This window comes from Loxodonta africana, chromosome 15 (genome assembly GCF_030014295.1).
Source record: "Loxodonta africana isolate mLoxAfr1 chromosome 15, mLoxAfr1.hap2, whole genome shotgun sequence".
NCBI lineage: Eukaryota > Metazoa > Chordata > Mammalia > Proboscidea > Elephantidae > Loxodonta > Loxodonta africana.
Window position 1 is genome coordinate 67,086,690 of NC_087356.1, and position 72,089 is coordinate 67,158,778.

Sequence of the window (72,089 nt, forward strand, 5' to 3'; positions counted from 1 at the left end):
CCCAATTGCTCTCCCCCTAATGAGACAGCCTGCTCTCTCCCTCCACTGTTTTCCTGTCCATTTCACCAGCTTCTAACTGCCTCTACCCTCTCATCTCCTCTCCAGGCAGGACATGCCAACATAATCTCAAGTGTCCACCTGATCCAAGAAGCTCACTCCTCAGCAGTATCCCTCTCCAACCCACTGTCTAGTTCAATCCACGTCTGAAGAGTTGGCTTTGGAAATGGTTCCTGTCCTGGGCCAACAGAAGATCTGGGGTCCACGACCACCCAGATCCTTCTGGTCTCGGACCATTAAGTCTGGTCATTTCATGACAATTTGAGGTCTGCATCCCACTGTTCTCCTTCTCCCTCAGGGGTTCTCTGTTGTGTTCCCTGTCAGGGCATTTGTTGGTTGTAGCCTGGCACCATCTAGTTCTTCTGGTCTCAGGATGATGTAGTCTCTGGTTTATATGGCCTTTTCTGTCTCACGGGCTCGTAATTACCTTGTGTACTTGGTGTACTTCATTCTCGTTTGATCCAGGTGGGTTGAAACCAGTTGATGCATCTTAGATCGCGGCTTGCTAGTGTTTAAGGCCCCAGGGGCCACGCTCCAAAGTGGGATGCAGGATGTTTTCTTAATAGATTTTATTATGCCAATTGACTTAGGTGTCCCCTGAAAGCAGGGTCCCCAAACCCTGCCCCTGCTACGCTGGCCTTCGAAGGACTCAGTTTATGGTGGGTACTTCTTTGCTTTTGGCTTAGTCCAGTTGTGCTGACCCCACCTGTATTGTGTGTTGTCCTTCCTGTCACCTAAAGTAGTTCTCATCTACCATCTAATTAGTGAATGCCCCTCTCCCATCCTCCCTCCCCCCTCTCATAACCATTAAACAATATTTTCTTCTCTATTTAAACTATTCCTTGAGCTCTTGTAATACTGGTCTTATACAATATTTGTCCTTTTGCAGCTAATTTCACTCACTATAATTCCTTCCAGATTCCTCCATGTTATGTAATGTTTCACAGATTCATCACTGTTCTATACTGATGGGTAATATTCCCTTGTATGAATATACCATAATTTATCCATTCATCCGATGTCGGGCACCTTGGTTGCTTCCAACTTTTTGCTATTGTAAACGGTGCTGTAACAAACATGGGTGTGCATATATCTGTTCGTGTAAAGGCTCTTATATTCCAAGGAGTGAGATTGCTGGATCCCATGATAGTTCTATTTCTAGCTTTTTAAGGAAGCACCAAATCGATTTCCAAAGGGTTTGTGCCATTTGACATTCCCACGAGCAGTGTATAAGTGTACCAATCTCTCCACAGTCTCTCCAACACTTAATATTTTGTATTTTTTGGATTAATGCCAGCCTTGCAGTGACATGAAATTTCATTGTAGTTTTGATTTGCATTTCTCTAATGGCTAATGATCATGAGCATTTCCTCATGTGTCTGCTAGCTACCTGAATGTCTTCTTTAGTGAAGTGTCTGTTCATATCTTTTGCCCATTTTTTAATTGGTTATTTGTCTTTTTGTAGTTGAGTTTTTGCAGTATCATGTAGATTTTAGAGATCCAGCGCTGTCATAGTTAAAAACTTTTTCCCAGTCTGTAGGTAGTCTCTTTACTCTTTTGGTGAAGTCTTTTGATGAGCATAGGTGTTTGATTTTGAGGAGCTCCCAGTTGTCTAGTTTTTCTTCTGTATTGTTAGCAATATTTTGCATACTGCATATGCCATGTATTAGGGCTCTTAATGTTGTCCCTATTTTTTCTTCCATGATCTTTATTGTTTTAGATTTTATATTTAGGACTTTGATCCATTTTGAGCTCGATTTTGTGCATGGTGTGAGGTATGGGTCTTGTCTCATTTTTTTGTGGATGGATATCCAGTTATGCCAGCACCATTTGTTTAAAAGACTGTCTTTCCTCCCATTTAACTGTTTTGGGGCCTTTGTCAAATATCAATAGCTCATATGTGGATGGATTTATGTCTGGATTCTCAATTCTGTTCCATTGGTCTATGTATCTGTTGTCGTACCAGTACCATGCTGTTTTGACTACTGTGGCTGTATAATAGGTTCTAAAATCAGGTAGAGTAAGACCTCCCACTTTGTTCTTTTACAGTAATGCTTTATTATCAGGGACCTCTTTTCCTTCCATATGAAGTTGGTGATTTGTTTCACCATCTCATTAAAGAATGTCGTTGGAATTTGGATCAGAAGTGTGTTAAATGTATAGATCTCTTTTGGTAGAATAGACATTTTTATAATGTTAAGTCTTCCTATCCATGAGCAAGATATATTTTTCCACTTAGGAATGTCTCTCTTGGTTTCTTGCAGAAGTGTATTGTAGTTTTCTTTGAATAAGACTTTTACATCTCTGATAAGATTTATTCCTAAGTATTTTATCTTCTTGGGGGCTACTGTAAATGGTATTGATTTGGTGCTTTCCTCTTCGATGCTCTTTGTGTTGGTGTAGAGGAATCCAGCTGATTTTGTATGTTTATTTTGTATCCCCGATACTCTGCTGAACTCTTCTATTAGTTTCAGTAGTTTTCTTGAGGATTCCTTAGGGTTTTCTGTGTCTAAGAGCATGTCACCTGCAAATAGAGATAATTTTACTTCTTCCTTGCCAATCTGGATGCCCTTTATTTCTTTATCTAGCCTAATTGCTCTGGCTAGGACCTCCAGCACAATATTGAATAAGAGCGGTGATAAAGGGCATCCTTATCTGGTTCCCATTCTTAAGGGGAGTGCTTTTAGGCTCTCTCCATTTAGGATGATATTGGTTGTTGGCTTCGTGTAAATGCCGTTTATTATGTTGAGGAATTTTCCTTCTATTTCTATTTAGCTGAGAGTTTTTATCACGAATGTGTGTTGAACCTTGCCACACATTTCTGCATCAATTGATAAAATGATGTGATTCTTTTCTTTTAATTCTGTGATGGATTACATTAATTGTTTTTCTAATGTTGAACCATCCCTGCGTACCTGGTATGAATCCCACTTGGTCATGGTGAATTTTTTTTTTTTTGAAATGTTGTTGAATTCTATTGGCTAGAATTTTGTTGAGGATTTTTGCTTCTAAGTTCATGAGGGATATAGGTCTGTAATTTTCTTTTTTTGTGGTGTCCTTACCTGGTTTTGGTTTCAGGGATATGCTGGGTTCATAGAATGAGTTTGGGAGTATGCTGTCATTTTCTATGCTTTGAAATACCTTCAGTAGTAGTGGAGTGAACTCTTCTCTGAAAGTTTGGTAGATATCTGCAGTGAAGCCATCAGGGCCAGGACTTTTTTTGTTGTTGGGAGTTTTGGATTACCTTTTCAATCTCTTCTTTTCGTATGGGTCTATTTAGTTGTTCTACCTCTGTTTGTGTTAGTTTAGGTAGGTAGTGTGTTTCTAGGAATTCATCCATTTCTTCTAGGTTTTCAAATTTGTTAGAGTATCATTTTTCGTGGTAATCTGGTACGATACTTCTTTTTTTTAAAACTTTTATTGAGCTTCAAGTGAACGTTTACAAATCAAGTCAGACTGTCACATATAAGTTTATATACACCTTACTCCATACTCCCACTTGCTCTCCCCCTAATGAGTCAGCCCTTCCAGTCTCTCATTTCGTGACAATTTTGCCAGCTTCCAACTCTCTCTATCCTCCCATCCCCCCTCCAGACAGGAGATGCCAACACAGTCTCAAGTGTCCACCTGATATAATTAGCTCACTCTTCATCAGCATCTCTCTCCTACCCACTGCCCAGTCCCTTCCATGTCTGATGAGTTGTCTTCAGGAATGGTTCCTGTCCTGGGCCAACAGAAGGTTTGGGGACCATGACTGCCAGGATTCCTCTAGTCTCAGTCAGACCTTTAAGTATGGTCTTTTTGTGAGAATTTGGGGTCTGCATCCCACTGATCTCCTGCTCCCTCAGGGCTTCTCTGTTGTGCTGCCTGTCAGGGCAGTCACCGTTTGTGGCCAGGCACCAACTAGTTCTTCTGGTCTCAGGATGATGTAAGTCTCTGGTTCATGTGGCCCTTTCTGTCTCTTGGGCTCATAGTTATCATGTGACCTTGGTGTTCTTCATTCTTCTTTGATGCAGGTGGGTTGACACAAATTGATGCATCTCAGATGGCCGCTTGTTAACATTTAAGACCCCAGAGGCCACATTTCAAAGTGGGATGCAGAATGTTTTCATAATAGAATTATTTTGCCAATTGACTTAGAAGTCCCCTTAAACCATGGTCCCGAAACCCCCGCCCTTGCTCCACTGACCTTTGAAGCATTCAGTTTATCCCGGAAACTTCTTTGCTTTTGGTCCAGTCCAGTTGATCCGATCTTCCATGTATTGAGTGTTGTCCTTCCCTTTACCTAAAGCAGTTCTTATCTACTAACTAATCAGTAAAAAACCCTTTCCCACCCTCCCTCCCTCCCCCCCCCGTAACCACAAAAGTATGTGTTCTTCTCAGTTTGTACTATTTCTGAAGATCTTATAATAGTGGTCTTATATAATATTTGTCCTTTTGCCTCTGACTAATTTCACTCAGCATAATGCCTTCCAGGTTCCTCCATGTTCTGAAATGTTTCACAGATTCATCACTGTTCTTTATCGATGCGTAGTATTCCATTGTGTGAATATACCACAATTTATTTATCCATTCATCCATTGATGGACACCTTGGTTACTTCCAACTTTTTCCTATTGTAAACAGAGCTGCAATAAACATGGGTGTGCATATATCTGTTTGTGTGAAGGCTCTTATTTCTCTAGGGTATATTCCGAGGAGTGGGATTTCTGGGTTGTATGGTAGCTCTATTTCTAACTTTTTAAGATAACGCCAGATAGAGTTCCAAAGTGGTTGTACCATTGGACATTCCCACCAGCAGTGTATAAGAGTTCCAATCTCTCCGCAGCCTCTCCAACATTTATTATTTTGTGTTTTTTGGATTAATGCCAGCCTTGTTGGAGTGATATGGAATCTCATCATAGTTTTTATTTGCATTTCTCTAATGCCTAATGATCGAGAGCATTTTCTCATGTATCTGTTAGCTGCCTGAATATCTTCTTTAGTGAAGTGTGTGTTCATATCCTTTGCCCACTTCTTGATTGGGTTGTTTGTCTTTTTGTGGTTGAGTTTTGACAGAATCATATAGATTTTAGAGATGAGGCACTGGTCGGAGATGTCATAGCTGAAAATTTTTTCCCAATCTGTAGGTGGTCTTTTTACTCTTTTGGTGAAGTCTTTAGATGAGCATAGGTGTTTGATTTTCAGGAGCTCCCAGTTATCTGGTTTCTCTTTGTCACTTTTGGTAATGTTTTGTGTTCTGTTTATGCCTTGTATTAGGGCTCCTAGGGTTGTCCCTCTTTTTTCTTCCGTGATCTTTATTGTTTTAGTCTTTCTGTTTAGGTCTTTGTTCCACTTGGAGTTAGTTTTTGTGCATGGTGTGAGGTATGGGTCCTGTTTCATTTTTTTGCAAATGGATATCCAGTTATGCCAGCACCATTTGCTAAAAAGACTATCTTTTCCCCAATTAACTGACACTGGGCCTTTGTCAAATATCAGCTGCTCATATGTGGGCGGATGTGTATCTGGGTTCTCAATTCTGTTCCATTGGTCTATGTGTCTGTTGTTGTGCCAGTACCAGGCTGTTTTGACTACTGTGGCTGTATAATATGTTCTGAAATCAGGTAGAGTGAGGCCTCCCACTTTCTTCTTTTTCAGTAATGCTTTACTTATCCGAGGTTTCTTTCCCTTCCATATGAAGTTGGTGATTTGTTTCTCCATCACATTAAAAAATGTCATTGGAATTTAGATCGGAAGTGCATTGTATGCATAGATGGCTTTTGGTAGAATAGACATTTTCACTATGTTAAGTCTTCTTATCTATGAGCAAGGTATGTTTTCCCACTTAAGTAGGTCCTTTTTAGTTTCTTGTAGTAGTACTTTGTAGGTTTCTTTGTACAGGTCTTTTACATCTTTGGTAAGATTTATTCCTAAGTATTTTATCTTCTTGGGGGCTACTGTGAATGGTATTGATTTGGTTATTTCCTCTTCGATGTTCTCTTTGTTGATGTAGAGGAATCCAAGTGAGTTTTGTATGTTTATCTTATAACCTGAGACTCTGCCAAACTCTTCTATTAGTTTCAGTAGTTTTCTGGAGGATTCCTTAGGGTTTTCTGTGTATAAGATCATGTCTTCTGCAAATAGAGATAATTTTACATCCTCATTGCCAATCCAGATGCCCTTTTTTCTTTGCCTAGCCCAATTGCTCTGGCTAGGACCTCTAGCACAATGTTGAATAAGATCAGTGATAAAGGGCATCCTTGTCTGGTTCCCGTTCTTAAGGGAAATGCTTTCAGGCTCTCTCCATTTAGAGTGATGTCAGCTGTTGGCTTTTTTTTTTTTTTTAAATAGATGCCCTTTATTATGTTGAGGAATTTTCCTTCAATTCCTATTTTGCTGAGAGTTTTTATCATAAATGGGTGTTGGACTTTGTCAAATGCCTTTTCAGCATCAATTGATAAGATCATGTGGTTTTTGTGTTTTGTTTCATTTATATGGTGGATTACATTAATGGTTTTTCTAATATTAAACCAGCCTTGCATACCTGGTATAAATCCCACTTTTTCATGGTGGATTATTTTTTTGATATGTTGTTGAATTCTATTGGCTAGAATTTTGTTGAGGATGTTTGCAGCTATGTTCATGAGGGATATAGGTCTGTAGTTTTCTTTTTTTGTGATGTCTTTACCTGGTTTTGGTATCAGGGAAATGGTGGCTTCATAGAATGAGTTAGGTGGTATTCCGTCATTTTCTATGTTTTGAAATACCTTTAGTAGTAGTGGTGTTAACTCTTCTCTGAAAGTTTGGTGGAACTCTGCAGTAAAGCCATCTGGGCCAGGGATTTTTTTGTTGGGAGTTTTTTGATTACCGTTTCAATCTCTTTTTTTGTTATGGGTCTATTTTTTTGTTCTACTTCTGATTGTGTTAGTTTAGGTAGGTAATGTTTTTCGAGGAATTCATCCATTTCTTCTAGGTTTGCAAATTTGTTAGAATACAATTTTTCGTAATAATCTGATATGATTCTTTTAATTTCAGTTGGGTCTGTTGTGATGTGGTCCTTCTCGTTTCTTATTCGGGTTATTTGTTTCCTTTCCTGTATTTCTTTAGTCAGTCTAGCCAATGGTTTATCAATTTTGTTAATGTTTTCAAAGAACCGGCTTTTGGCTTTGTTAATTCTTTCAATTGTTTTTCTGTTCTCTAATTCATTTAGTTCAGCTCTAAGTTTTATTATTTGTTTTCTTCTGGTGCCTGATGGATTCTTTCGTTGCTCACTTTCTATTTGTTCAAGTTGTAGGGACAGTTCTCTGCTTTTGGCTCTTTCTTCTTTTTGTATATGTGCATTTACCGATATAAATTGGTATCTGAGCATTGCTTTTGCTGTGTCCCAGAGGTTTTGATAGGAAGTATTTTCATTCTCGTTGCATTCTATGAATTTCCTTATTTGCTCCTTAATGTCTTCTATAACCCAGTCTTTTTTCAGGAGGGTATTTTTCAGTTTCCAAGTATTTGATTTCTTTTCCCTAATTTTTCTGTTATTGGTTTCCACTTTTATGGCCTTGTGGTCTGAGAAGATGCTTTGTAATATTTCGATGTTTTAGATTCTGCAAAGGTTTGTTTTATGACCTAATATGTGGTCTATTCTAGAGAATGTTCCACGTACGCTAGAAAAAAAAGTATACTTTGCAGCAGTTGGGTGGAGAGTTCTGTATAAGTCAATGAGGTCAAGTTGGTTGATTGTTGTAATTAGGTCTTCCGTGTCTCTATTGAGCTTCTTACTGGATGTCCTGTCCTTCTCTGAAAGTGGTGTGTTGAAGTCTCCTACTATAATTGTGGAGGTGTCTATCTCACTTTTCAGTTCTGTTAAAATTTGATTTATGTATCTTGCAGCCCTGTCATTGGGTGCCTAAATATTTAATATGGTTATATCTTCCTGGTCAATTGTCCCTTTTATCATTATGTAGTGTCCTTCTTTATCCTTTGTGGTGGATTTAAGTTTAAAGTCTGTTTTGTCAGAAATTAATATTGCTACTACTGCTCTTTTTTGCTTATTGTTTGCTTGATGTATTTTTTTCCATCCTTTGAGTTTTAGTTTGTTTGTGTCTCTAAGTCTAAGGTGTGTCTGTTGTAGGCAGCATATAGACGGATCGTGTTTCTTTATCCAGTCTGAGACTCTCTGTCTCTTTATTCGTGCATTTAGTCCATTTACATTGAGCGTAATTATAGAAAAGTATGTGTTTAGAGCTGTCATTTTGATGCCTTTTTATGTGTGTTGTTGACAATTTCATTTTTGCACTTACTTTTTTGTGCTGAGATGTTTTTCTTTGTAAATTGTCTGTTCCTCATTTTCATAGTATTTGACTTTATGTTTGCTGAGTCGTTACGTTTTTCTTGGTTTTTATTTTGAGTTATGGAGTTGTTATACCTCTTTATGATTACCTTAATATTTACCCCTATTTTTCTAAGTAAAAACCTAACTTGTATTGTCCTATATCACCTTGTATCCGTCTCCATATGGCAGTTCTATGCCACCTGTATTTAGTCCCTCTTTTTGATTATTGTGATCTTTTACATATTGACTTCAATGATTCCCTGTTTTGAGCATTTTTTTTTTTGATTAATCTTAATTTGTTTTTGTGATTTCCCTATTTGAGTTGATATCAGGACGTTCTGTTTTGTGACCTTGTGTTGTGCTGGTATCTGATACTATTGGTTTTCTGACCAAACAATTGCCTTTAGTATTTCTTGTAGCTTTGGTTTGGTTTTTGCAAATTCTCTGAGCTTGTGTTTATCTGTAAATATCTTAATTTCACCTCCATATTTGAGAGAGAGTTTTGCTGGATATATGATCCTTGGCTGGCAGTTTTTCTCCTTTAGTGCTCTATATCCGTCATACCATTGTCTTCTTGCCTGCATGGTTTCTGCTGAGTAGTCTGAACTTATTCTTATTGATTTTCCCTCGTAGGAGACCTTTCTTTTATCCCTGGCTGCTTTTAAAATTTTCTCTTAGTCTTTGGTTTTGGCAAGTTTGATGATAATATGTCTTGGTGTTTTTCTTTTTGGATCAGTCTTAAATGGGGTTCGATGAGCATCTTGGATAGATATCCTTTCGTCTTTCATGATGTCAGGGAAGTTTTCTGTCAGCAGATCTTCAACTATTCTCTCTGTGTTTTCTGTCCTTCCTCCCTCTTCTGGGACTCCAGTCACATGGAAGTTATCCTTCTTGATAGAGTCCCACATGATTCTTAGGGTTTCTTCTTTTTTTTTAATTCTTTTATCTGATTTTTTTTTTCAGCTATATTGGTGTTAATTCTCTGGTCCTCCAGATTTCCCACTCTGCCTTCTAATTGCTCGAGTCTGCTCCTCTGACTTCCCATTGCATTGTCTAATTCTGTAATTTTATTGTTAATCTTTTGGATTTTTGAAGGCTGTCTCTCTATGGATTCTTGCAACTTATTAATTTTTCCACTATGTTCTTGAATAATCTTTTTGAGTTCTTCAACTGTTTTATCACTGTGTCCCTTGGCTTTTTGTGCAGTTTGCCTTATTTCATTTCTGAGGTCATCCCTGATGTCTTGAAGCATTCTGTAAATTAGTTTTTTATATTCTGTATCTGATAATTCCAGGATTGTATCTTCATTTGGGAAAGATTTTGATTCTTTTGTTTGGGGGGTTGTAGAAGCAGTCATGGTCTGCTTCTTTATGTGGTTTGATATCAACTGCTGTCTCCGAGCCATCACTAAGATATTGTAGTGATTTATTCTATATTTGCTCACTGAGTCTTATCTTGTTTTGTTTTCTTTCAATATACTTAGATGGGCTACTAGATTGTGCTGTCTTGATTGTTGTAGCCCTTAACTTACTTATGACCTATTACCAGCTGGTTTGGGTGTTACCAGATATATATGCCTGAGTCCATTCACTATTCTTGAGCAGAATCTGATTTGGGGTCATCAAGTGTGTGATGCAGACTGTCACCTATCCACCTAGAGAGGTAGTGGTGATAGTTGTGCACACCAGATTCTAGTAGCAGCTGGGGTTCACACTCTAGCGGGGGCAGGATGCTGACAGGCTTCCCCCAAGTGTCAGTGAGGTAGGTGTGTCTCTATTCCTAAAGCACCTTGGTGGGTGGGCTCTTCAGCTGTACCTTAGGCCCCCAATGCAAGTACCTCTACAGATTGGTAGGTGTCACCTTCCTTAGACCCCTAAGGCAGGAGGCTAGGTGGTCTGGGGGGAGCTTCAGCCCTCAGTTCCCTGTTGTGGGTCAGTGAGGGCTCTGTTGTATATGTGGAGATATCAGACCTAGGAAACTTGTCTTTCCAGTAAATCGGCTAAAACAAATGCAGTCAGATCCCTATCAGAAATGCCTTTGCATTATAATAGCCACCTTGTTCCCTGTAGGGATGAAAGCCCAAGACTGTGGATCACATATGCTTGGCTGGAGCCGGTTCTGTGTTTTTAGTCCAATTAGGGAAGGATTTTTGGTCCCTGGGTTTTTTGTGGTTACTTTTCTCAGGCCAGAAGAATGGGTTAGGAAAAGACCAAAAAAAAAAAAAAAAAAGGAAAAGAAAAACCATGGAGCAGTTCTTCCTCTGGCTCAGGAAATTCCAATGTTAATGAAGCCGCCTGGGAAGCGGAGAGGAGGGGTCAGATAAATAGGAGAGAGTAGCACCCCGGAATATAGACAAAGTTACTTGTCTTGCTTGGGATGACTGTTTTATCTGAGATTCCCGAGGGGCACATCGGCTGTGTGTGCTGGCTGGGTAGAGGTTGCCCCCGAGGGTCAGGCCCGTGTCCCATGCTTGCGCTATCTCAGAAGCCATGGTCAGTTCCTCTGCTGCCAGTCCAAAGCCCATCATCAAGGTTCCCCGGCTGGGACGCTGCACTCCCAGCTCCAAAAACAGTCGCTGCCTCCTGGTGACTTCTCCTCCCACCAGCCGTGTTGCCGCGCCACCAACGCAGGCTGGCTGGGCCCCCCCAGGTCAGTTCAGGGGGCTGGGGCTGCGCTGCGTGTTTGCACCAACACAGGATGTGGTGCTCAGCTCCCCCTGCCCAGTCCAAAGCCCGGCGCCAAGGTTCCCCGCCTGGGACGCTGTACTTCCGGCTCCAAAACCAGTCACTGCCTCCCGGGGACTTCTCCTCCCGCCAGCCGTGTCGCCGCGCCACTCGTGCGGACCGGCTGGGCCCCCTCCCGGGGTCAGCTCGGGGAGTAGGGCTGCGCCCCATGTTTGCACTGTCAAAGATGTCGTGCTCAGGTCCCCTGCGCCCAGTCCAAAGCCCCGCGCCAAGGTTCCCCAGCTGGGATGCTGCACTCCCGGCTCCAAATCCAGTCGCTGCCTCCCAGTGACTTCTCCTCCCGCCAGCTGCATTGCCGTGCTGCCAATGCTGACCGGCTGGGCCCCCTCCCGAGGTCAGTTCAGGGGGGTAGGGCTGCGCCCTGTGTTTGTTCCGTCACAGGATACTGTGCTCGGCTCCCCTGCGCTCAGTCCAAAGCCCGGCGCCAAGGTTACCTGACTGGAACACTGGCTTCAGGCTCCGAAAACAGTTGCTGCTTCCCCGTAGTTGTTCGTTCTGGGTCTCTGTCACTCAGGTCAACTCTTTAAATCTGTATTTGTTGGTCAGGGTTCTTAGATTGTCATGTATGTGATCGAGTCACTTGTTTTTCTGAGTCTTTGTTGCAAGAGGGATCCGAGGTAGCGTCTACCTAGTCAGCCATCTTGCCCCCCCCCCCCCCCCGGTGCGATACTTTTAATTTCAGTTGGCTCTGTTCTCATATTTCCCATCTCATTTCTTTTTCGTGTTTTTTGCTTCCTCTTCTGTTTTTCTTTTGTCGGTTTGGCCAGTGGTTTATCAATTTTGTTGATTTTTTCATAGAACCAGCTTTTGGTCTTGTTAATCCTTTCAGTTGTTTTTCTGTTTTCTATTTCATTTAGTTCTGCTGTATTTTTTCTTATTTGTTTTTTTCTGGTGCCTGAGAGTTTCTTTTGTTGTTCTCTTTCTGTTTTTTCAAGTGGTAGGGATAATTCTTTGATTTGGTCCCTTCTTTTTGGATGTGTGCATTTATTCATATAAATTGACCTCTGAGCACTGCTTTTGCCATATCCCAAAGGTTTTGATAGGAAGTGTTTTCATTATCATTGGGTTCTATGAATTTCTTTATTCCATCCTTAATGTGTTCTCTAATCCAGTCTTTTTTGAGCAGGGTATTGTTCATTTTCCAAGTGTTTCATTTCTGTTATTGATTTCTACTTTTATGGCCTTATGATCTGAGAAGGTACTTTGCAATATTTCAGTGTTTTGGATTCTGCTAAGGCTTGCTTTATGACCTAATATGTGGTCTATTCTAGAGAAAGTTCCATGCGCACTAGAAAAGAAAGTATACTTGTTTGCTGTTGGTTGGAGTGTTCTGTATATGTCTATGAGGTTAAGTTGGTTTATTGTGGCATTTAGATCTTCCATGTCTTTATTGAGCTTCTTTCTGGATGTCCTGTCCTTCACCGAAAGTGGTGTGTTGAAGTCACCTACTATTATTGTGGAGCTGTCTATCTCACTTTTCAATGCTGATAGAGTTTGTTTTATGTATCTTGCAGCCCTGTCATTGGGTGCATAAATACTTAATACGGTTATATCTTTTTGGTGTATTGTCCCTTTAATCATTATACAGTGTCCATCCTTATCCTTTATAATGGATTTAACTTTAAAGTCTATTTTGTCAGAAATTAATATTGCCACTCCTGCTCTTTTTTGATTGTTTTTTACTTCATATATTTTTTCCATACTTTGGATTTTAGTTTGTTTGTGCCTCTTAGCCTATAGTGTGTCTCTTTTTGGCAGCATATAGATGGTTCCTGTTTTTTTTTATCCATTCTGCCATTTTCTGTCTCTTTATTGATGTAATTAGTCCATTTATGTTTAGTGTAATTATGGGTAGGCATGAACTTAGTGCTGTCATTTTGATGTCTTTTTTGTGTGTTGTTGACAGTTTCTTTTTCCCACTTAATTTTTTGTGCTAAGCAGTTTATATATTGCCTTTTCCTCATATTCGCTGTTGATTTTCTTTCTGCTGAGTCTCTAGTTTTTTTCTTCTATTTTATTTTCGTATGTAGAATAGTTTTTCTTCTTTGTGTTTATTTTTTGTGGTTACCTTAATACTTACTCCCATTTTTCTAAATTTAAACCTAACTGTTGTTTCTTTATATCACCTTGTCTTCCTCTACATATGAAAGATCCATGACTACATTTCTTAGTCCGTCTTTATTGTTTTAATGTTGTCTTCTTTTACATAATAACATTTTATTTCCCTGTTTTGAACATTTTTTTTTTCTTATCTTGATTTATTTTTGTGATTCCCCCGTCTGGGTTGACATCTGATTGCTCTGTCCAGTGTCCTAGTATAGTATTGAGTTGATACCTGATATTATTGATTTTTGAAACAAAGAAGTCCCTTTAGTATTTCTTGTGGTTTTGATTTGGTTTTTATGAATTCCCGAATCTTCTTTTTATCTGGAAATGTCCTAATTTCACCTTCATATTTGAGAGACAGTTTTGCTGGATACATGATTCTAGGCTGGCAGTTTTTTTCCTTCAATGCTTTATTAAGTCATCCCTTTGCCTTCTTGCCTACGTGGTTTCTGCTGAGTAGTCAGGCTTATTCTTATTTAGTCTCCTTTGTAGGTGATTTTTTGTTTATCCCTAGCTGTTCTTAAAATTCTCTCTTTAGCTTTGGTTTTGGCAAGTTTGATTATAATATGCCTTGGTGACTTTCTTTTAAAACCTGCCTTATATTGAGTTCAATGAGCATCTTGGATAAATATCTTCCCATCTTCCACAATATCAGGAAATCTTTCTGTCAACAAATCTCCAACAATTCTCTCTATATTTTCTGTTCCCTGTTCTGGTACTCCAGTCACTCATAGGTTATTTTCTTGATAGCATCCCACAAGATTCTTAAGTTTTCTTCTTTTTTTTAAATAATTTTATCTGATTTTTCTTCAAATATATTAATGCCAAGTGCTTTATCTTCAAGTTTAGAAATTCTGCCTTCCACCTGCTCAATTCTGCTCCTCTGGCTTCCTATGGAATTGTCTAATTCTGTAATTTTATTGTTAATCTTCTGCGTTTCTGATTGCTGTGTGTCTATGGATTTTTCCAGCTTATTAAATTTTTCATTATGTTTCTGAATAACCTTTTTAATTTCTTCAACTGGTTTAGCTGTGAGTTCTTTGGCTTGTTCTGCATATTGCCTGATTTCCTTCCTGATATCTTGAAGTGTTCCGTATATTAATCTTTTGTATTCTGCCTCCGGTAATTCCAGGAAGGCACTTTCATCTGGAAGATTCCCTGATTCGTTGTTTTGAGAGCTTGGTGAAGTGGTCATAGTCTGTTTTTTTCATGTGATTTGATATTGACTGTTTTTTTTTTGAGCCATCTATAAGTTATTTTATTAGTTTATTTTGTTTGCTTAGTGTGTCGTAGCTTCTTGCTTTGCTGTTTTGTTTTGGTATACCCCAATGGGTTGCTTGAATGAGGTAGCTTCATTATTCTCACCTTTAAAGCTCTGATGTTCTGCCTACGGATGGCTGGAGCTGTTACCAGGTATGTCAGTCTAGGAGTCCATTCACTTTTCTTGTATGAATTCAGCTCAGGTGTCCAGGTAGCTGGCAATCAAGTGTGTGGTATGGGCTCTGTCCTACAGTCTTAGAGGGGAAGGGGTGATTGGTGAAGGTACCAGTACCTGGTTGCAGCAGGGGTTCACACTCTGAATAAGGCTGGGGACTGAGCATCATCCCCCGTATCTCTGAGGAAAGTGCATCTCTCTTCCCTATAGTGTACAGGTGGGTGGGTTCTGCAGACAGTCTGTAGGCACCCAACGTTTTGGTTGTAAGGACTGCGAGGTAACATTTATTCTTGGACCCCTGTCGCGGGTGGCTGTGTGGCCTGCATAGAGCCACCAGCCCTTAGGCCCCTGATGTGGGTAGGTGAGGACCCTGTTAATAGGCAAAGCGGTTTGAAACATCAAATACCAATTTCTCCACTTCACAGCTGAAACAATTGTAGTCTGCCAACAGGGGCCCACTCTCCCGAAATAGGCCCACACAGGTCCATGCAGCGGGGAAAGGTACTCAAAATCCATGGACCTTTTATGCCTGGACAAGAGCCGCTTCTGTCCTGAGCTCCCCCAGTTAGTGGAGCTGGCAATTAATTTTTTCCCCAGCTGAGAATTTATTCCTTCTCCAAGAATGGAAGGATGGCTCTCAGTGCTCACCAGGGCCTGTTTCAGGCCCAGGGATATCAACAGTCCCTGAAGCCAGCTTGGGGGCGGGGGGGCGTGGTAAAATATATGCAAGTACTTAGCCTTTGCCGAGAGTGCTGTTCTTCGCTGGTTCCAGATGTATGAGTAGGCTGTGTGGCTGGCTGCTTCTCCTTGAGGAAACTGCAGCCAAAAGCTAGTATCAGCCCACCTCAGCCACTCCTGGGAATGGTGCCTGAGGGCTCCCAGCAATTCAGGTCCAGTAACACCTCTCCACTTCTGAACCGTCTCTTCCTCTCCCTGGTGCTTAGTTTGTTTTCTGACTTTTCCTTTGATGTTCAGGGCTCCTATCTTATCATAAATATACTCGTTTCACATGGTTTTCCAGGCCTTTGTTGTAAGAGGTCTCACTGGAAGTGTCTGTTTATTCCGCCATCTTGGTCCCGCCTCTATGTTTTTCTTCCTTTTTATTTCGATGGGTAGATTTGGTAGCTTCCTTTGTGTTTACCTTGAAATTTACATTTATTTTTCTAAGTTTAATCCAGTCTTTTATTTCCTAATATCACCTTAACTTTCTCTCCATATTAAAGTTCTGTGATTACACTGCTTATTCCCTCTTTTTAGATTTGACATTATTTACATATTGATGCCTCTGGTTCCCTATTTTCAGTCTTTTAGCTTTGATTTTTATTGTGAATCCTCTGTCTGGGTTGATAACTGGCTGATCTGTCCTGTGTTCTAGTCTTGGATCGTTTTCTGATGTTACTTCTCTAATTGGAGGACTCCCTTTAATATGTCTTGTAATTTCAGCACAGTCTTTTCAAATTCTCTTAATTTCTGTTTATCTGGAAATTACTTAATTTCATCATCATATTTGGGAGACAGTTTTACTGACTATATAATTCTTAGCTGGCATTTCTTTTTCCTTCAAGGCTTTCTGTATGTCTTCCCATTGCCTTCTTGCCTGCGTTGTTTCTACTGTACAGAGTTTTTTCTTATTGGTTCTGGTTTGTAGGTGACTTTTTGTTTATCCCTAGCCACTCTCAAGATTCTTTCTTTTTCTTTGGTTTTGGAAAGTTTGGTTATGATACATTTTAGTGACTTTCTTTTGGAGTATAACCTGCATGGTGTCCGTTAAGCCTCTTGGACAGGTATTTTCTTGTCTTTCATATTAGGGATGCTTTCTGCCAGCAAATCTTCAACAATTCTCTCTGTGTTTTCTGTTACTCTCCCCTGTTCTGGTACTCAGATCACTCGTAGGTTTTTCCTCTTGGTGGTCTCCCACATAATTCTTAGGCTTTCTTCATTTTTTTTTTTTTCTGATTTTTCCTCAGACAAGTTGGTGTGAAGGGATTTATCTTAAATCTCACTAATTCTGTCTTTCCTTGTCTATATTCTGTTCTTATCACCTTCTATTGAGTTGTCTATTTCTGAAATTTGATTGTTACTCTTTTGAATTTCTATTTTGTGTTTCTGTATGGTTTCTAGCAGCATGATTATTCTGTCGTTTTTTTCGTGTATTGTTTTCCTAAATCGTTCTATTGATGAACCAGAATAAAGAAGATCAAAGAAGAATCGATGCCTTTGAATTATGGTGTTGGCAAAGAATATTTAATATACCAGAAACTGCCAAGAGAATGAATAAATCTGCTCCTTAGACGCGATGATGGCAACACTTTGTCTCACGTACTTTCAACGTGTTATCAGGAGGGATGAGTCCCTGGAGAAGGACATCCTGCTTGGTGGAATAAAGTGTCAGAGAAAAAGAGGAAGACCCTCAAGTGAGATGAATTGACACAGTGGCTGCAACAATAGACTCAAGCATAACAAAGATTGTGAGAATGGCACAGGACCAGGCAGTGTTTTGTTCTGTTGTACATAGGGTCTCTGTGAGTGGAAACAGACTCGAGGGCACCTAACAATGACAACAACAACAAAATTTCTCTCTCATACTGGACTTTTCCACAAGTCAACCCAAACTACATTTTAATTCCCAAAATAATATAGCAATATATCTTGGATTCTCCAAGAGAATCATAACCTCAAATATTCTGTTGCTGTGTTAGCCCGTGATTCACACATTGTGTTTGAAACAGGACTCTGGTGACTCTAGGTCTCAAGACAGATTTGTTTGTTATTCTGGGAGTCTATGGTGTATTTAATATTCTTTACCAACAGCATAATTCAAAGGCATCAATTCTTCTTTGCTCTTCCTTATTCATTATCCAGCTTTGGAATGCATATGAGGCTATGGAAAATACCATGGTAGAGGCACACCTTAGTCCTGTACTCGACCCCTTTGCTTTTTAACTCTTTAAAGAGGTCTTTTGTAGCAAGTTTGCCAATGGAATAAGTCATCTGATTTCTTAATTGCTGCTTCCCTGGGCATTCATTGTGGATCCAAAGTGAAATGAAATCCTTGACAAATTCAGTATTTTCTCTGTTTATCATGCTGCTGTTTATTGGTCTAGTTGTGAGGATTTTTACCTTCTTGATGTTGAGGTGCAATCCATATTGAAGGCTGTAGTCTTTGATCTTCATCAGTAAGTGCTTCAAATCCTCTTCACAAACCACTCTAAATCCCAAGAATGATGAATAGAAAAACCACACTTAAGTATATCAGAGGGGAGCTACTAAAAAAGTAAAGGCAAAGAGAAAATTATTAATGTGGTAAAAAAATGGATATTATTTTTAAAGGAACAATTTGATATCTTAATTCTTAAAAGATAAAAGTCAGAACAAAATGAGAAAAATTAATTTTTTTTTTTTGTATTTTAAATGGTTTCCAGAGCAAATTAGATTCTCAGTAAACATTTAATACATGTATTGTTTTGTGACATTGGTTGCCAACCCCACAACATGTCAACCCTCTCCCTTTCTTGAACTTGGGTTCCCCATTACCAGCTTTTTTGTTTCCTCCTGCCTTCTTGTCCATGCCCCTGAGCTGTGTGCCCATTTAGTCTCATTTTGTTTTATGGGCCTGTCTAATCTTTGGCTGAAGAGTGAACCTTAAGAACTACTTCATTACTGAGCTATAAGGGTGTCTAGTGGTCAGACTTTCAGAGTTTCTTCAGTCTCTGTCAGACCAGTAAGTTTAGTTGTTTTTGTGTTTGTGTGAGTTAGAATTGTGTGCTGAATTTTTCTCCAGCTCTGTTTGGGACCCTTTATTGTGATTGCTGTCAGAGCAGTCAGTGGGAAAACATTTTTAAAGCACTACACAAAATAATAACCAACCTAAAAATTTATGCAAACTGTCAATATACTTAAAAAATGATTTTTGGAAAATAAAAATATTTCTACATGAATAAAAAACTAATAATTGCCTCTATTAGGCACGAACTTCAAGAAATATTAAAGGACATCTTCTCATACAAAGAAAATAAACAGAATGGAAATTTCTATCTACACAATGTAATAAAGAATAACAAATTTACAGGGACATATAAAAGGCATTTTTGTCCACTTAAAAGTTCTTTGAAAGGTTAATACTATTGAATAATAATAACAATGTATTATAAATATTGTAACTTAAGTAGAAGTAAAATGGTTAACAACTGTAGTACAGATCATGGGAGGAGAAAAGTGGAAGTATACTATAAATTTCCTACGTTATACATGACATGGTGTGATATTACCTGATAATAGACTATAATAAACTAAAGTTGTAAAACTTTTATCAATCATCAAAAATAAAAACAAAGGCATAACTGTTAGGTGAATGTTTTTAATGTTGTTGTTAGATGCCGTCAAGCTGATCTCAACTCCTATCGATCCCATGTGGCAGAATAAAACAGCCCCAAAGGGACTGTGAAGCTGCTGGATGAGTTTGGCATTTCAGAAGCAGATCAATTAACCATTTTCCTCACCAGGTCACCAGGACTCTTTGATAAGCCAATAAAACCAAAACCAAACTCTTTGCCATGGAGTCAATTCTGACACCTAGCAACCCTATAAGACAGAGTAGAACTGCCCCACAGGGTTTTGAAGGCATGGCTGGTGGATTCAAACTGCCAACCTTTTGATTAGAAGCCGAGTTCGTAACCACGGCGCTATTGGGGCTCCTAAACAAGCCAAGAGTAGAGATAAAACAATACAAAAAAAAAAAAAAAACGAAGAAAGATTGTTACAAATAGAAAACAGGTAGGAATATGGTAAGTTTAAAAGTAATCATATCAAAATTACTTTAAATATAATCTAAACACTCCGATTCAAAAGCAGAGAATGTCAGGGGAGAAAAAAAAATACAAGTACTTGTGTTCTAAAAAAATAAAATAACCAACCAGAAACCACTCACACACAGACATTTTAAATGTAAAGTTACCGAGGTTAAAAAGTAACAAGATGGAAAAAAAATACAATGTAAAAACAAAGCTAAAATAGCTATATCAATATCAGTGAAACTAGATATCAGAAAAAGAAATCTACCAGGGGCAAAGAAGAATATTTTTTGTTGACAAAATGGTCAATTCATCAGTAATATATGAAAACACAAATATGTATGCACCTGATAACAGGGTTTCATAATAGATACGTCTATGTCAGTGAGGCCTTGCTCTTCAGATAGATGGGACTGCTATACTTTGAACACCAGTTTGCTACTTTGCAGTCAGGAAATTGTCTCCTAGCAGAGAGCAAACATGGCTGTGAGGCTTAGATGATGAGTTTTTCTTTACTCAGTAATCATAGTTTTGTAATACTCGTCCATGGCCTACAAACAGTTAACCTATATATTTTGTCCAGTTTTTTAAAAATTGTTTTCAGTCTAAAATGATGTCATCCATCAGATCTAGAGTCCCAATATACTGACAGTGTTTGGCTAATAAAAAGAAAAAAAAAAAACTCTCAAATTTCTTCAATGTGCTGTAACACATTTTTTTTTTTTTTTTTTTTGTCTTTATTTCCTCTTTGAATTTGCTCAACTGATAGTGAGGCCAGCCCTCAAAATCTTTGTCTCTCATCTTGCAGTTGTTTGTTTGGATGGTTTAAGCATCCTCCTGTATTTTTGTCAGAATCCCAGCCTGTCATCTCAGGAGAAGATAGCCTGTGTTTTCCACGGCAGTGATCCTCATGCTCATTTCCCTGTTCTACAGTCTGGGGACAAAAATGCCCCAGTGTCCAAGACCACGTAGCAAACAGCCCAATTAAATGTGACTGTAATTTATGCCTGCTTTTTCTTCCTGAGTCACTGATTACTTTCAAGACAAATGTTTTATTAGAAATTATTAAATATGTGTGTAGAAACCTTTTCGTTGACCTTTATGCCTATTCCAGCTGCCCAGTGCTTTATCAGACCCCTACCTTCCGGGTGTGTGACCGGGAGGCCCCTAATAATTCAGTTCCTCTGACCTACTCTCTTTTCATCCATTCATCCTGGGCAAGCTTCTCTGACTTATGTCCTGGAGTCAGTTCTGAATGTTAAAACAAAAACAAACAAAAAAACGGTCTGCACATTCACGTTTATAAAACAAAGATCATTAACAGGACACTGAAGCTTGTCATGAATGATCTGTGGGATTATGAGATCTTTTTGCTTTCTTATGATTTCTCTATCTTTAAGTTTCATGAATTAGTTTTATAATCTTAAACAAAGTTCCAATTTAATCACGAGATAAATTTTAGAGAAAATATAATTATTTTCTATTCTTTAAAAAGTATAAAAAAAGGAAAAAAATTACCCTTTTTTCCACCACTACAAAAAAACTCTTAAATATCCTTTCAGTTTAATGTTAATTTTTCCATAATAAGCGAGTTCAATTAATTGTGAATCATATATTTGCCTTAATAAGATTTTTAATGTATGTATATTTTCCATATCCTGATACGTTATTTCAATTTCTTAATCATTTTTTTGCATAATTAATGTCCTTGTAGATTTCTATTGAATAAACAAATATGAATATAACATCATTCATACTGTAACTCTGAATTGCCTACCAAATGGCTTAGCAAGCCAAGCAGTAGGTATTTATTCTGATTTATGCCAAACTTTCTTGATCCATTTTTAGTTGCCACAACACTGCCCTCCTCCATTCCTGTCATTGTTGTATCCAGACTTTTGGATATGGCAGTCAGCTCTGTACAGATGACAGCCTTGGAAACCCTATGGGGCACTTCTACTCTGTCCTATAGGGTGGCTAGGAGCCTGAGTCCACTTAACGACAATGGCTTTTTTGATTTTGGGGGACTCTTTGTGTGTGTCTTCAAGAGATTGAAGTAAAACAAACTGCCGGAAACCATGAAGAGACATATTTTGTTTCACAAGAAGTAAGAACATTCTAGCAGTCAGACATAACCAGGAATGAAATCAGCTGCCTTAGCATGCAGCCAAGTACTCACTATTAGTGCTGTTTAAGCATAGCCTGCATAACCACTTAGCACTTGTATTGTTCAAGGAGAAAAGCACTGCAGAAAACACTGGATATGTCATCTTTAATACCTCTCTCAAGTCCAGCATTTCATGATTTTATAAATTTAATTGGACTGTTATATACACAGTGATTAACTGCTAGGCTGCTAACCAAAGTGTGGGCAATTCAAATCCATCATCTGCTTCTTCGAAACTCTATAGGGCAGTTCTACTCTGTACTATAGGATCGCTATGAGTAGGAATCAACTCGACGGCAATAGGCTATTGTTACGCCGTCCTGTATTCAAATCTCTGCTCAACCACATACTTGCTATGTGATCGTGGGCAAACAATTTTTAATCTCCAAGCCTCTGAAAAAAAAAAAAAGATATTAATATTTATCTCTTGGTAGTGGTGTGAAATACACTTAAAATAACACCTGGAAAGTGCTTAGTACAGTTATTGGCTGTTGACCAGAACTTAGTAAAACTTAATAAATGTTGTGTTGTTTTTTTAGTCACAGCTTATTGAGTTTCTGGAAACCCTGGTGATGTAGTGTTTAAGTGCTACTGCTGCTAACCAAGAGGTCGGCAGTTCAAGTCTGCCAGGCACTCCTTGGAAACTCTATGGGGCAGTTCTACTCTGTCCTATAGGGTCGCTATGAGTCAGAATCGACTCGAGGGCAGTGGGTTTGGTGTGGTTTTTTCATTGAGTTTCTCTCTAAAATATCTTTTATTTGCTCAAGATGTTCATTCCCATAATGATGGCCATAATTTTATTTCCTTAGCTTCACTTTCTTGTTGGTCTTTTCTCATTAACACACATAGTAATACAGAGATTCACAATGATTTTGCTGATATTAAACTCTCAAGAGTCATCAATATTCTCCATGGTCTATAAATGAAGTTCAGACTGATTTTCATGTCATTCAAAGATTTGTATCATCTAACAAAAAATTATTTTTTATTATAATCTCTTTAAAAAGTTTTACTATATAAATATAAATAAATCCTCTGAAACATATAATTTTTATAAACCATTATTTCAATTTATCACCCATCAGTGTGAAAAAAAAAGTTTTTCACTGGATGTCTTTGTTCAATGCCAGGAGTAATACAATAAAAATTACTCACACATGGATTTCAAGTGATTAAAAATTATTTTACAGATCTTTTTTTCCAGATGAGTTTGTTCACTTATTGGTAAACAATAATTCACAAAGTATTAAGATCAAAGGACACAGACCACACAGATCATTCTATGTATTATGATAGTTAAGTCTTATCTAACAAAGTGCCAAATTCCATGTATATAAATTATAATCTCCCCACATGAAGGCCTTTGAAGATGTTTAAAAATGATTAGAGGCAATATGGGTTACTACTGGTAACTTCTGAGACTTCCTACAATTGATGCTGCCCTGCATGCGACAGCCCTGCACGTGACACTATGAATCTAGTGTATCCTTGGACCTTTCTTCCAAAACATCAAGTGATGGCAATAATCTTGCTATTTATGTATATATGTTGCTGTTTGTGAACTCCCTTCTTACTAGATCTTCTTCGAGAATTATAAATATTTGCTACTGCAAAATGATCTTTTCTCAGTGATTTTTTTTAGAGCAACTTTGACATCGTTATTCCTCAGGCTGTAGATCATAGGGTTCAGCATTGCCATGAAAATGAAGTAAAACGCAGAAGACACTTTCCCTTTATCCATGGAGCTGGTGTTTGATCACTGCAAGTACATGAATGCTACAGAACCATAAAAGAGTATAACAGCCAAAATGTGGGAGCTGCATGTACTGAAGGCTTTGGAGCTGCCTTCCATGGAGCAGACTCTCAGGATACTGGCAATGAGGGAGACATAGGAGCCAAGGATGGTCAAGGTTGGTGCTACAACATTAAATGCACTGAAGCACAAAAGTACCACTTCGTTGGTATAAGTGCTAGAGCACGAGAGCTCCAGTAGTGGAAAAAATATCACAGAAATAATGGTTGATTATATTATTCTTGCAGAAAACCACCCTTAGCATGCAACCTGTGTGAGCTGTGGCATCAATCAAGACCATTATATATACCTCAACTACCAACCAGGAGCAGACCTAATAAGACATAGTGACGTTGTAAAGCAATGACTTCTATATGGCAACATAACGATCGTATGCCATCACAGCCAACATATGACATTCTGATATAACAAAAAAAGCAAAGAAGTAGAGCTTGGTCATGCATTCAGAATAGGAGATGGTGTTCTCCGTCACGAAGTTCACCAGCATTTGGGGGGTAATGACAGTGGGATAGCAGAGATCAATGAAGGACAAACTGCTGAGGAAATGGCACATGGGATGTGCAGGTGAGAACTGAGCCCGATCAGTGTAATCATGCCCAGCTTCCCCACCGCTGTGACCACATAGGTTCCTAGGAAGAAAAGAAAGAGGGGCAGCTGAAGTTCTGGTTTGTCTGTTAGCCCAGTGAGGATGAACTCAGTAACTGTGGAGTGATTTCCTGCTGCCATTTTCCTCTGGGATTTTTATGAAGGAAGAGAAGAAGAAATTAGAGGTAGGTGGTTATTTACACAGTGTGAAATAGATGCAAGTCTTATCATTCAGATATCTCCAATTCTCCCTCCCTGTACCTGCTCTTCATTGGAAGTTAAAGACTCTGTTGTCCCAGTTTATAGATCATGCAAATCAACATCAGGTGAAATTAATTCTTTTTTGTTTCTAAGTGTGGGTCTTAGTACTAACCAGTCTGAACATCCAAAGAACTGTTCTGGTAACTTAGAATATTGAGTGTTCTGAGCCCTGGTTGTAAAATAGTTAAGTACTTTGCTCCTAAATGGAAGGCTTGCAATTAAAACCCACCCAGTGGCTCTGCAGAAGAAAGACCTGACAATCTGCTTTTGTAAAGACTAAAGCCTAGAAGGCCCTATGGGATACTTCTGCTCTATCACGTGGAATCGATATGAGTTTAAAATCGACTCAATGGCACCTAACAACAAAGACAACAACAAAGCATTTTCCATGCCTTATTTGCATTCTTCTCAACTCTTCTGCAAAACATATACTACCACATTGGAACCTTGCTAATGATAAACATATTTGAAATTAGGATATGCTGAAATATGAAAAAAGATAGTTTTCTGTCTTTGAATGCATTACGGGAAAAAAGAGTAACCATTTGACAGGTAGCTTTAGAAGATTCCTATATTGTTGTAAGGAGGGTAAGACTTCATGAAGATTAAAAGCTTCTACAAGACATGGGATTCAGATACTCACCTTTTCTCTGTGTGGAGTGCTTAGCCAGGGTTCTCTGTATGATTTAGACCAAGTGCCCTCTGAAGGAAGTAGCTCTTCGTAATGTTGGTGGTGGCAGTTCAAAATAGAAACCCCTTGGTTCTCTTTTACTGAGGGCTTAGAATGCAGATCTCAGTTTCTGAGTTGCTCATGTCAATATTATGAATCAAAAGTCATGATTCTCTAGTGTAGCTCCCTCACAGTGCCACCTGAGGCATTTGCCAAAGTGGCATGTTTTTATCTAGGGTTTGGATATACAAGAGGTCTCATCAAAAACATGCAGACAGAAGGTCCCTCAAGACTTCTATCCACCAGGAATGAGCTATTGGGAAAAAGGAGCAATTAAAATTTTCTTTTCTTTTCCTTCTTATGATGTTGTCATTAGCATCCTCGTGAATATAATATTCTCATTTATTAGGTTGTTGACCAGAATTACGGTCTGGCAGACATTGTTCTAGGAGGTCCTCATGACAACAGCTTCCAAAATGAATGTAAATTTCTGAAATATTTGAAGCCATAATTTTAATCTTTTTTAATTTATTTAAGGTTTAGAGAAGTAGTTCATTGTATTTGCTACTGTTGCTCTTTGTAGTTTTGGGGAATATTTTTATTGAACATTTACTCTGTGCCACATACAACTGTAAATTTGTTACATTTATGAGCACATTTAAGCTTCTCCCAGCCCATAGTGGAAGATAATAATAGATTGAATCAGGGAGCAGTTTCGTATGACTTAACTTAGTATATCATGCCATTAAAAAAATAATGGAGCTGAGGCACAGAGAGGTAATTTGCCTACACTTACCCAGATAGTAATTTGTACCTTATTTGCTCATAAAATGATTACATTTAGTATGCTATATATTGAAATCATGCATTCGTTCATTTAACCATGTGCAAAACACCATGTTGTGTTAGGATATACCCTTACAAATACAAAACTGTATCTTTAAACAAATTTGTCTAAACTGAACTTAATACATATATTATAAAGACTTGGATAGCATTTACCCTGATGGCACAGTGATGAAAGATATCTCCTGATAACCGATAACTCGGTGGTTCAAAACCACCAGTGGTTCCAAAAGAGAAAAATGTGGCAGCTTGCTTTCATAGAGATTTTTAGCCATGGAAACCCTATAGGGTTACTCTGAGTTGAAATTGACTTCACTGTAGTGGATTAGGTTATTTTGGCTTTGTACATCAAATAATGTTTGAAGCACTCTACAGCTTTAGTCCTCGTGTGTTTACCTATATGCAATCCTCTTTTATGAATGAGGATACTGAAGCACAGAAAGGTTGATCAACTTTTGAGCATGAAGACAGTATCAGTAATTATGCAAATAAATTGGCCTCAACCCACCTGGAGCAAAGGAGAATGAAGAACACCAAAGACACAAGGTAAATATGAGCCCAAGAGACAGAAAAGGCCACATAAACCAGAGACTCCATCAGCCTGAGACCCAAAGAACTAGATGGTGCCCAGCTACCGTCAGTCATTCCCTTGAAAGGCAACACAACAGAGAGTCCCTCATGGAGCAGTAGAACAGTGGGATGCAGATCTTAAATTCTTGTAAAAAGACCAGGCTTAATGGTCTGACTGAGACCTGAGGGACTCTGATGGTCAAGATAGCCCAAGAGTGGAAGCATTCCCGAAACCAACTCTACAGACAGGGATTGGCCTGGAATATAAGATAGACAATGATACTGGTGAGGAGTGAACTTCGTGGCTAAAGAAGACATATGGGAGTATGTGGGCAACTCCTTTTTGGTGGCGAGATGAGAAGGAAGAAAAGGACGGGAACTGGTCGAATGGACAAGGGGAATAGAGGGTTGGGAGGAGGAATGTGCTGTCCCATTAAGGGGAAAGCAGCTGGAAGAACATGGTGGGTTGTATATGGCTTTTTTTATGAGAGACTGACTTGATTTGTAAACTTTCACGTAAAGCACAATTAAAAAAAAAAAAGTAAAAAAATAATAATTGTGCAAAGATAACATTTACTAACCAAAATTGTGCCTAGTAAGCTGAGACTATAAATTTCTGTTTTTTTTCTTTCCCCTTGCAAATGTAGACCAAGATGTTTGTCTTAGTAAAAATCTACATCACACTGGTAACTAGTATTGTACTTAGACTGAAATCCATAATGCATGTTACATGTGGTCTACTAAACCCCATCTCTGCAATCTGTAACTTCCTTCTGTAGCAAACACACCTGAAATATATGATATAAAAACTGGCAAGTGTAGAAGACAAGTAATGTTTGACTCACAAAACCCTTCACATGTTTTAGCAATATGCATAGTCTTCTGACCTCCAACATTTTAGACATGAAGTCAAATTAAAGTAATAGACCTATCATAGCCTACTGCTCTTCAGGCCAAAGGAGTGGAATTAAAAAATAAATAAGTAAGCCCACTGCCATCCAGTCGATTGGCAGTTCCAGAGTAGAATTGCCCCATAGGGTTTCTAAGGAGCAGCTGGTGGATTCAAACTGCCATCCTTTTTGGCTAGCAACCAAATGCTTAACCACTGTGCGACCGGGGGTCCCTGGAATTTTTAGAGGATGCTAAATTTGTCAATCATTGAGGAAAACTATCTGAGTCTCAGCCATAAGCATCACAGACTTTTAATTCTCTCAGGTATGAGTCAAAATTCAGAAAACAAATATTTACACTAAGTCTAAATTATTAATAGCATTTATCATTCTACAGCAATGACACCTTTATTTTGACTACTTTTCTATATCTTGAGAGGTCATTGTAAGTCAGTTCCATTTGTAGCCATCTTTTATAATCTCTACATTTAGAAAAAACAGCAGCATACCCATCCAGTGACACCAGATTCACTCTTTCTTGTTTCTTTGTTATGGATGGAAAGGGAATCTCTCTAATTCTCTGTTATTCCCTGTTTTAGTTGGGTAGATGCCCAGCTGGAGGGGGCAAGAGTTTGCCCTTCCAGCCAACTTTAGCCCACAGGTTGACCTTTATCACCCTGTGCACATTGATTATATAGGAAAGGTCTCTCTGTAAGAAGAAAGAAGAAAATGCATTCCTGTCATGACATAAATAGTTTATACTGTCAAGCTCTAAGTGACTTTGGCTGTTCAGTTATGTACTTCCTCTTAATTGTCTAGAGATTATAAAAACCCATTGACATTCATTGTCTCATTTCAGTAAATCCCTGTAAAGATTTGGTGCAAATTGTGATGGTTAAGATTATGTATTAACTTGGTTGGGCCGTGATTCTCAGTGGTTTGGCAATTATGATGTAGTTTGACAGCTATGTAATGACATAATTACCTCCATGAGATCTGGGATAATGTAATCACCTCCATGATGAGATCTGTTATGAGAGGCCAATCAGTTGAAAGGGAGTTTCTTTTGGGGTGCACCTGTGTTCAATATGGGTGGACTTTCCAGGAAAGCTCCAGGGCTTTTCTTTGCTCTGGATACTACAGCTATCTCCTGTTCATCTGACCTCTGGTTCTTGGAACTTGAGCTAGCTGCTTACCTGGCCATCTTGGTATTCTTCAGCCTTCATAGTCTCTGAGCCAGAGTTCTGCCAGCTTACCTGCCAATCTTGGGTTCACCAACCCCTGAAGCTACATGGGTAAGGAGAAGCCTACAGCCTGACCCAGGGATTTGGAACTTACTAGCCTCTACAAGCACGTGAGCCATTTTTTTCTCTCTTATCTATATATATATGTATTTATATATGTACGTATATATGTTGTCAGATGCTGTCAAGTCTGTTCCTACTCGTAGTGACACTATGTACAACAGAAAGAAACACTGCCTGGTCCTGCACCATCCTCACAGTCATAGTTATGATTGAGCCCATTGTAGCCACTGTGTCAATCCATCTAGTTGAGGGTCTTCCTCTTTTTCACTAACACTCTACTTAATCATGCATGATGTCCTTCTCCAGGGACTAATACCTTCTGATAACATGTCCAAAGTATGTGAAGTCTTGCTATCTTTACTTCTAAGGAGCATTCTGGCTGAACTTCTTCCAAGACAGATTTGTTCATTCTTTTGATTATCAGCCGAGCTCTTTCAACACTCTGCCACCAGGGCTTCTTAACAATACCTGTAGTAATAAAAATTAATTTTGATATCACACAGAGAATAGAAAACACAGAATGGGGTTCCAGGGAATTACAGTTATCTGTTCTGCACACATGGGGCAGGCTGCTACCCTCTGGAGGTAAGAAATTCTTTCCTTAATTCACACTTTCTCTACATGCCTCTTTGATTTTGTCATGAATGCCATTATGAGTTTTAAGGTGTAATTGCCCCTGCCTTTGTATAATTAGTATTTACCAAAGAAATGACCCTGGAATGATTCTTCTGTTAAAGAGAACAGATTAGCAAATACTTGATTCCTACTTGAAAGCACTTAGGGACAAAAAAAAAACCAATTTTTCATTGCATGACTGTAATTACAGAATATTGCAAAGAGAAAATTCCAATTTATTTCCTAAAGATGCAGTTTTGTTGGTAGCACCCCCCCACCCAAGATACATTTTTTATATCATCCAAACCCAGAAAACCAAGCCTACTGCTGTTGAGTTGATTCCCACTCATAGAAACCCAAAAGGAGAGTGGTGCTCTCCCATATGGTTTCTTAGATTGTACGTCTTCACAGAAGCAGACTGCCATGTCTTTCTCCTGTGAATCAGGGTGGTGGGTTCCTACCATCAACCTTTCAGTTAGTGGCCAAGCCCTTTAACCACTGCACCACCAGGGCTCCACTTCGTATAACAGGTTATTAAAATATGTAGCTTTAAGATATGTTGAATATAATATTATTCACCATTACTTTAAAGAGATGATCTAATGACTCTTCTGAAAGTCAGAATTTGTTGAATAATTGAAGAATATTACACACACACATATATATCTACCTATCTATTAGAAGTCTCTCAAAGTAAGAAGACTTCACACATAATTGACTCACTGAAATTAAGCTCTCCCTTAAGTGGGGGCAGGCCTGCCCCGTTAGGTTTTGTTCGTTTTAATTTCTACCACCCCTGGCTTAAATAATTAAATTAGCCAATCTCACTCTTCACCTCAGGGGTTGCAGTATTTTATTTTCTAAAATATTATTATCTAATTAATAAGTATTTTTGAAAAGAACTAATGTTCACATTATTCAATCACGCTTTCATTTCTGTTTGTTCACTTCATTTTTTTTTTACTGTTATCAGAATTTTACTTTCTAAAATATTGAAATAAAAATTTTTTCCCCTTACTGAAAATTTCTACAGTAAGTTTTCATTTTCTATTGACCTCAAGACTAATTATGTTGAGTCTGACATTCAAAGCTTTCTGGCTCTGCTTCCAATCTATATTGGCCATTTAATTTCTCTGTTTTCCTTTCCAGCTGAGATGTTTCAACAAACAGATGCAGCACTGGAAGTGTTCAATCATCTATGTCAAGAAATTTGGAAGACAGCTTCCTGGTGAACTGACTGGAAGAGATGCATAATTGTGCCCATTCCAAAGAAAGGTGATAAAACAGAGTGCTTGATATAATGGAATAATATCATTTTCATCACACGTAAGTAAAATTTTTACTGAGGATCATTAAAAAACAGTTGCAGCAGTGCATCAAACGGGAACTGTCAGAAGTTCAAGCCAAACTCAGAAAAGGACGTGGAATGAGGATATCATTGCTGAATGTCAAATGGATCTTGGCTGAAAGTAGAGAGTGCAAGTTAACCTTTGTTTTAGGGTCTATGCATAGACATTCGACAGTGTGGTTCATAACAGCTTATGGATAACACCACAAAGAATCGGTATTGCACAACACTTAATTGTGCTCATTAGGAACCTGTACATAGATCAAGAGGCAGTCGTTTGAACAGAGGAAGGGGATACTGTGTTGTTTAAAGTCAGGAAATGTTTGCATCAGGGTGGTATCCTTTCACCATACTTATTCAATCTGTATGCTGAGCAAATAATCCAAGTTGATCTATATTAAGAAGAATGCAGTATCAGGATAGGAGAAGACTTATTAACAACCTGTGTTATGCAGATGAAGGATGGTGCGATTTTGCTCTGCTGCAAGTGAAGAGGACTTAAAATGCAAAGTTATGAAGATCAAAGACTATAGCCTTCAGTATGGACAGCACTTCAACATAAAGAAAACAAAAATCTTCACGACTGGACCAATAAGCAACAAAATGATAAACTGAGAAAATATTGAAGTTGTCAAGGATTTTATTTTACTTGAATCCTCAACCAACACCCATGGAAACAGCAGTCAAGAATCAAATATGGCATTGGGCAAATCTGCTGCAAAAGATCTCTTTAAACTGTTAAAGATGTCACGTGGAGGACTAAGGTGCACCTGACTCAAGCCATGGTGTTTTCAATTGCCTCATATGCATTCAAAAGCTGCACAATGAACAAGGAAGACCGAAGAATTGGCATCTTTGAATTATGGTGTTGACGAAGAATATTGAATATACCATGGACCGTCAAAATAACAAATAAATCTGCCTTGAAGAAGTACTGCCAGAAAGCTCTTTAGAAGCCTGATGGCAAAACTTCATGTCAAATACTTTGGATATGTTATCAGGAGGGATTAGTCCCTGGAAAAGGACATCATGCTTGGTGAAGTAGACGGTCAGCACAAAAGAGGAAGACCCTCGGTGGGATGGACTGACACAGTGGCTGCAACAATGGGCTCAGGCATAATAAAGATCGTGAGGATGGTTCAGACTCAGGCAGTGTTTGCTTGTGTTGCACGTAGGGTCCCTGAGTCGGAACTGGCTCCACGGCACCTAACAACAATATATTCAGTGGACAGAAGCACAGTCATAGAGGGAGCTAGTGATGCTTGGTGTGTAGAGAAACCTCAGGGAGTCCTTTGACCTCCTACAGTTACCTTTGGCCTGAGTAACACTTCGAGTAAAATCATGAATCTTGGAATCAAATTTCTCAAGTGTGTTTCCAGGCTTAACTGCTTTTTGTTTGAAACTTGACAGGTTATGCAAACTCTTTGAGATTTAATTTCTTCATCTTTGAAAGGAGAATAGTACTAGAGCTTGCCCTGGGGGAATATTGTAAATATTAAATAAAGTGATGCACTTGGTTGTTTGGTACAGGGTTTGACATCTTATAAAATCTCAGTAATGTATGTTACCCTCATTACCATTATTGTCATCATAGTTCTTTCTTGTTTGTATATTATTTAAAAATGAAACTATAGTTCTTGTAATTCTAGACAGTTTTTGTTTTTATTCTCCATATTTCTCTATATGTAGTCATTGTAATACAGGCTTGAAGAAAGAGGTGGCCTGAAAGGGAATTTTGGACATGTATAGGGGAAAGAAGTGTCAATGAACCCACAAATTTCAAGAATTAACTGAACAAATTACATATATCAGCAAACCAAAGACCTGTTTCTGATAGGACACTGTAGCATGGATTCTATTCATGCCCATGCTTTATTTTCTAGAATTTCCTTCAGGACAAATTTGACATTCTTGTCACTATGAGTCAGAATCGACTCAATAGCAGTGGATTTGGTTTTTGGTTGGTATTCCTCTGACTGTAGATCATGGGGTTCAGCATTGGTACAATAGTACAGAATACAAGGGACACTTTGCCTTGGTCCATGGAGCTGACATTTGATGGCTATAGGTACATAAATGCTGCAGAACCATGAAAGATTGTAACAGCCAAGATGAGGCAACTAAAGTGCTAAAGGCTTGGGACCTGCCCTCAGTGGAGCTACTGTGGAGAATGCTACTAATGATGAATATGTAGGAGGCAAGGATGGTTAAGGAAGGAGTCAATATGTGAAATGCATCCAAACCCAGAACCAGTAATTCATTGATGTAGACACTGGAGCAGGAAAGCTCCAGGAGAGGAAAGAGGTCACAGAAATAATGTTTAACCACATTGGTCTTACAGAAAAAGAGTTCCAACATAAAGCCTGTATGAATTGTAGACCCAGTAATGCACAAAATATGAACTCCCACTGTGAGCCAGAAGCAGATGTGATAAGACATAATAGTAACATTATAAACAAAGGATTACAGATGGCAGCATAGTGATCATATGCCATTTCTGCCAGCATGTGACACTTTGCAATAGCAAAAATAATAAAGAAGTAGAGCTGCGCTGAGTCGTGCATTCAGGGTAGGAAATGGGGTTCTTCTGTCACAAAGTTCACGATCATTTTTGGGGTAATGACAGTGGACTGGCAGAGATCAGTGAAGGACAAACTGCTGAGGAAATAGTACATGGGGGTGTGCAGGTGAGAACTGAGTCCAGTCAGTGTGATCATGCCCACGTTCCCCACCACAGTGACCACATAGATTCCTAGGAAGAGGAAGAAGAAGGGCAGCAGGAGTTCAGTTTGTTCTGTTAGCCCAGAGAGAATAAACTCAGTTACTGAGGAATGACTTCTATGGTCCGTTATCCTCTCAGCCTCAGCAGGTTCTAAAACAGAGAAAATAAGTTCACTTTGTGTATGTGTTTGTGTGTGTGTGTGTGTGTGTATGGACGTGTGTAATTCTGTGGAGGTCCTTAATTTCGCCCTGATCAGAAGAGATTAATGTTCCAGGGATCTCTTGAGCATCTCGTGTGCATCTGGAAAATCCATTGATGGTGGTTGACCACATGAGGTATAGACTTTGAGGATCTTATAATTAAGATATTCTATAAATTTTTAAAACACAAATTTGTGTATTTTTTTGGTCAGTCAAAAGGAATGGTACTAGTGTTTTGTTTTGTTTTGTTTTGCCAAGGTGTTTTTCTTTTGCTCCCATATTCTATATAAATACATTAATGTCATACTAAAAGGAATAATAATTATATTTTCATTCGACAGAATAAGGAATAGTAGTGAATACTTTTTATAATTAATAGACATAAGTCTCATAAACCTGTGAAAACTACTAATTCTTTTCTGAGTTATTTTTCTCACTAGCATCCTGACTCAAAATAGCTGAAGGACTGGACAGCTGCCAAGACCTTTTCGTCCTGAGACTTTGTGGCTCTTTGTCCCAGCTTCCTTCACACAGACTACGAGGCAGAGATATACCTGCCTGGCTGATCCCATACTCAATGTCAACAGCTTCTCCAAGAGTGAGGTATTGTTTTCTACTGTTTCTAGTTGAACAATCCCAGGGACATAATAAATATGATGACATAAATTTACGTCACATATTCCACCACTGTGGCCTGGGGAGCAGTAGATAAGATTGGTCTACACTTTAATTTGACTTCATGGCTGAAGTGGTAGAGGTTAGAAGGCTACGCATATTACTAAAATATATGAAGGGTTTTAAAAGACAGACACAAGAAGTCTTCTATGGTGGTCAGAATTTATAATCATGTTTACTACAGAAGTTAAAGATTGCGGGGATGTGGCTTAGCAGAGGACATGCAACATACTATTATGGATTCCAGTCTAAGTACAATACTGGTCACCAGTGTGATGCAGAATTTTACAAAGACACGTATCTTTAGTCTACATTTGCAAAGAAAACAAACAGATTCTACAAAACAGAAATTGGTAGTTCTACTTAAGACTCAAGTAAAAATTGTTCAGCTGAGATACAATACATGGAATATAGAGAAACTGGAAAACGTCCGGAAAATATTTAGAAACCTTGCATTTTGAGGAATAGTTGAAAGAACTGGGGATACATAAATAGCAAAAAAAAAAAAAAAAAAAGCTACATGTAGCATCTGATAATTATCTTCAAATGGTTACAATTTTCCTATGTTTAAGAGGTATTGGGCTCTTTTTAAAGGGATCCTTGGTGGTGCAGTGGTGAAGAGCTTTGCTGCTAACCAAAGGGATGGTGATTTAAACCCACCAGCTGCTGCATGGTAGAAAGATGTGGCAGTCTTCTCTGCACAGATTACAGCATTGAAAACCCTGATGCACGGTTCTACTCTGTACTGTAGGGCAGCTATGAGTTTCAATTGACTAGACATCGATGGGTGTTTTGGACTTTTTAAATGTGTCTTCAAGAGACTGAAGTAAAGCAAACTTCTGGAAACCATGGAGAGACATATTTTGCTTCACAAGAAGTAAGAACATGCTAGCAGTCAGACATCTCCAGAAATGGAATCAGCTTCTTGAGTGCGCAACCACCTACTCACAATTAGAACTGTTCAAGCATAGCTTGTATCACCACTTGGCATTTATATTGTTCAAGGACAAAAGCACTGCATGGAACATTGGATGTATCGTCTTTAATACCTCTCAATTCCACCTTTTCATGATTTTATCAATTTAATGGTCATGATTGTTCGACAATCCTGCGTTCACATCTCAGCTCAGTCACTTAGTTGCTATGTGAACTTCAGCAAACTACATTTACTCTGCAAACCTCTGGGGGGAAAAAAAATGGACATGTTAATATCTATCTCTTGGTAGTAGTATGAGAACTAAATAAAACGATACCTGGAAGGTGCTTAGTACAATTATTGGGTGTTGGCAAGAACTTCATAAGTGGTACTGTTGTTTTAATCACAGTCTATTGGGTTTCTCTCTAAAATATCTTCCATTTACCCAACATGTTCATTCCCACAATGATGACCATAATTCATTTCCTTAGCCTATCTTTCCTGTTCGTCCTTTTTACGTTAATACACATAATAAAGAGATTCACAATCATTTTTCTGAACATTAATTTCTTAAATGACATCGATATTCTCCATGGTCTTTAAATAAAGTTAAGACTAATTTTCATGTCATTCCAAGATTGGTATCTAACAACAAATTAGTTTTATTATAATTTCTTCTTTTATTTCCTTACAAGTAGTAGTTAAGAGCACAGCTGTTCACCAAAAGGTCAACAGTTCAAATCCACCAGCTGCTCCTTGGAAACACTATGGGGCAGTTCTACTCTCTCCTATAGGGTTGCTGTGAGTCAGAATCAACTCGACTGCACATAACAACAGCAAGAATCACATACTTTGGCTATGCCACAAAAGGGCCTTTGGTATGCTTTTGGTTTTGACCCATCGTGTTTCCTTAATTTTCTCCTTCTTCCAATTCCTGTCCCCTGAAATCTAATATTTAAGGTATAATAGAAAACTCAAGTTCATAAGACCATTTTCTGTATATCCATGAATGTGTTCATGTTGACATTTATCACTTAATCATTTAATTCTGTATTACTTATGAAGATTTGTTTACTGGTTTTTCTGCTTCCGTACACTTAAACTCAAAAAAGCATCTAGCACAGTGGCTGTCAAGTATGTGGTTAGATGAAATTTTTAGAGATAAGTTAACATAGACTAAACATAAGTGAACAAGGATATCTCTATGCCTGAATTGAAATGAATAAACAGTGTTTGCTATAATTTTATAGCATAGGGGACAGGGAGATGATAAGGAAATTGTGTGTGTAAATATCACAGTGAGGTTGTTATTGACTGAATTATGCCCCCCCCCACCCCAACCTAAGTGTCTGTTATTATAATCCCAGTTGGGAATGTGTTGTCTTTGTTGCAAGACTAGTGTGGGGTGTATTTTAAGTCAATTTCTTTTGAGACATAAAAAGAGATTAAAGAAGCAAGAGAAGCAAAGATGAGGGACAAGAGATGTCAAGCCACATGAAGTTTGCCCAGGAGCAGAAGCTCAGAAGAGACAAGGACCTTCCTCCAGAGCCTACAAAGAAAAAGCAAAAAAGCCTCCCTCTAGAGCTTGGACCCTGAATTCAGACTTCTAGCCTCCTAAATTGTGACAAAATAAATTTCTGTTTGTTGAAGCCATTCACTTGTGGATTTTCTGATATAGCAGCACTAAATAAGTAAGACAGAGGACAAGTGGAGATACATAATTAGTTATGTTCATCATTAAGTACATTGGGACTGAGGCTAGAGCAGGGGACTCTAAGATTCTAAGAATTGAAGACTGCAATTCAAACACAATCCTCCTTCTCCCTAATTACTTCAGTGCTGTACATTTTTCGCTTCCATTATTCTGCAGGGGGAAATGATTCTGATGATCCCGATAGATAGTTCTGAATATTAACCTTGCAGTACTCTGATGCTGAGTGAGGCATAACCTTAAAGTCTCCTTTGGCAACTATTATGAATCACTGGTCTTGATCTCTTATGATGCTCTTGTCCAAGGCCATGAGGCATTTTGCATTGGTTTGTTGATATGACAGAAAGAATTTGTACTCTTGGTATAGAGGCTAAGGGGCTGAACAGAAACAATCATAACGTCTCCCACTAGATTCATAACCTATGTCATAAAACAATACGTGTGCCAACAGTTTAATGAGAAACTAGGTTATTCTGTAAACCTTCATCTAAAGTGCAATAAAAAATATATGTATCTATGTGGGAGCTCAGCAACTGGCAGGAGGAGCTTGTGGGACCTGGTGCCACCAATAAAAAAAAATATATAGCTGCTGAGAATTATAAATAGGAGTAAGTCCAAGTCAACTGGTTTGATTTTTTGTTTATTTTGTTTATTATTATTTTTTCGTTGTTGTTATTGTTGGTTTATGGCCCCTATGGAGGAGTAACAAAAGTTTTCTGGTTACTGTTCTAAAAAGTAGCAATGGGATCTTAGCTGAGAAAGGGAAAGAGGAGGGAATTTACTATTTGGAAGTCTTCCCAAATTATCAAAGGAGTCACATTTTCTATTTTAAACTCCTCTCTACAAGGTAAGGAAGAAGATGCACAAATTTTCACTTGAAGCCCCAGGCAATTATTAAGTGTCTACAAAATGATTCTGCCAACAATTTTTTTTTTTTTCCCCAGAATAAATATTGAGCCTTTGGGCAAGGCAGGTCTGAGTAATTAGTCAGAAAATAAGTTCTCAATTTTAACTTCTACCTGTGAATAAGTGATCTGTATGGTTTAATGCATAATCAAAAATGTCACTTCTACATCTATGATCCTAAAATATTGGTGAAAAGAAAAAAAAACTTTTAGAAATAGGGGAAAATGAATATAGGATCTCAGGGAAACGAAGGTGGTAGTGCAATGCTAAAACTGTGAGGAAAAGAATGTTACAAAAGAAATAATTAAAAATACACACAGTGTATTCAGCCCTGGTTAATCTACAAATCTTTTCTAACATAGAGTTATCATCTTGTGGGCAGGAATTATGCCTTATCATCCAACATCTGCCCCCATTTTCCTTAATATGGATTTCTACACTTAGTAACTAGTAGGGAATTAATTTTGTAGAATTCAAATGATTAAAAATGATTTATTTTAGCATTTGTTTCTTTTTAGTTTATTTGCACAATTATTAATAAACAGGAGCCAATATGCAAAGTATTAAGAATATCAAAAGATACAGACCAAATAGATCATAGCGTGTATTATGATAGGTAAGTCTTATCTAACCAAATATCATTTCCCATGTATTTAAATTATAATCTCCCCACATGAAGTCTTCTGAAGTTTAAAAAAAAAAAGATTAGAGGTAATATGGGTTACCTCTGGGTCTTCCTAGAATCATCACTGCCCTCCATGTGACTACCCTCCCAATGACCTTACAAATCCAGTCTCATCCTTGGGACCTTTCTTATAAATAATCAAGTGTTGGCAGTAATCTCACTACTTGTGTATATATGTTGCTGTCTCTGGACTCCTTCCTTACTGAATATTCTCCAAGAATCATGAATCTTTGCTAATGCAAAAGAGTCTTTTCTCGATGATTTTATTTAGAGCAGCTTTGACATCCTTATTCCTCAGGCTGTAGATCAAGGGGTTCAGCATTGGCACAATAATGGTGTAAAACACGGAAGACACTTTGCTTTGGTCCATGGAGCTGACGTTTCATGGCTTCAGGTACATGAATGCTAGAGAACCATAGAATAGTGTAACAGCCAAGAAGTGGGAGCTGCATGTTCTGAAGGCTTTGGACCTGCCCTCAATGGAGTGGATTCGCAGTATGCTGGCAATGATGGAGACATAGGAGCCAAGGATGGTCAAGGTTGGAGCAACAACATTAAATGCACTGAAGCACAAAACTACCACCTCATTGATATAAGTGCTGGAGCAGGAGAGCTCTAGTAGTGGTAAAACATCACAGAAGTAATGGTTGATAATTTTAACATTGCAGAAAACCACTGTTAGCATGCAACCTGTGTGAGCTGTGGCACCAATCAAGCCCATCACATATACCTCAACTATCAGGCAGGAGCAGACTTGGTGAGACATGGTGACATTGTAAAGCAATGGCTTGCAGATGGCAACATAGCGATCATATGCCATCATAGCCAGCATATGAGACTCTGCAATAGCAAAAACAACAAAGAAATAGAGCTGAGTCATGCATTCAGGGTAGGAGATGGTGTTCTTCTCTGTCACAAAGTTCACCAGCATTTTGGGAGTAATGACAGTGGAATAGCAAAGATCAATGAAGGACAAGCTGCTGAGGAAATAGTACATGGGTATGTGCAGGTGAGAACTAAGCCCAATCAGTGTCATCATGCCCAGGTTCCCCATCACTGTGACCACATAGGTTCCTAGGAAGAAAAGAAAGAGGGGGAGCTGGAGTTCTGGTTTGTCTGTTAGCCCAGAGAGGATGAACTCAGTCACTGTGGAGTGATTTCCTGTTTCCATTTTCTTCCAGGAATTCTATGGAGGAAGAGAGGAGGAAATTTGAGGTATGTCCTTATTCATACAGTGTGAAACAGATGCAAATCTTATCATTCAAATATCTCCCATTCTCTCTCCCTGTCCCTGCTCTACGTTGGAAGTTACAGACTCTGGGATACCAGTATTATTGGTCATGCAAATAAACATCACATGGAACTATATCTTTCTTTGTTTCTGTGTTATAGGGGTGGGCCTTAGTACTGACCAGACTCTAAACATTCAAAAACAGTTCTTATAACTTAAAATTTTGAGTGTTCTGAGCCCTGTTGGTGCAATGGTTAAGCACTTGGCTGTTAACTGGAAGGTTGGCAGTTCAAACCCACCAAGTGACTCTGTGGAAGAAATCTGCTTCTGTAAAGATTACAGCATAGAAAGCTCTATGGTGTAGTTTTGTTCCATAAAATGTAGGATCTATAAGAGTTGAAAATCTACTCAATGACACCTAACAACAACAAAGCATTTTCCTTGCCTATTTACACTCTTATCAATTCTTCTGCAAAACATAGACTACCAGGTACTAAGTACTGGTTGCCATCGAGTTGATCTGACTCATGCTAATCCCGTATGTGTCAAAGTAGAGCTACGCTCCACAGGATTTTCAGTAGCTGATTTTTTGGAAGTGTATCACCTGGACTTTTTTCTCTGGCACCTTAAACATTTGTACTATACAGGGATTACACAATTACTAATATACTTATTTTGCATATTAGATCACTAAGGCTCATAGTTGTTTAATTTTTTCCCATAGCCAGGGATATTATAAGAAGTGATCAGTATATGACAGAAGGTCTGTCCATCTCTATATGGGTCTTCCCCATTTCACCTTCCATTTCTTCTTTTAGCTGCTCATGTCTGCTCTCCTATCTTATCTCTGTCATGTCAGAGAAAACATTCACTGCAATTAATGTCAGGCAAATGTTAATGCAAAGTACAAAAGTAATGTAATGACCACTGATGTAGTCTGGTTTCCCTTTAGAGAATACATTGGCTATTGGCACTAATTCAAAACTACAGAAATAGTGGCTCTGGAAAGTAACTGAATGGCCAACATTAAGTATATCACTCAAACTGAGCATCACGTATTGGAAGGAAGTGTATTTTCTAATGAGGAGAACCCACAAGTTTCTATGACTAAAGGTAAAACTCATTCATTCCCAAACCACCCTGTGCTACGTACTTTTGATCAAAAAAAGAATTCAAAGATATCTTCAAAGATTGATGGTATGTCAAAAACAAAGAAAAGCAAGTTGAGGTCAGAATGAATGTGAGGGTGATATTACTATTTATTATAGGGTGACATTACTATTTATTATAGGGTGATATTATTCAGTGCATACCATGTGTCATAGATTGAATTGTGTCCCCCCCCAAAATTCATGTCAAATTGGCTATGCCATGATTCCCAGTATTGTGTGATTGTTCACCATTTTATCATCTGATGTGATTTTCCTGTGTTGTAAATCCTATTTCTAGGATGTTAATGAGGTGGGGTTAGAGACAGTTATGTTAATGGGGCAGGACTCAATCTACAAGATTAGGTTGCATCTTAAGGCAATCTCTTTTGAGATATGAGAGAGCAGTGAACAGAGAGACAAGGGAACCTCATACTACCAAGAAAGCAGAGCCAGGAGTCTTTGGACCCAGGGTCCCTGATCTGAAAGGCTCCTAAACCAGGGGAAGACTGATGACAAGGACATTCTTCCAGGGCTGACAGACAGAGGTAGATTTCCCTTGGAGCTGGTACCCTGAATTCAGGTGTCTGGCCTCCTAGAATGTGAGAGAATAAATTTCTATTTGTTAAAGCCACCCACTTGTGGTATTTGTGTTATAGCAGCACTAGATAACTAAGACATCACATGCTTAGAACTGTCCAGGCACTTCATAATTTTTATTTGATGTATTTTCCCCAGCAACCCTACACAGTATGAGCTTATTATTCTTATTTTATGGATGAAAAAAACTGAAACTTGAGAGACTAAAGTGAGTTACTAATGGTGACCCTGTGGATTTTCAATATAGATGTGGATGATGGATTCCAAATAATACAGATAAATTTGATATGTCGATGGGCAATAAAATTTGTAATGAAAGACTTGAATGAATGCTGACATCTTCTGGAAATACCAATCTGCTTAAAAAAAAATGTATAATATACATGTGAGATTCAAAGTTATAAGAGCTAAAAAAAAGTGATAGCAATAATTAACATTTTCGTGTGATTCCATTTTTTTTTTTTTCCAATTAGATCAGGATCTAGACTAGATTCCACAGTGGTGATTCCTGTACTTCTCATTTATCCATGCTCAGAATGCTCAATGAATGGTGGGCAGTTGAAGGAATATAACTAATTTTACAACTTGAAATTTATCAAAAAGCCATTATCTTTCCCAAATTGTCAATTTCATTTAAATTCTAATAAGAGTAAGGTGTTATTTTGCCACTAAAATGTTTGCTGAAGGTATCTGTGCTTACATTGTGCAAGGGATACCTAAAAACAAGTAAATATAAAGCCAAAATTGCACCTTCTGTGGAGTACTCTGCTTTCATGTCTCAAGATGTTTCAAGTACAACAATAATGATGAAGGTTATTATAAGGTAATCTCAATCTTTGATATTGGGAATTTACACATGCTTATTACTTTGTGGATTATTGCTAAAACTAAAGTCCTCTAAAGTTTTAAATAATTATATTTTGAAAGGTTTTTGTTTGTTAAGAAGAAATAGTTTCCTCTTGTTGTTGGAACTTCTTATCTATAGTAGAGTTTACCCATGACTGTGAAGGAACCCTAAGAGTGAAGGCTTGTTAGTCTTCAGATAACATAATACTAAAATAATGATTTAAAAGTGATTGCCTGGAATTTAGTAATAGTACCAGAAAAAACTGCTTACCTTCTCAGGTACATAATTAATTGACTTGTTTTGGAAACTAAAGTTAGTTGGAAACAAAGAAGAAGGGTCAGTAGTTGGAAAATATGGCCTTGGTGATACAAGCTGCACGGGAGATTGCATGATTTAATTTTACAAGACCAACAACTTATTCATTGGAAACACCTTTTACAACAATATAAACAGCTACTAAAAAAGTGGATGTAGTGAAATTGACTATATCTGTGGAAAAAGGTGATGGAAAACTCAATGTCATCAGTCAGAAGTCCAGAAGACAACTAAAGAACACATCATCAATTGCTCTTACGCAAATTCAAATTGAAGCTGAAAAAAATTAAAACAAGTCCACAAAAGCCAAAATATGACCTCAAGTTGTCCTACCTGGATTTAGAGACCACCTCCAGAATAGATTTCATGCACTGAACACTAATGATCAAAGACTAGACAAGCTATGGGATGACATCAAGGACATCATACATGCAGAAAGCAAAAGGTCATAAAAAGATAGAACAGTGGGTGGGGGGAGGCCAAAAATAGATGTCAGAAAAGAAGCAAAACTTGCTCTTAAATGTAGAATAGCTAAAGTGAAAGGAAGAATTGAGGAAGTGCAAAAGCTGAGCGGAAGATTTCAAAGGGTGAATCAAAAACAAAGTAAATAATTGTAACAAAATGTGCCAAGATCTGGAGTTAGAAAATCAAAAGGGAAGAACATGCTAAAGAACATACACAAATGACCTACAAACACATTTAAAGATCTTGAACATCATTTATCAATAGAAGCATGGAAATAAAAACACAATGAGCCACCACTTCTTACTCATTAGGATAACTATAATTCAAAAGAAAGGCAATAACAAGTTTTGACAAGGATGTGGAGAGATTGGAACTCTCATACGTTGCTGGTGGAATTGTAAAATGGTACAGCTGTTTAGGCAGTTCATCAAAATTTTAAATACAGAGTTAGCCATCAATTGCTGGCTCCTCACTACATAACCAAGATAATTGAAAACATGCGTACACATAAAAACTTGTACACAAATTACAGGGAAGAATTATTCATAGCAATCAAAGAGTGAAAATAGTCCAAATGTCCATCAAGAGACAATGGAATAAATAAAATGTGTTATGTCCATAAAATGGAATGTATTTCTCTAATAAGAAGGAATACCGAGACATGGAACATCACAAATGAAACTTGAAAATACCATATTAAATGAAAGAAACCATTCACAAAAGGCCACCTATTGTATGATTTCATTCATATGAAAAGTTCAATATAGATTTATAGAGACAGAAAATAACTTAGTGTCTGCCAGGTGGTAGGGGAAGAGGAGGGTGAAGAGTGACTGCCAATGAGTATGGGGATTTTTTCGGATGGGATGATGAAAATGTTCTAAAATTAGATAGTGGTGAGAGTTGTATAACACAACGAACATACTTAAAAACAATGAATTGTACCCTTTAAAGGGGTAAATTTTGTGGTATGTGATTATATGTCAAAGCTGCTAAAATATAATAACTACCACACCACTATGGCAACAACAAAATAGTAACTGCATGCTGATAGTTCACCAGCCTCTTCTAAGCCTTCCCCATTTAGGTTACACCTGATGTATACCTCTTTATTCATTTTAAACATACCCTTAAGTTCTTCTCCAAACAATGGAATATTCCCCCAGTCCAAAAAAAGTAAGCTATTGGCTGAAAAACCATGAAAATCCTTTACAATTACAGGCTTTTTTTCTCTCTAATACATTAGCAAGAAAAATGTAGGCCTTTCTAATCATGAATTATTAATAAGTTATACACATGTGATAGGCACATATTCTATTTAAAATTTTCTTCTATGTCTTTTACCAGATAAAGTGAATCAAGTAAAATAAACATAACATAAAAACAAACCAAATCCATTGTCATGAAGTCAATTCTGTCTCATAGTGACCCTATAGGACTGGGTAGAACTGCCCCATAGTGTTTCTAAGGCTCTAAATCTTTACAGAAGCAGACTGCCATGTCTTCCTCCCATTGAAAAGCCAGTGGGTTCTAACCATCCAACTTTTGGTTAGTAGCTGAGCGCTTAACCATGTGCCACCAGGGCTCCTTAAGCATAAGCTTCCAAAAAGACCCCATTGCTGTGGAGTTGATTCCAACTTATAACGACTCTATAGTACAGAGTAGAACTGCCCCATAGGCTTTCCTAGGTTGTAACATTTATGGGGGCAGATCGATAGTTCTTTTCTCCTGTGGAACTGGCGGTGGGTTTGAACCTCGGCTTTCAATGGTTCTTTCTGGTTCAATCATGGTTGAGGAAGAAAACCAGAACAGGCCCCAGTTTCTTAAACTGGAGTGAACAGACACCATAACTAGAGGGAAAAATTATGTGTTGTAGCCCTGCTAGAAACTTAATCACCCTCTTAGAAAACAAAGACAGTGCACATGTTGCATATCGGCCAGACCTCATGCCTGTCAGATTTTGAGTAGAGTCAGAAACAACCGTCCCCAACTCAAAGATGGCAGCCGACCATGCCACTTTGAATGTGTGTGCCACTCTCCTTAGTCCTGGCAATAATCCAATCTCACACATCAGGCTCCTGAAAGGACTTAGTCCCATAGTCCCCCCCATAGTCTCCCATTCCAGGGCTTCAATTCATAATTTTTCACATTCCAGTTACGGTTCTGAATCACCCAAATTAAAAAAAAAAAAAAAATTGGGGTCTGTTCTGCTTTCAATTCGTCTGCCATGACTGATCCACTTGGAACCAGTTGGAAGCCCTGATTTGAACCTCCAACCTTTCAGTTAGCAGTCAAGCACTTAACCATTGTGCCACCAGGGCTCCTTAAACATAGCTTAAAACCAAAACTAAACCCATTGCCACTGAGTCTATCCTGACTCATAGCAACCACACAGGACAGACTAGAACTGCCATAGAGGGTTTCCAAGGCTATAAATCTTTACAGAAACAGACTGCCTTGACCTTCTCTCAAGTATTGGCTGGTGTGTTTGAACAGCTGACGTTTTGGTTAGTAGCTAAGTACCTTAACCACTGCACCATCAATGGTCCTAAACATAGCTTAGAAGGTCTGAAATCACAATATAGCTGCATAAATTGTCAGAAAACACCCAGCAGGTTTAAGTGAGGTATCCAGTAATGTGTTACCTGACATCAGCTTTCCTCTGACTCCTAGATAGGCAGTTTGCCATCTGCAGACAGCAACCCTCCCCAGCTCTGGGTCAGCCCCATACTTTATTTTGAGAAATTTAAAGATGTCTAGAGTACAAGCGGTTTGCACTTGGTTACCAACAGAACGATTGGTGGTTTTAACCCAAAAGCAGTGCCATGGAAGAAAGGCTTGGCAATTTGTATCTGTAAAGATTAGATCCAAAAAACTGTATGGAACTCAGTTCTATCCTTTAGCATAGGGGGTCACCACTAATCAGAATCAAATCAAGGGCAACAGGTTTCGACTATAAAAATGTCCATTCATAAACAAGCCAAACTTGCTGTTGCTCTTGTAACCCCAGAAAATATGATTTACCAGTTAGTTAACTTTTATAAAATCTCAGCTTTTTTTAAGTCAGTCCCTTTATCTGACCCCTATTAAAGGAGCTGAGCTGCTGTATCCTCCTGACTCTTTACAATGGCCAGTTGACTGTTTTCCCTGTATTCTTTGCCTCACAAGGCTGACCATTAACAATAGTAGCCCCCATCAGAGAAGCCCTAGTATCTATTGTACAATCTTTGTAACTCTGATTGCAGATGTGGGGCTGTGATCCATTACCAACATTTTTTAGGTATATAACATGCACCTTCTACATTTGTTTGCCACCCATACTCTCCCCCACTGAGGTATTTTAGTAAATGTGCTCTGCTAATTTTTTACAAAATTCTGTTGAAAATTGGCATAGTGGCACTTCTGAAAATACCTCAGGGAAGAGTGGTTGGAAAACCAAAACAAAAGGCACAGGTAATTTGAGTAGAAATACGGGACATGTGACCAGCTCCCCCCTGAAAACTGACTCTGACACATGCTTTTAATTCCTATTGCTTTCTGTTCTGCCACCCTGTTTAACACCACCTGTCTGTTTGAATGCCCTGTGATTGCTGTTCGTGGAGGGTTCACAAAATCACCTTCCCTGTGTCAGTGGTCTTAGCAAGTCCAAGGGGGCACCAGAAAAGACTCAGAATGGCATTAAGTGGTACCACATTTATGAAAGACACCTGACTGAGGCAGCCTGTTAAGGAGGCGGGAGAGGGAAAGAAGATCATTTGTGAAGACACATCACCATTGTCAATGTCTATTCATCTTGAAATTGTTGGGAGGAGGGGGTGACTTAGAGATTGCCCCTGTGTGCTCATTACCATCACTAAGCCCTGGATCACTGAAAGCTTCCACAAGAAGCCTGCATCTAGAAGGGTAAGTAGGAGTAAGCCAGGCTTGCACAATATTCAAAATTGAGAAGTATTAAACTAACAGAACTTCATGTTCAAACCATCTGCATCAAGAGAAAACAAAAGTCTAAAAATGCAGTCCATCCCAAAAGATTCATTAAAAGGAACATAATATTCAGAAAAAGGGACATGGCAACTACACAAGATCGACTGCATCTAGTGAACCGTGCTTAGTATTAGGTGCTGTATTTTAGGATGGCCATGTAAAAAATGTAATTATCCAGGCTACCACCACTGACTGCTCTAAGAGAGATCATAACAGAGGGTCCTGGACAGAGCTAGAAAAAAATGTAGAACAAAATTCAAACTCAGAAAGACCAGACTTGCTGGCCTGGTAGAGACTGGAGAAACCCTGAGAGTATGGCCCCCAGATGCCCTTTCAGCTCAGTAATGAGGTCACTCCTGAGGCTCACCCTTCAGCCAAAGATTGAACAGGCCCATGGAACAAAACAAGACTAAAGGGGTGCACCAGCCCTGGGGCAGGGACTGGAAGGCAGAATGAAACAGGAAAGCTGGTAATAGGGAACCCAGGATTGAGAAGGGAGACTGTTGACATGTCGTGGGGCTGTTAACTAATGTCGTAGAACAATGTGTGTACTAACTGTTTGTTGAGAAACTACTTTGTCTTGTAAACCTTCATCTAAAGTACAATTAAAAAAAAAAGAATCAGCACAAGCTGGTTCTCATGAGGCAGAAGTTAAAGGTGCCCCAAATGTCCAACTTCTCTAGGCTGCTGTACCACCCCATCATCTCAAAAGCAATTACTCCCTCTCCCCTTAGCACTCTTCCTCCCGTCTTTGGGTTCAGTAATTCTCTGCAACATCTCACAAAACTCATAAGTGGTTCTTATGAGTTGGGGAAGTAACAGCTTACAACTCAGAATAAGAATCGGAACCAACTTGGAGATAACTGGAGACAACTCAGAAGACAGGATACAGTTCTTCAGTCAGGACAGCTTCCAACCAAGACAGCTCTCAGCTTCTTCTCAGCCGTGACAACAGGCAGGCCCTTCATTCAGGCCTTCACTCTGATGCTTCTTCTCTCTCTTTCTGTCTCCCTAAGTCTCTCTCCCCAAACCTCTGTTGAGTTGGATGCTTATATAAGCAAATCACTCAGTCCTATTGGTTGGGTTTACACATCTTATTTACCCAGTAAATTGCCCAATCCCTGTAAGGGTTTTACATACCTTATTTGCATAGTAAACTATTCAATCCCTTTGTAAGACTGTAGCCTAACAAATAAAATTGGTGAAACTATAAACTGAGGGCCAGAAAGGCCATATATAAAGAGAAGCCTGTAGCACTACAATAATAATAACATCAAAAGTTTCTTCCGACGATACTCGTATGATGTTTGCTGAAGGGTTTTGTTAGCTAGACTTTATCAAGTTAAGAAATCTATTTTTCTGAGAGGCTTTTTTTTTTTTAAGAAATCATATATTAGTGTTGAACTTTATCACATTTTTTTTTTGCATCTATTTAAATGACTCTGTAATTTTTTTCCTTCAAATCTAAGGTGGGCAAAAAGCAGCATTTAGACCAAATCAAGTTATTGCCTATTTCTTATAAATAAAGTATATCAGAACATTAAAAAAAAAAAGTGTTTGAAAGTAGGATATGTTGGAATATGAAAGAAAGATACTTTTCTGTCTTTGAATGCCTTACAGGAAAAAATGTGTAACCATTACAGGTAGTTTTAGGAAATTCCTGTATTGTTGTAAGGAGGCTAAGACTTCAGGAAGATTGAAAGTTTCCAGGACACATGGAATTCAGATACTCACCTTTTCTCTGTGTGGAATGGTTAGCCAGGGTGCTCTGTATGATTTAGACCAAGTGCCCTCTAGAGCAAATAGCTCTTAGTAATGTTGGCGGTAGAAGTTCAAAGTACAGACCTCTTGGTTCTCTTTTACTGAGGGCTCAGAATGCAGACCTCAGTTTCTGAGTTGCTCATGTAAATATTATGACTCAAAAGTCGAGATTCCCTGTGCTAGCTTCCTCACGGTGCTACCTGAGTCACTTGCCAAAGTGGCATGTTTTTATCCAGGGTTTGGCTATATAAGAGGTCTCATCAAAAACATACAGATAGAAGTTCCCTCGAGATTTCTGTTCACGAGGGATGAGCTACTGGGGAAAGGAGCAATTAAAATTTTCTTTTCATGTCCTTTGATGCTCTCATTAGCTCCCTTGTCTATAATATTCCCTCTCAGTGTTGAAATAATAGACATTGCATTATTGAATGGAAATTAAGGTCTGGCAGACATTGTTCTAGGAGGTCCTCATGCCAACATCTTCCAACATGAATATAATTTCTAAAATATTTGAAACCATGATTTTAATCTTTTTCTATTCATTTAAACTTAGAGAAATAATTCATTGTATTTGTTAGTGTTCTTCCTGTGGTTTTGAAGATTATTTTTATTGAAAACTGACTATGTGCCAAATACAATTCTAAACTTTTTACATTTATTAACACGTTTAATCCTCACACAGCCCAATGTGGAAGACAATATTAGATTGAATCAAGTAGCAATTTCTTATGATTTAATTTAATATATTATGCCCGTTTAAAAAATAATGGAGCTGAGGCACAAGGAGTTAATTTGCCTACACTTACGAAGATAGTCAGATGAACTTTAGTCTGCTCATAAAATGATTACATTTAGTATGCTACATATGTAAGTCATTCATTCATCTAACACATGGGCAAAATATCATTTTGCATATTATAATACCAAAAGCCTGTTGGCGTTCAGTAGAGTTGGACTCATAGCGACCCTATAGGACAGAGTAGAACTGCCCCATAGGGTTTTCCAGGAGGGGCTGCTAGATTCGAACAGCCAAACTTTTGGTTAGTAACCGAGCTCTTAACCACTGTGTCACCAGGGCTTAATACGTTAGAATATACACTTAGAAATACAGAACTGTATTTTAAAACAAATTTGTCTTCAACTGAGCTTAATACATAAGCACTTGCCCTGGTGGAGCAGTTGTTAAAGAGATCAACTGCTAACCAAAATGTCGATGGCTCTAAATCACCAGTGTTTCCAAGGGAAAAAGATGAGACAGTCAGCTTTCTTAGAGATTTAGGACTGTGGAAGCCCTATACTGTCTCTATGAGTCAGAATCCACTCGACGGCAGTGGGTTGGGCTATTTTGGTTTTATACATCAAATAATGTTTGAAGCACTCTACAGATTTAGTCCTCCCGTGTTTAATCTTTCAGCATTATCATCTTTTATGAAAGAGGAAACTGAAACACAGAAATGTTAAACAACTTTTGAGCAGGTAGGCACTATCAATAATTATGCAAAGACAACAGGTATAAACCAAAATTGTGCATGGTAAGCTGAAATATGTGGTTACCTGTTATGAAAGCAAAACAAAACAAGAACTGAGTTTGTGTTATGGCTAAAGACTCCTAAATTCATTCATTCGTCTATTAAAAGTATTTATTTCCTGTTAGGCACAAAGCTTTGTGCTGGGTACTAAAGGTATAATGGTAAAGAAACGAAATGTAGCACCTTTTCTTAGGGAGATGATTGTCCAGTACTGTGCTGTGCTCTCCGGTAGAGCTGCCACTAGCCACATTTGGCTTTGTAAAATTTAACTAAATTAAATTAGGTGAAATATTTACTTTCAGAGTCACACTAGCACATTTCGAGTGCGCAATAGCCACATGTGACCAGTGACTATTATATTGGAAAATGAGTGAGAACACTACCATTATTGATGAAAGTTCTCTTGGACAGGGCTACTCTAGTGAAGGACAGAGAAGTGACGGAATAATCAATTTAACATAAAATCCTAACAGTGAAACTTGCTGTGGAGGACAGGTATGTTTTACAATGAGGCCTCGCCATTTTGGCCTGAAGCATCCAATCATTTGCATAACTAGAGGAAATCACTCTCCTGATAGAGCCCAGAAGTTCTGCTCCCAGGTTATGTTATATCCATCTTGACAGCAAAGTGGAAGAGGTATGGAGAATTTCTGGTCCCCACAGCACTAAACTGAAGTATCTCCTTCTGTGAAATACTTCTCACGTCACAGCTCATGTAACATTTCTCAAGCCCTCAACATTCTGGCCACTTAGGTGGGCCCTGTTAGTTTGTCAATATTCTTTTCAAAAATTATTGTCCAGTAATTATTAAAATATAACATATGTAGGGCTTCACATTTTATCTATCAATTGATGCCTTTAGGCCTTCTCTGACCTGAAAAGTCTTTGGTCATGTGTATCAATCATAGGATTTTGTCTAGAAATATGTTTCTGTTTTTGGGGAGATAGTGCTGGTTAAGAACACGAACTTTGGAGTCACATGAATTGTACCTGAGGTCCTTTTCCTTCCCTTTACTGACAACATGACACAGGAAAAGAGACTTAATCTTTGTAAAATCATTTTCCTTACCTTCAAGATTACACTAATAACAGTACTTATATCATGAATTTATTATAAGAATTGAATAACTTAAAATATATGCCTGAAAGTTTTCCTTACACGAATTTAATGGTATTTCAAGAAAAAATTATTCTAGACGTATCTTTAATAATTTCCTGTAGCTACACTAAATTTTCTAAAAATAAAGAACTTCTTTTTCTATCAAGTCCCCTTTTTTTACTGGACCACTGTTTCAGATCTTCCACTATTGTGTGTGTGTCTGTTCTTTAGGTGAACTTTTACAGCTCAAGTTAGTTTCTTATATAGAAATATATCCACACATTATTATGCGACCCTAGTTGCTATCCCTATAATGTGACTGCACATTCCTACTTTCCACCTCAGATTTCCTGTGTCCATTCAAGCAGCTCCTATCCCTTTCTGCTTTCTCATCTCACCTGCTGACAGGAGCTGCCCATTTAGTCTCGTGTATCTACTTGAACTAAGAAGCACGCTTTTCACGAGTTGTCATTTTTTGTCTTACGGTCTAGTCTATTCTTTGAAGACTTTTCTTTGGGAATGATTTTAGTTCTGGGTTAACAGAGAGTCTGGGGAGGCCGTGTGTTCTGGGGCTCCTCCAATCTTAGTCAGAGTATTAAGCCTGGTATTTTTACTAGAATTTGAGTTCTGCACCTCACTTTTCTCCTGCTCAGTCAGGGACTCTCTTTTGTGTTCCCTGGCAGGGCAGTCGTTGGTGGTAGCCAGGCATCATCTAGTTCTTCTGGTCGTAGGCTGATGGAATGTCCAGTTTATGTGGCCCCTTTTGTCTCTTGGTGTTCTTCATTCTGCTTTGCTCCAGGTGGGTTGGGACCAATTGATGCATCTTAGATGGCTGCTCGCTAGCTTTTAAGAACCCAGACACCTCTCACCAAAGTGGGATGCAGAACAGTTTCTTAATAAAATTTTTTATGCTAATTGACCTAGATGTCCTGTGAAATCATGGTCCCCAGAATCCCACCCCTGCTACACTGTCCCTCAGAGTGTTTGGTTGTATTCAGGAAACATCTTAGTTTTTTCTTTAGTCCAGTGGTGCTAACTTCCCCTGTATTGTGTTTTGAACTTGCCTTCAAATAAGATAATTCTTATCTACTATCCAGTTAGTGAATTCCTTTCTCCATCCCTCCTCACCCTCATAACCATCAAAGGATGTTTTCTTCTACATTTAAAACTTTTCTTGAACTCTTATAATAGTGGTCTTATATGTCCTTTTGCAACTGACTAATTTCAGTCAGCATAATGCCTTCCAGATTCATGAAGTTTTGCAGATTCATAGTTGTTCTTTACTGTTGTGTAGTATGCCATTGCATGAATATAACATAATCTATTTATTTGTTTGTCCATTGATGGGCTCCTAAGTTGTTTCCATTATTATTATTTTACTATTGTGAACAGTGCTGCAATGAACATGGGCGTGCATATATCTATTCACGTGAGTTCTATTCTCTAGGATGTATTTCAAGGTGTGGGATTGCTGGATCCTATGGCAGTTCTATTTTTAGCTTTTTAAGGAAGCACCAAATCGATTTCCAACATGGTTGTACCATTTTACATTCCCACCAGCAGTGCATAAGTGTTCTAGTCTCTTCACAACCTCTCCAATATTTATTATTTTGAGTTTTTTGGATTAATGCTAGCCTTGTTGTGGTGAGATGGTATCTCATTGTAGTTTTGATTTGCATTTCTCTACTGGCTAAAGATCCTGAGCATTTCCTCATGTATCTGTTAGCCTCCTAACGTCTTCTTTGGTGAAGTGACTGTTCTTATTCCGTGCCCATTTTTAATTGGATTATTTGCCTTTTTTGTCATTGAAAGTTTGCAATGTCTTGAATATTTAAGAGGTTAGACCCTGGTCAGATATATTGTAGCCGTAAATTTTTTCCCAGTCTGTAGGTTGTCTTTTTACTCTTTTAGCGAAGTCTTCTGACGAGCATAAGTGTTTGATTTTCAAGACTACCAGCTATCTGGTTTCTCTTCTGGTGTTTTTGCATTATTATTTATGTTTTGTATTCTGTTTATGCCATGTATTAGGGTTCCTAGCAGTGCCCCTACATTTTCTTCCATGATCTCGACTGTTTTAGATTTTATATTTAATTTTTTGATCCATTTTGAGTTAGTTTTTGTGCATGATGTGAGGTATGGGTCTTGTTTCATTTTGTTTTTATTAATTGTTTGTTAGAAGAAGATTTACAGAACAAACTAGTTTCTCATTAAGCATTTAGTACACATATTATTTTATGACAACCCCACGACATGTCAACATTCTCCCTTCTCGACCTTGGGTTTCCTATTACCAGCTTTCCTATCCCCTCCTGCCTTCTAGTCCTTGCCCTGGGCTGGTGTGCCCCTTTAGTCTCCTTTTGTTTTATGGGCCTATCTAATCTTTGGATGAAGTGTGAACCTTGGGGGTGACTTCATTACTGAGCTAAAAAGTTTCCAGGGACCATACTCTCGGGGTTTCTCCAGTCTCTGTCAGGCCAGTAAGTTTAGTCTTTTTTTGTGAGTTAGAGTTTTGTTCTACATTTTTCTCCAGCTCTGTCTGGGACCCTCTATTATGATCCCTGTCAGAGTAGTCAGTGGTCATAGCTGGGTACCACCTAGTTGTACTCGATTCAGTCTGGTGGTGGCTGTGGTACTTGCAGTCCATTAGTCCTTTGGACTAATCTTTCCCATGTATCTTTAGTTTTCTTTATTCTCCTTTGCTTTTGAAGGGGTGAGACCAGTGAAGCATGTTTAAATGGCTACTCACAGGCTTTTAAGACTCCAGATGCTACTCATCAAAATAGAAGGTAGAACATATTCTTTATAAATTATGTTATGCTTGTTGAGCTAGATATTCCCGGGGACCACGGTCCCGAGAGCCCTCAGCTAATAATTTGGTCCCTCAGGGAGTTTGGATGTGCCTATGGAGCTTCCATGACCTTGCCTTCTACAAGTTGTGCTCGCTTCTCCAGTATTGTGTACTGTCTTACCCTTCACCAAAGTTACCACTTATGGATCTTCCACTTCTTGATTTCATTTTTTTTTTTTTTGATTGTTTGTTTTGAATCTGAAGAGTGCCCCCAAATCACCAGTACTTCCCAGTGCATTGACCATGATGCTAACAAATCGTACTGTACAGTACTGTCCATGAAGCTGACAGATCAATTGCCTGAGCTGTGGGGGATGAGGCTGTGGCAGTCTGATGCTCTTGGAATAACCTCATAGTGTCTGCTGCAGGGACTGTTTTATTAGAACCATCTTGCTAATTTTAATCCCAGACTTATTTCCTTCACATGTAAAAACAAAATTACAAATAATCCAACGTGATGGTTGGAATCAGAACTCTGACAAAGAGTGGATTTATTCATTGAAATATGTGGTGCCCTTGATATAAACTACAGTTATCCTTTCACTCTGGCTATCCTTGCTTTGGACCCTGGTGGTGTGGTGGTTAAGAGTTCAGCTGCTAACCAAAAAGATCAACAGATTGAATCCACCAGCTGCTCCTTGGAAACCCATAGGGCAGTTCGACTCTGTCCTATAGGGCTGCTATGAGTCACAATCGACTCGACGTTTACGGTTCTTCTTTTTCTTTTATCCTTTCTTTATACCTCTACACTTATAGGAATTATACTCAATCATAGAAACATTGATTAAACAACTAAAATGAGAGTTGACTTGAAGTGATACAGGAAAGGCTTATGCCTTCGTGGAGTTCAGTTAGAAGGCTAGACTAAAATGTCACAAAACAGTAAACAATGCAAGGCTGAAGTGTATACTTGAGTGAGAAGTTGAATGTCAGGTCTCTTTAGAAGTCAGAGACAGCAGCATGCAGAAAGTTATTATCAAGTACGTCTTGAAGACAAAGAAATAAAAGCTAGATAGGATATAGAAAACTTAATTTTAAGTAGGAGGGATAAAATGATTATAAATAGGACATGGGATGAAGCAGTGTGCTTGTGGAATATGGAGGCTGTTCTGAGGAGAACGAATTTTTTTTTTTTTCTTTTCCTGTAGAATAGTAAGAGATGAAGTGGGTGGCATTAGGTGGATAGAACTTTGAAAGTCATATGGAATAGTTTTGACATGAAATTAATTCATTTATTTTCACTGTCTGGTAAACACCAAATTCTCATTATATATCAAACGATAAGCTGGGTGTCTTGAGAGACATGTAAATGAGATAGACATGGACCCTATTGTCAAGATGTTTACTCTCCTAGGCAGAAAGGAGACATTTACTTCTTTTTTTTTTTCCTAATTCTATCCTTGTTTTTCCCTCCTTGGTGCCTTGGTTTACTGTCCCCTAACTCTATTTTAGACTGTGTAAATTCACTAAAACTAATTGCTTCTTTATAAGACCATGAAGAATAAATATAACCATAGTTAGTTGTTTCCATTTTATTTTCTAGATGTGATACCAAAATCTACATTGGTTGTTGGAAATCAGGAATGAATCGAGTTGGATAGAGATGCATTTCTGAATGATGAGTCCTAAATATGTGTGGGGATAAGCTTACCTACACGTTCAGTTACTATTACAGTTTGTGGACTCAGTAGCCTATTTTCTTTCAATGGAGTTTAATTCAGTGTGGAGAAGTCACAATATAAAAGTATTCAATTTATGTGACCTCAGGCACATCATCACCTTAGTTACCTCATTTCCAAAGAAACAGACTTGAACTCTATTGCCTCCAAGGTCCCTTCCATTTTTTTTTTTATTAACTTTTATTGAGCTTCAAGTGAACGTTTACAAATCAAGTCAGTCTGTCACATATAAGTTAATATACACCTTACTCCTTACTCCCACTTGCTCTCCCCCTAATGAGTCAGCCCTTCCAGTCTCTCCTTTCGTGAAAACTTTGGCAGCCTCCAATTCTCTCTATCCTCCCATACCCCCTCCAGACAGGAGATGCCAACACAGTCTCAAGTGTCCACCTGATATAATTAGCTCACTCTTCATCAGCATCTCTCTCCCACCCACTGTCCAGTCCCTTTCATGTCTGATGAATTGTCTTCGGGAATGGTTCCCATCCTGTGCCAACAGAAGGTTTGGGGACCATGCCTGCCGGGATTCCTCTAGTCATATCCAGACCATTAAGTATGGTCTTTTTATGAGAATTTGGGGTCTGCATCCCACTGATCTCCTGCTCCCTCAGGGGTTCTCTATTGTGCTCCCTGTGAGGGCAGTCATCGTTTGTGGCCGGGCACCAACCAGTTCTTCTGGTCTCAGGATGATGGAAGTCTCTGGTTCATGTGGCCCTCTCTGTCTCTTGGGCTCTTAGTTCTCCTGTGACCTTGGTGTTCTTCATTCTCCTTTGCTCCAGGTGGGTTGAGACCAATTGATGCATCTTAGATGGCCGATTGTTAGCTTTTAAGACCCCAGACGCCACATTTCAAAGTGGGATGCAGAATGTTTTCATAATAGAATTACTTTGCCAATTGACTTAGAAGTCCCCTTAAACCATGGTTCCCAAACCCCCGCCCTTGCTCCGCTGAACTTTGAAGTATTCAGTTTATCCTGGAAACTTCTTTGCTTTTGGTCCAGTCCAGTCCAGTTGAGCTGACCTTCCATGTATTGAGTGTTGTCCTTCCCTTCACCTAAAGCAGTTCTTTTCAGCTAATCAATCACTAAAAAACACTCTCCCTCCCTCCCTCCCTCCCTCCCCCCTTCGTAACCACAGAAGTATGTGTTCTTCTCAGTTTTTTCAGTAATGCTTTGCTTATCCGGGGCTTCTTTCCCTTCCATATGAAATTGGTGATTTGTTTCTCTATGTTTCTCTATCACCTTAAAAAATGACATTGGAATTTGGATCGGAAGTGCATTGTATGTATAGATGGCTTTTGGTAGAATAGACATTTTTACTATGTTAAGTCTTCCTATCCATGAGCAAGCTATGTTTTTCCACTTAAGTATGTCCTTTTTAATTTCTTGTAGTAGAGCTTTGTAGTTTTCTTTGTATAGGCCTTTTACATCCTTGGTAAGATTTATTCCTAAGTATTTTATCTACTTGGGGGCTACTGTGAATGGTATTGATTTGGTGATTTCCTCTTCGATGTTCTTTTTGTTGATGTAGAGGAATCCAAGTGATTTTTGTATGTTTCTTTTATAACCTGAGACTCTGCCAAACTCTTCTATTAGTTTCAGTAGTTTTCTGGAGGATTCCTTAGGGTTTTCTGTGTATAAGATCATGTCATCTGCAAATAGAGATAATTTTACTTCCTCCTTGCCAATCCGGGTACCCTTTATTTCTTTGTCTAGCCTAATTGCACTGGCTAGGACTTCTAGCACGATGTTGAATAACAGCGGTGATAAAGGGCATCCTTGTCTGGTTCCCGTTCTCAAGGGAAATGCTTTCAGGCTCTCTCCATTTAGAGTGATGTTGGCTGTTGGGTTTTCATAGATGCCTTTTATTATGCTGAGGAATTTTCTTTCAATTCCTATTTTGGTGAGAGTTTTTATCATAAATGGGTGTTGGACTTTGTCACATGCCTTTTCTGCATCAATTGATAAGATCATGTGGTTTTTGTCTTTTGTTTTATTTATGTGGTGGATTACATTAATGGTTTTTCTGATATTAAACCAGCCTTGCATACCTGGTATAAATCCCACTTGATCGTGGTGAATTATTTTTTTGATATGTTGTTGAATTCTATTGGCTAGAATTTTGTTGAGGATTTTTGCATCTATGTTCATGAGGGATATAGGTCTGTAAATTTCTTTTTTTGTGATGTCTTTACCTGGTTTTGGTATCAGGGAGATGGTGGCTTCATAGAATGAGTTGGGTAGTATTCCGTCATTTTCTATGCTTTGAAATACCTTTAGTAGTAGTGGTGTTAACTCTTCTCTGAAAGTTTGGTAGAACTCTGCAGTGAAGCTGTCTGGGCCATGGCTTTTTTTTGTTGGGAGTTTTTGGTTACCGTTTCGATCTCTTTTTTTGTTATGGGTCTATTTAGTTGTTCTACTTCTGAATGTGTTAGTTTAGGTAGGTAGTGTTTTTCTAGGAATTGATCCATTTCTTCTAGGTTTTCAAATTTGTTAGAGTACAATTTTTCGTAATAATCTGATATGATTCTTTTAATTTCAGTTGGGTCTGTTGTGATGTGGTCCTTCTTGTTTCTTATTTGGGTTATTTGTTTCCTTTCCTGTATTTCTTTAGTCAGTCTAGCCAATGGCTTATCAATTTTGTTAATTTTTTCAAAGAACTAGCTTTTGGCTTTGTTAATTCTTTCAATTGTTTTTCTGTTCTCTAATTCATTTAGTTCAGCTCTAATTTTTATTATTTGTTTTCTTCTGGTGCCTGATGGATTCTTTTGTTGCTCACTTTCTATTTGTTCAAGTTGTAGGGACAGTTCTCTGCTTTTGGCTCTTTCTTCTTTTTGTATGTGTGCATTTATCAATATAAATTGTCCTCTGAGCACTGCTTTTGCTGTGTCCCAAAGGTTTTGATAGGAAGTATTTTCATTCTCGTTGCATTCTATGAATTTCCTTATTCCCTCCTTGATGTCTTCTATAACCCAGTCTTTTTTCAGGAGGGTATTGTTCGGTTTCCAAGTATTTGATTTCTTTTCCCTAGTTTTTCTGTTATTGATTTCTAGTTTTATTGCCTTGTGGTCTGAGAAGATGCTTTGTAATATTTCGATGTTTTGGATTCTGCAAAGGTTTGTTTTATGACCTAATATGTGGTCTATTCTAGAGAATGTTCCATGTGCACTAGAAAAAAAAGTATACCTTGTAGCAGTTGGGTGGAGAGTTCTGTATAAGTCAGTGAGGTCAAGTTGGTTGATTGTTGCAATTAGGTCTTCCGTGTCTCTATGGAGCTTCTTACTGGATGTCCTGTCCTTCTCCGAAAGTGGTGTGTTGAAATCTCCTACTTTAATTGTGCAGGCGTCTGTCTCACTTTTCAGTTCTTTTAAAACTTGATTTATGTGTTTTGCAGCCCTGTCATTGGGTGCATAAATATTTAATATGGTTATGTCTTCCTGATCAATTGTCCCTTTTATCATTATGTAGTGTCCTTCTTTATCCTTTGTGGTGGATTTAAGTCTAAAGTCTATTTTGTCAGAAATTAATATTGCTACTCCTCTTCTTTTTTGCTTATTGTTTCCTTGATATATTTTTTTCCATCCTTTGAGTTTTAGTTTGTTTGTGTCTCTAAGTCTAAGGTGTGTCTCTTGTAGGCAGCATATAGACGGATCGTGTTTCTTTATCCAGTCCAAGACTCTCTGTCTCTTTATTGGTGCATTTAGTCCATTTACATTCAGGGTTATTATAGATAAATAAGTGTTTAGTGTTGTCATTTTGATGCCTTTTTATGTGTGTTGTTGACAATTTCATTTTTCCACATACTTTTTTGTGCTGAAGCGTTTTTCTTAGTAGATTGTGAGATCCTCATTTTCGTAGTGTTTGACTTTATGTTTGTTGAGTCGTTAGTTTTTCTTGGCTTTTATCTTGAGTTATGGAGTTGTTATACCTCTTTGTGGTTACCTTGTTATTTACCCCTATTTTTCTAAGTAAAAACCTATCTTGTATTGTTCTATATCACCTTGTATCAATCTCCATATGGCAGTTGTATGCCTCCTGTATTTAGTCCCTCTTTTTGATTATTTTGATCTTTTACATATTGACTTCAGTGATTCCCTGTTATGAGCATTTTTTTTTAATTAATCTTAATTTGTTTTTGTGATTTCCCTATTTGAGTTGATATCAGGATGTTCTGTTTTGGGACCTTGTGTTGTGCTGTTATCTGATGTTATTGGTTTTCTGACCAAACAATATCCTTTAGTATTTCTTGTAGCTTTGGTTTGGTTTTTGCAAATTCTCTAAACTTGTGTTTATCTGTAAATATCTTAATTTTGCCTTCATATTTCAGAGAGAGTTTTGGTGGATATATGATCCTTGGTTGGCAGTTTTTCTCCTTCAGTGCTCTGTATATGTCGTCCCATTCCCTTCTTGCCTGCATGGTTTCTGCTGAGTAGTCTGAACTTATTCTTATTGATTCTCCCTTGAAGGAGACCTTTCTTTTCTCCCTGGCTGCTTTTAAAATTTTCTGTTTATCTTTGGTTTTGGTGAGTTTGATGATAATATGTCTTGGTGTTTTTCTTTTTGGATCAATCTTAAATAGGGTTCGATGAGCATCTTGGATAGATATCCTTTCGTCTTTCATGATGTCAGGGAAGTTTTCTGTCAGCAGATCTTCAACTATTTTCTCTGTGTTTTCTGTCCTCCCTCCCTGTTCTGGGACTCCAGTCACATACAAGTTATCCTTCTTGATAGAGTCCCACATGATTCTTAGGGTTTCTTCATTTTTTTTTAATTCTTTTATCTGATTTTTTTTCAGCTATGTTGGTGTTAATTCCTTGGTCCTGCACATGTCCCAGTCTGCATTCTAATTGCTCGAGTCTGCTCCTCTGACTTCCTAGTGCGTTGTCTAATTCTGTAATTTTATTGTTAATCTTTTGGATTTCTACATGCTGTCTCTCTATGGATTCTTGCAACTTATTAATTTTTCCACTATGTTCTTCAATAATCTTTTTGAGTTCTTCAACTGTTTTATCAGTGTGTTCCTTGGCTCTTTCTGCAATTTGCCTTATTTCGTTTGTGATGTCTTGAAGCATTCTGTAAATTAGTTTTTTATATTCTGTATCTGATAATTCCAGGATTGTATCTTCATTTGGGAAAGATTTTGATTCTTTTGTTTGGGGGGTTGTAGAAGCTGTCATGGTCTGCTTTTTTATGTGGTTTGATATGGACTGCTGTCTCTGAGCCATCACTGGGAAACTAGTTTTTCCAGAAAATCCACTAAAAAAAAAAATGCAGTCAGATCCCTATCAGAACTGCCTTTGGATTATAACCGCCACCTTGTTCTCTGTAAGGATGAAAGTCTGAGATTTGGATCATATATGCTTGGCTGTAGCTGGTTGTGTGTTTTTAATCCAATTAGGGGTGGATTTTTGGTCCCTGGGTTTTTTGTGTTTCCTTCTCTCAGGCCGGAAGAGTGGGTTACAAAAAGACCAAAAGAAAAAAAAAGGGTGGGAGGAAGCAAAGCCGCCGTGGAGCTGGAGCCGTTATCCCTCTGGCTCAGGAAATTCCAATGTTAATGAAGCCGCCTGGGGAGGGTGGGGGAGAGATCAGAGAGATAGGAGAGTAGCACCTCAGAATATAGCCAGAGTTGCTTGTCTTGCTTGGAATGACTATTTTATCTGAGATTCCCGAGGGGCGTTGCGCCTATGTGTGCTGACTGTGTGGAGATTGCCCCCGGGGATCTGGCCCACTGAAGCCGTGGTCAGATCCTCTCCTGCCAGTCCCATGCCCAGTGTCAAGGTTCCCCTGCTGGAACGATGCACTCCCGACTCGAAAATCAGTCGCTGCCTCCCGGGGACTTCTCGTCCCGCCAGCCGCGTTGCTGCTCCGCCCCCGCGAACAGGCTGGGCCCCCACCCGGGGTTAGTTCAGGGAAGTGGAGCAGCTCTCCATGCTTGCGCGGTGACAGTGCCCAGTCAAATGCCTGGCAGCAAGATTCCCCGGCTGGGATGCTGCCCTCCGGGCTCCAAAATCAGTTGCTGCCTCTCGGGGACTTCTCGTCCCGCTAGGCGCGTCACCACGCTGCTCCCGCAGACCAGCTGGGCACCCTCCCGGGGTTAGTTCAGGGGACTGGAGCAGCTCTCCGTGCTTGTGCCATGGCAGCACCCAGTCAAAAGCCCGGCGGCAAGATTCCCCGGCTGGGGTGCTGCTCTCCCAGCTCCAAGACCAGTCACTGCCTCCCGGGGACTTCTCCCACTGGCTGTGTCCCCACGCCGCCAGTGCGGACCGGCTGGGCCCCTCCTGGGGTGAGTTCGGGGGGTAGGGCTGCGCCCCTTGTTTGCACCGTCAGCTCCCCTGGGCCCTGCCCTAAATCGGGCGCCAAGGTTACCTGACTGGGACGCAGGCTCCAGGCTCCGAAAACAATCGCTGCTTCCCCGTATTTGTTCGTTTTCCGTCTCTAAATCTGTGTTTGTTGTTCAAGGTTCATAGGTTGTTAGGTATGTGATCGATTCACTTGTTTTTCCGAGTCTTTGTTGCAAGAGGTATCCGAGGTGGCATCTACCTAGTCCGCCATCTTGGCACCGCGGTCCCTTCCTTTTTTATCAAGGTTTGAGAGAAATAGAATCCGCAGAACAAGGGATCAAAGAGCTATGACACATTGGTGTAGGTGACTAAGAATATGATAAATGCCTTTCTTGGAAATCTTAAAAATAACGTAACGGTTTATAATCATTTTTCCCTAGAGGCAAAGAACTTACTGATTGGATCTTTTTGTTTTTTTGCTTCTGAGGCTTTTTCTCACATTTAAAAATTGAAGCCTTTCATTATCCCTCCTCCATAGTGTTTGCCATGTTCAGTCTCAGATCTGTTATTTCCTTGTACAGAACGTAGATGATATCCTGAAACCCAAATTCATCTGCGAGTCCTTTGTTTCAGGGAACTCAAGCACAGCTTTACCTTGGAATTCCAAGAGACAAGGAACCGTGACATTAATCTGAATGATGTTTTGTTTTTCTGGAATACTTAAAACAACCAAACCTGTTGCTATTGAGTCAATTCCAACTCATAGAGACCCTATAAGACAGAGTAGAACTACCTCACAGGGTTTCCAAGGAGGGGCTGGTAGATTAGAACTGCCAACCTTTTTGGTTAGCAGCTAAATGCTTAACCACCATGCCACCAGTGTTCCTTGGGAATCATAGAGGATGCTAAATTAGTCAATTACTGAGGAAAAATATCTCTGAGTCCACAAACAGCACAGACTTTAATTCTCTCAGGTATGAGTTAAAATTCAAGAAAGAAATGTTTCTACAGAGTCTAAAGTATTAACAGGATTTATTGTTATACAGCGATAATTCCTTTATTTTCACTATTCTTCTATATCTTGAGAGGTCATTGTTAAGTCAGTTCCATTTGCAGCCATCTACTATAATCGGTACATTTAGAATGAACACCAGCATACTCACCCAGTGATACCAGATTCACTCTTTCTTGTTCTTGGGCCCACTTGTTTCCTTGTTATGAATGGAAAGGAAATCTCTTCAATTCTCTGTTATTCCCTGTTTTAGGTGGGTTATAGCACATGAGTCAGAATCGACTTGATGGCACTGGGTTTGGTATTTTCATTTTTGGTGGACGCAAGAGTTTCTCTTTCCTGTGAACCTTAGCCTACATGTTGACCTCTAAAAAAAATACTGAGTATTCAGGAAAGGTCTTTTTGTAGGAGGAAAGAAGAAAATATATTCCTGTCATGACATAAATAGTTTATACCCTCAATCTCTGAGTCAATTCTGCTTCTACCAAAAGGCTGTGCATATGTTGTGGGCTATTCAGTTATGTACTTCCTCTCATTTATCTAGAGATGCACCATTTTTGAAAACATATATGCTTATTTTCCTGTCTCCTGAATACCTGGCTCTGTATGCCATCTCCGCCACTCCTAGATGGACTGTGCAGTGCCTATTGGCTTGGGAGCCACTTCCCTGGTCCAAGCTGCCAAGCCAGTGGGCTCCCTTGGGGAATTTTTTTTCCTCAATTTCTTGCCTCTCTCCACCATCCTTCCCTTCTTTTCCCCTGAACACCAGGTGCCGTGTGCCATCTCTGCTCCTTCTAGTTGGCCTGTGCAGTGCCACTCAGCTGGGAAGCCGCTTCCCCTGTCCATGCCACCGCACCAGTGGGCTCACTCAGTGCTTTTTTTTTTTCTCTCTCTCTCTTCTTTTCTTGATTTCTTGTCTCCTTCTACCTTCCTTCTTTACCCCTCTCCTGAATACCTAGAGCCATTTGCCATACCTGCTCTTTCTTAATTGGCTGTGCAGTGCCACTTGGCTGGGGATCTGTTTCTGGTGTGCTCTCTTGGGCAATTTTTCCCTTTATTTTCTTTCTTCTTCTTTTCCTCAGTTTCTTTTTCTTTCTACATACTTTCCTTACCCTTTGTCTTTGTCATCTAGTGCTGCTATAACAGAAATACCACAAGTGAATGGCTTTAGCAAGGAGAAGTTTATTTCCTCACAGTAAAGTAGGCTATAAGTCCAAATTCAGGTAGTCAGTTCCAGGGGAAGTCTTTTCTCTCTGTTGGCTTTCTCATCAATCTTCTCCCAGACTAGGAGCTTCTCCATGCAGGGACCCTGGGTCCAAAGGATGCGCTCTGCTCCCATCACTGCTTTCTAGGTAGAATGAGGTTCACCCTCTCTGCTCACTTCCCTTTCCTTTTTATTAGTTGAGAGATAAATGGTGGTACAGGCCACACCCCAGGGAAACTCCCTTTGTATTTGATCAGGGATATGACCTGGTCAGGGTATTACAATCTTACTGTAATCCTCTTTAAAATAAAGCAACAATCACAAAATTGAGGACAACCACAGAAGACTGTGAATCATGGCCTAACCAAGTTGGCACATATTTTTTGGTGACACAATTCAATCCATAACACCCTTTTCGTGAACTCCTGGTGCCATGTGCCATCTCTGCCCCTTCTTGACAGGTAGTGCACTGTCACTCAGCTGGGAAACCACTTTGTTTCTGGTGGGCTCCCTTGGGGCATTTTTATTTTCTCACCTTTTTTTTTTCTTGTCTCTCTCTACCTCCCTTCTTTACCCTACTCCTGAATACCTAGTGCCGTGTGCCATCTCCAGTTCTGGAGAGCCTGTGCAGCTCTGCTCAGCTGGGGACCCACACCCATTTGACTCCCTTGGGGCATTTTATTTTTTTTTCTTGGTTTCTTGTTTCAGTCTATACTCCCTCTATTCCTTTTTCCCAACCACCCAACCACATAAACCTCTCTCATTCCTTTATTTTTTAGAAATTTAGTTTCTTATCTCTCCCTTCCTTTCTTTACTTTCTCCCACCCACCTAGCTACATATGCCATATCTGTCCCTTCTTGATGGGCTGTGCCTCACTGTCTGGCTAGAAAGCCACCAGCACATGACTTCCCGGGTATGTGCCACTCCAACAACAGGCTCCTTCAGCACTTTTTTTTTTTTTTGCTCCTGTTTCTTTCTCTTCTTTTCCATACCCACTTAGCTTCACATATCACAACCCCACCCCCTCCACCTATCTGCACTGTGCACTGACCATCACATACCTGAATGGCACAGGCATGGAACCTGCCCTGCACTGACATCAGTCCTTGTCCTGTCAGCCCCTGTACATGCCACAAACGACGCATCCCAGCCACTCTCCTTCCACTGGGCCTGCTCTGCTGCACCAAAGTTGAGCAACTGGCCCTCCCCACTAGACAAGGTGGCAAGAAGCTTCATGCCCACAGACGAGCAAACAACAAAGAATGCCCAGCATGACTACTCAGTCATAACCAAATAAAAGAAAAAGTAGGTCAAAACAAACAAATATAAAATCAATGATTGAAGAAATTTACTGCCGAATATACCGAAGACAACAGACAATATCAAAACATATAAAAATGCAGGACAGAATGGATCCAGTAGGCTTCCAAAATAAAATACCAGATGACCTTCTGGAAGGAAAAGAGGCACTGGAACTACCTGATAGGGAATTCAAATCTCTAATAGTAAGAGCTATCCAAGAGTTGAAGGACAAAAACAGATCAAAATGAAGAAAAAACATGCAAAATTATGGAAAAGGCAGACAAAATTATGGAAAATACAGATAAAACAATAAAATAATTCAGGAAAATAATACAGGAACAAAATGTCAAAATAAATTCAGAATTAGAAATCATACAAAAACAGCAGTTAGAAATCCAAAAGATAAACAACAAAATTTCAGAAATGGACAATGTCATAGAAGGACAGAGGAGCAGGTTCAAAACTATGGAAGACAAAATGAGCTAAATGTAAGACAAATCCTTGGATACTGCTTTGTTTGAGGAAAAATCAGAGAAAAGAACAAAGAAAAATGAACAAACCTGAAAATGATGTAGGGTACAACCTAAAGCCAAAATTTGCAAGGGATCAGAATTCCAGAAGGGGGGAAGGAGGATGGAAAACAGAGAGGATCATTGAAGAATTGCTGACAAAAACTTCCCTAATATCATTAAGATGAAAACCTGCCTATCCAAGAAGCCCAATGAACCCCATGTAGGATAGAACTCAAAAGAAAATCACCAAGGCATATCATAATCTCACTCGCTAAAACCAAAGACAAAGAAAGAATACTGACAGCAGCTTAAGAAAAAGGAAAATTCACTTACAGAGTGGAAACAATAAGACTAAGCTCTGATTACTTGACAGAAATCATGCAGACAAGAAGGCAATGGGATAATAAACATAAAACTTTGAGGGAAAGAAATTACTAACCAAGAATAATGTATCCTGCAAACTCCCACTCAAATATGATGATGAAATTAGGAAAACAGATCAGAAGGGACAGGAAAGACCTAAAGACCAAAAAGAGTCTGTATGCTTCATTCTTTTAAAGTACAAGCCCAGAAAGCAAGAAGATAAAAGTGAGTTCCTCATTCTTGATCAGTACTCCTTCCACCCTCTTGTCAGCTGAGGGCTTGCAATAAAGACAGCGTGCACTGATTTTTTTCAGTTTGGAAGGGTATGTTACAAATGGGGTTACTGTGACCACTCAGGCATCCATCATTTTGTATTTTGCATCCCTCTATTGTGACAAAAAAACAAAAAGTTTATCTACATGCAGCCTCGACGCATCGGGCCCAATGCCGCCACCCTTTTTTTCATACTACAGGAACCTGAGACTCTCAAGACAAGGGGATAAGATCCCATGACCGGCTTATCTGTCTGTGGAAAGTTCTGAATTCTCCAGCTCCTATGGTTGCTAAGAATCAAAATATAAGAAAACATTTTTGTGACCATGGTTTGAAGATTAGTATAAATTTATCTCAGATTCAATATAAATTTAAAGTGTACTATCTAAAACCTCACTGGGTTTGTTTTTTCTTTATCTAAAACCTTTCACGTTCAGTACTTGTTACTTCTCTTTTACCTAAGTACACAATCAGAAATAGAATTTTAAGAAAACTTATGAAGGTTTACTGTTCTCTGAAATGAGGCATCCAATTTAGCCACACTGAATAAAAGCACTTTCCAGTGGTGACCATTGATTAAGTTCCGTAATTGTCATGAACACTATGGGTCAGTTACCAATACATATCTTCAGTTTTCATGGCATCTTAACTATAACTGCTTATCAGAGTTTGTAGTGTACTTCAAAATCTTATAATTTGCTGAAACTGAATATCAGATATCATAGTGTAAGGGCCATTTTGGTCTTATTTTAGATGAACATCTTGATCTTAGTAGAATGTGATTTCTTTGTATCATGCATGGACAATACTAAGACATAGAGTCACCAAGGTCTTGGATCAAGGATAATGTGTGAAACATGGACTAACATAGCAACAGAATATTTGAGGTTAGGATTGTTCTGGAGAATCCAAGCTATATTGTTACATTATTTTGGAAATTAAAAAGTAGTTTGGGTTTACTTGTGGAACAGTCAAATATCAAAGGGAAATTTTGTTGTTGTCATTCTTAGGTCCCCTCAACTCCATTCTGACTCACAGTGACCCTATATACAACGGAGCCAAGCACTGCGTGGTCCTGCTCCATCCTCAGAATCCTTGTTATGCTCGAGCCCTTGTTGTAGCCACTGTGTAAGTCCATCTCACTGAGGGCCTTCCTCTTTTTTGCTGACACTATACTACATCAAACATGACATCCTCCTCCAGGGTCTGGTTCTTCCTGATAACACGTCCAAAGTATGTGAGACGAGATCTTGCTATCTTCACTTCTAAGGAGCATTCTGGCTATACTTCTTCCAAGACAGATTTGTTCATTGTTCTGGTAGTCTGTGGTATAGTCAGTATTCTTCACCAACACTATAATTCAAAGGCATCAATTCTTCTTCCATTTCCCTTGTTCATTGTCCAACTTCGGAATGCATATCAGGCAATTGAAAATACCATGGTTTAGCTCAGGTGCACCTTAGTCTTCCATGTGACATCTTTGCTTTTTAACACTTTAAAAAGGTCTTTTACAGCAGATTTGTCCAATGCAGTACATCATCTGATTTCTTGATTGTTGCTTTCTTGAGCAATGATTATGGATCCAAGTAAAATGAAATTCTCGACAAATTCAATATTTCCTCCCTTTATCATCATGTTCCTTACTGGTCTGGTTGTGAGGATATTTGTTTACTTTATGTTGAGGTGCAATCCATACTGAAGGCTGTAGTATGGTCTTCATCAGCAAGTGCTTCAGGTCCACTGCACAAAGCATTATAAATCCCAAGAAAGATGAAAAGAAAAACCACAATTAGGCATATCAAAGTGGAACTACTAAAGAAGTAAAGAGAAGGAGAAAATCGTTAATATGCTAAAGAAATGGTTATTACCTTTAAAGGAACAGCAATTTGATATTTCAGATCTTAAATGATGAAAGTCAGGAGACAACGAGAATGCCTTTTTAAAGTTCTAAACGAAATAACAGTGTACCCAAAATTTACACTCACTGTTAATATACTTAAAAAGTGATGCTTCAAAAATAAAAATATTCCAGGTGAATAAATAATAACAGTAATTGTCTCTATTAGACACAAACTTCAAGAAATATTAACGTCCATCTTCTGGCAAAAATAAAATAAACCAAATGGATTTTTCGGTCTGGCAAAACTAAAAGAAACCAAATGGATATTTCTATCTACGCAAAGTAATAAAGACTGGCAAACATGGAGGGAAATATAAAAGGCATTTCTGTCATCTTAAAATTTCTTTAAGATATAAATACTAATGAATAATAATAGCAATGTTTCTTAGGCTGGATTCTCTAGAGAAGCAAAACCAGTAAAGTGTATGTATGTATACATGTATTTATATAGAGAGAGACAGAGAAAAATATCCATAACAAGGAAATGGCTCATGCAGTTTTTAGAGGCTGGAAGTCTCAAAGCTGTGGGGTAGGAAAGAATATCCTCCTGATTCATGTAGCTGCAGGGGCTGGCAAACCCAAGATCAGCAGGCTGGAGTGCAGGGCTGTAACATATTGTGAAGATCAACGAATCTCAAGATCCTCAGGCAAGCTGCTAGCTCAAGCCTCAAGAATCAGAGGACGGGATCCAGCTACAGGACTCAAACAAGCAAAAGCCCCAGCAAGGTGAGCAGGAAGTAAGTAGGTGGAGGAGGGTGGAGGGATGAATTCAGATAGCCACCACAGGCCCTACCCCCCACCAGTACCACTCAGCAGATTCCATCATGGGGGTGATCACATATCAGATTTCAACAGGGAAGTGATGAAAACATTATATAACTGCCAAAACCCTGTGAATCATGCCTCAGCCAAGCTGAAATGCAATCTTAACCATCACATAATGTATTATGGATTTTATAACACATGTAGAATAAAACAGATAAAAACAGTAGTGCGGATGATGGGAAGAGGGAATGGAAAGTATACTGTGAATTTCCTACGTTATACATGACTTGAAGATGGAGTATGATAAGCTAAAGTAGTAAAACCTTAATGATCATCAAAAATAAAAATAAAGGTGTGAGAAGTCAATGTTTTTAATATTGTTGTTAGATGTCCTCAAGCTGATCTCGACTCACATTGACCCCACATGACAGAAAAAAAGTAGCCCCATAAGTTTTTCTTGGCTTCATTCTTTATAGAAGCATATAACCACGTCTTTCTCCTGTGAAGCTGCTGGATGGGTTTAGCATTTTAGAAGACAATAGCTTAGCCATTTGCACCTCCAGGACTCATTGATAAGCCAATAAAGCCAAAACAAAACTCTTTGCCCTCCAGTCAATTCCAACTCATAGTGACCCTATAAAACAGAGTAGAACTGCCCCACAGAGTTCTCAAGGCATGGCTGGTGAATTCAAACTGACAGCTTTTTGCTTAGCAGTGGAGTTCTTAATCACTGTGTCACCAGGGCTCCTGATAAGCCCATAGTATAGATAAAATTAATACAAGTTGAATGAAGAAAATTCATTCTTAGAAATAGGAAACAGGTAGCAATATGGTAAGTTTATAATTAATCATAACAAAAATTACTTTAAATAAAATCTAAGCACTCTAATTGAAAAGTAAAGAATGTCAGGGGAGAAAAGAAAAAACAAACCAGCAATGCATGTGTTCTAAAAGAAAAATAAAATAACCAACCAAGCAACCAAAAAAATAAAACAAAACAAGAAAACACACGCACTTTAAATATGAAGTTATGGAGGTTAAACAGTAAAAAGACAGAAACAGATGTACGATGTAAAAACAACGCTAAACCTGTAACCAAACCTGTTGCCATCAAGTCAATTCTGACTCTTAGCAACCCTATAGGACAGAGTAGAACTGCCTCATACAGTTTCCAAGGAGCGATTAGCTAAATCAATATCAGTGAAACTAGATATAAGAAAAAAGAAATCTACCAGGGGCAAAGAGAAATATTTTATGATGACAAAATACATGAAAACCCAAATGTGTATGCACCTGGTAACAGGTTGTCATAATAGACATGTCTGTCTGTGAGGTCTTGCTCTTCAGACAGGTGGGACTACCACATATCATTTGAATACCAGTTTGCTACCTAGCAGTCAGGAAATTGATTCCTGGCAGAGGGCAAACCTGGTTGTGCGGCTTAGATCATGAGTTTTTCTTTACTCAACAATCATAGTTTTGTAATACTTGTCCATTGCCTAAAATCAATTAACCTATGTATTTTACCCAGTTTTATTTATTGTTTTGGCAAGAGTACCAATGACACTGTCTAGGCTCAAGTATAAACTTTCACATTGCTGAAATCTTCCCTCGATTTCAGTCTAAAATGATGTAATCCATCAGATGTAGAATGGCAATATACTGACAGTATTTGGTTAATAAAAAGAAGGAAAAAAAAATCTTCTCTCAAATTCCCTCAACATGTCATCACACCTTTATTCTTTCCTGCCTCTTTGAATCTGCTCAACTGAGGGCAAGGCCAGTATCCAAAAATTTTGTCTTTCACCTTGCAGTCGTTTGTTTGTTCACATGGCTCAAGCATCTTCCCATATTTTTGCCAGGAGCCCAACTTGTCAACCCAGGGGAGGACAGCCTGTGTTTTCCACCATGGTGATCCTCATTCTCATTTCCCTGTTCTACAGTCTGAGACAACAAAGCCCTAAGTGCCCAAGGCCATGCAGCAAACATGGAAATAAATATGGCTGTGATTTATTTCTAATTTCCTGAGTCATTGATTACTTTCAAGACAAATGTTTTATACGAAATTATTAAATGTCTGTGAAAAAACTCTTGGTTGACCTTTATGCCTATTCCAGCAGCCCAGTGTTTTCTCAGAACCCTAGCTTCCTGGAGGCCCCTGAAAATTCAGTTCTCTGACCTACCCTCTTCTCACCCATTGGTCCTAACCAAGCTTCTCTGACCTTGTACTGGAGTCAGTTGTGAATGTTAAAACAAAAACAAACAGAAAAAAGGGAATGCACATTCACATTTACAAAAGAAAGACACAACATTGAACTTCCTCATGAATGATCGTGAGATTATGAGAAGTTTTTGCTTTCTCCCTTATGATTTCTCTATTTTCAAGTTTTGTGAATTAGTTTTACAATCATAAACAGACAAAAAAAGTTGCAATTTAAGAAGATAAATTTTAGAGAAAATATAATTATTTTCTATTTTTTGAGAAACATAAAAAAACAGCTGAGATTTTGTCTACCACTACAATAAAATTCTTTCAAATATCCAGTTTAATGTTAATTTTTCCATGAAAAGTGAGTTCAATTAATTGTGACTCACATATTTCCCTTAATATAATATTACATACATATGTATTTATAAAGGAAATG

At 38.7% G+C, this 72,089-nt stretch overlaps 3 pseudogenes; all 3 read right to left on the minus strand.

Moving 5' to 3' along the window:
* Window positions 1-22,987: 22,987 nt before the first annotated feature.
* LOC100655315 (olfactory receptor 8G50-like) lies at window positions 22,988-24,276 on the minus strand (annotated as a pseudogene).
* An 8,138-nt stretch (window positions 24,277-32,414) lies between these two features.
* LOC100655598 (putative olfactory receptor 8G2) lies at window positions 32,415-35,501 on the minus strand (annotated as a pseudogene).
* A 3,046-nt stretch (window positions 35,502-38,547) lies between these two features.
* LOC135227710 (olfactory receptor 8G50-like) lies at window positions 38,548-39,512 on the minus strand (annotated as a pseudogene).
* Window positions 39,513-72,089: the final 32,577 nt, after the last annotated feature.